This window comes from Festucalex cinctus, chromosome 9 (assembly GCF_051991245.1).
Source record: "Festucalex cinctus isolate MCC-2025b chromosome 9, RoL_Fcin_1.0, whole genome shotgun sequence".
Lineage (NCBI taxonomy): Eukaryota > Metazoa > Chordata > Actinopteri > Syngnathiformes > Syngnathidae > Festucalex > Festucalex cinctus.
In genome coordinates this window covers 24,095,855-24,167,943 of record NC_135419.1, presented here as the reverse complement: position 1 = coordinate 24,167,943, position 72,089 = coordinate 24,095,855, and the positions used below count along the sequence as shown (strand labels likewise).

The window sequence follows — 72,089 nt, the reverse complement described above, 5'->3', positions numbered from 1 at the left end:
CTGTTGCTAATCTAGCAACCTAGCACATTGATGTGACTTGGTACTTTGTGTCACTCACACTGGCATACAGATGGTGCGAATGATTGGAGGTGGTCTGAAGGGCCATAGGCGCACACGGCCAGCCAGCCACGTTCCTGTCTGTCCCAGGGCAGCTGTGGCTACGTACGTAGTTTACTGCCACCAGAGTGGGAATGTATGAGCATGTGAATAAATTTATCCATTGTAAAGTGTCTTTGATTGTCCAGAAAAGCACTATAGACTTTACACCGATCTGATCGGCTTATAATTGGCATTTTATGCATGATCGGTGATCGCCCGCAATGTCATAATTAGCCCGATCGATCAATGACTTCATCGATCAGATCCGCAAAATAGGACATGACAGCAATAATCAACCTAGTTCACTTCGAAGTTGTTCTGTGCTACTGTATATGGGCGCCCGATAACTAAACTATTTTTAGCGTCCTTGCGTGTCACGGGAGCGAATGCGGGAAGGCTTTGTGTTGAGAGCCGCTGTCATGACTGGGTCATACCAGGGTTATGTTTGGGTCATAACCGTGAGGTCAAGTTTCTGTTTTGAACTGATGTAACCATCATCTGGTTTCAACTGGAAAAACGCTATGTGATGTCAGGAGCTATGTGATGTCAGGAGCTATGTGATGTCAAGAACTTTAGTCTCTTTATTTGATCAACAGCCAATCAGATAATTCCATGTCAGTCCTGTAACCCACATGTCTAGCCACAGCCAATCCGATCAATTCGCTGTCTATTTAAGCCAACCCCAGAAGTGTGAGTTTGTTGGATTATTACCTCGGTTCCTCTGTGCATATCCACAGCCAAAGGGTCTTGGCGTCTCGTGATTCTCGATGCATTCTCATTGTTTCCCATCTAGTCAAGTTTGTTCTATGCCTCTTGATGTTATGCGAATAAAGAGTTAAAATCTTATTTGTGTCTGCGCTTTTCGGATCCAACCTCAGAACATAACAGCCGCCCTCGACCATCCAATTACAAAGTAATAGCCGTTGTGTATTTTTTATTTATCGGTGATTGGAAATCGTTTGTTTTTTTATTTTTTTTTAAACTTGCTGATCACCCCAAAAAGCCTGATTGTGTAAAGTGTATTTATTGGTATTATAATTATTATTATTTTTATTACTACAAATGATTTTTTTTTATTTTAACTTTAGTACGGAACCTTGATGAAACAAACTAAAACATTCAAATAAAAATAGCAAACAAAGTTAGAGCAAATGTGCTCACATTGGTGAAATTTCACTTTAAATAAGATGCCATGACTACTTTCATTCTGAAATTGGACTCCTGGATTTGGGCTTCAATATCTGGAGGCCTTGTTGATTTATTTATTTTTTTTTATGGACAAAAGACCATTGTTGATGTGGTAATCAGCCGCATCTTGCTACCTTGCTTTCAGTCTGTGTAGTATATGTTTTTAATGGTGAAGAATCATCTTATGTTTGGTTAGCATTTCACACATTAGTGCTGAACAAAAGATACGAGCCAAGGCATTTCAAAAACCTCACACAGATCTAAGTCACTTCCTAATTATTTAGAGCTTTATTTTATGGATTTGATGCGATCATAAAAGTAAAATGAAGCTAGTCATGACTCCTAACAAGTAATGATGGTAAAATGAAGCTTCATAAACTTCTTGCGTTATTTTTTTAACCCTCTTAATGGTGACCTTGGTTGAAAGAAAAAGACCAGTGCAATGTAAATTAATTAAATTTCCACCTGTTGACCAATTCAGGTATACCCTGCCTCCTGCCGATTGACAACTGGGCTAGGATCAGCATGCAGTCGACCCTCATGGTTCAGGAAATGGATGGATGCATCTTTAAATCAAGAGCACCATCTCGAGGAGTAAAAAATATATATCGCAAGTGTTGACTTCATTTTCCCATCCCTACTAATTAGATGCCCCCTTAGAGAGAACGTTTAAAGACCTTGCAACCCGCCCCCTCAATGTTCCAGTCTGGCTCAGCAAGACCCTTCTGCGGAGATCGTACTTGAATGCCGCCTGGGGAATTTAATTACACTGGAAATTGTTGGCGGTAGAAAAACACGTGATCTGAATTTTACCATTTACTCACGATACGTTTGGGTCTGCCAGGTCGGACCGGCATCTTCCCCCACCAACGGAGCCAACACACCACCAGGTGGTGATCAGTTGACAGCTCCGCCCCTCTCTTCACCCGAGTGTCCAAAACATGCGGCCGCAAATCCCATGGCACGATTACAAAGTCGATCATCGAACTGCGGCCTAGGGTGTCCTGGTGCCAAGTGCACACGTTTGAACATGGTGTTCATTATGGACAATCCGTGACGAGCACAGAAGTCCAATAACAGAACACCGCTCAGGTTCTGATCGGGGGGTTCGTTTCTCCCAGTCACGCCCCTCCAGGTCTCACTGTCATTGCCCACGTGAGCGTTGAAGTCCCCCATCAAGACGAGGGATTCCCCAGGGGGAGGGCTCTCCAGCACACCCTCCAAGGACTCCAAAAAGGGTGGGTACTCTGACCTACTGTTTGCTGCATATGCACAAACATCAGTCAGGGCCCGTCCCCCGCACCCAAAGGTGGAGGGAGGCTACCCTCTCGTCTACCAAGGCGAATCCCAATGTACTGGCGCCGAGCCGCATGGCAATAAGTATGCCCCCACCTGCTCTGCGCCTCTCACTGGCGCCGAGCCGCATGGCAATAAGTATGCCCCCACCTGCTCTGCGCCTCTCACCATGGGCAACTCCAGAGTGGAAGAGAGTCCAACCCCTCTCGAGAGGACTGGTACCAGAGCCCAAGCCGTGTGTGGAGGAGAGTCCGACTATGTGTTTTCGGAACTTCTCAGCCTCACACACCAGTTTAGGCTCCTTCCCTGTCAGTGAGGACGTTCCATGTCCCAAGCGCCAACTTCTGTAGCTGGGGATTGGTCTCCGCCCTTGGCTGCCAGCCTGCTCTGCACCCGACCCCTTTGGCCCCTCCCACTGGTGGTGAGCCCGTGGGAAAGGGGACAAATGTTGCCTCTTCGGGCTGTGCCTGGCCGGGCCCCATGGGTTCAGCCCCGGCCACCAGGCGCTCGCCAACGAGCCCCACCTTCAGGCCTGGCTCCAGAGGGCGGGCCCTGGTGACCCGCGTCTGGGCAAGAGAAACGTCTGTCCATTTATATTGTTCCTCATAAGGGGTCATATGAGCCGTGCTTGGTCTGGTCCCTCACCTAGGATCTGTCTACCATGGGTAACCGTAGTAGGGGCATAAAGCCGCAGACAACATAGCTCCTAGGATCATTGGGACACGCAAACCCCTCCATCACGGTAAGGTTCTGGCTCATGGAGGGAATGTGTTATCCATTACAAAAAAATAAAAAATATATATATACATATATACCCATTACAAAAAAAAGATTTAAAAGAAAAACTTTAAAATCCCTGACCTGACTTGCAAACCTGAGGTCACATATTCTTATTTATTTATTTACTTGCTTACTTATTGTGACAGAAGAAGAAGTCGAAGTTGGTTCATGATGGAAGAAAACACTTTCCATCACCAAAGTCATATTCATCGCCATTGTCATCTCATCAATTTTAATCTGCTTTAAAGGGATCATCAATCACATAACTGCCTGGTCCTCAGCTTGAACTAAACTCACTGACATTTTTTTTTTTTTTTTTTTTGCGTGTTTACATTAATGACTTGATTGAAAGGTTAATCAAATTAGTTAATGTGACAGATAAGAACCGCCCAATTTACTACCCCTCCATTTTCTATAGCACTTGTCATTTTTCATGTTTTTTACGGGATACAGACAAGTATGAATTGAAAGTTGCATGCCTTAAATGTAGTACATAGTTAACATTAGCCCGTTTATGGTGTTTTGCACTATTTGTTAGCATTAAGCTAATGGACATTCTCATAAGAGATGATGATTCACAGTGTTCATGACATGGAACTGCCAAGGGAAAAGAAACATAGAATACAGTGGGGGGAAAATACTAAGTCCATTCACCTTTAGTCGAACTCCAGCAGCTGGGCCTTTAGTTACATTTTTTTTAATTTAAATGTACTTTATATCATCACATAAAGTGACATGGCATATTTGTTCTGTTTAGTGGACCTTTAGATACAACTATTGTCGCAGAATTATCTTCAAGTACTTTAAGTTGTTCATACTGATAGCAATGGAAATAATTTTGCAAAACGGACATGTGACTTATGCCCGGTTCCATCTGTTCTTTTACGAATATTGAGAGGGGACTCCGCCGTTGTAGATGGCGGTATTACGCCATAGAGATGTGATCCACCAGTAATTTAAAAGAAGACCAGGTAGTGACTACACCGTGCGATGTCGTATGAGTTTGATTTTGTAATTCTTGATAAACCAGAGTGTTTCTTTGCTGTTTTCCTATCTAAAATAGCATTAATTATAATATTCACTTCTTTAATTAATTCCAACAAAGATTTTTGCTTCATTGTCCCCCCCAAACATACCTTACATTATCGTCCGACATTGCTTTGGGACTGCAAACGTACATTTGACGAAATATCCGGTCAAAACCTGCTTCAAAACGTTTTTGCGAATTTTGGACCGTTTTTTAAATTTCTAGCGTTTTCATTCAGTTTTATTTTCCCATTTCTTGAAAGTTCGAATAAAAATGGGTGGATGGAAACCCAACTAGTGTGACATTTTGTTAAACACTACTTTGTCGGTTGTTCCCTCAGATACCTCACTACATGCTTTAAATCAGTCCTTTGATAAGCGGTTCGGAAAATGGATGGATGGATGTTCCATTTTCAGCTCAGGAAAATAGTGTGAGACAGTTTGCTATGTATAACACTTGGGCTACATTCACACTCCAGGCAAACGCGGCCCAGATCGGATTTCTTTGCCCAAATGCGACCTGTATCTGACTTCTTTTTGTCAGTCTGAACGTCTCAAATCCGATTTTTTATTATTTTTTTCATATCCGACCTTGGTCACTTTCATATGTGGTCCTAGATCGGATACGTATCTGATCTTTTTGCAATGTGACCTAGTCTGAACGGCCAGGTCGCATATATCTAACCTCTACATCGTCTCAAAAGTCCAAAAATGCGCTCCGCAAGGGCGGGGGGGACTCCTCAGGAGACGTATATGGATTGGCAAAGTTGTTTCAAGTAACAGTTGTGACTTTATATTTGACTTTAATTTAACCCGACTTGAAACATTGTTGTGTGCTGAAGAGGTTGGATCCCAAAGCGCAGAAACAAATAAGGTTTTAACGTTTTATTCACACACTTGACTGAACGAAAAGCAACGAGAAGGCTAACTTGGGCTGTGGAGGCACACTGAGGAACAGAGTTAATAATCCGGCAACACAACGTTTCTCAGACAGCTTATACAGACAGTGAATCGATCTCATTAGTTGAGGCTAGACATGTGGGTACCAGTACTGACATGGAATTATCTGATTGGCTGTTGACCCAGTAACACGATTAAAGATTTTTGACATCGCAAAACATCATACAGTATTACAGATAGTTATTGACACCACATAACATCACATAGCATTAAAGTTTCTTGTCACCACATATCATCACATAGCATTAAAGATCCCTGACATCACATAGCCTAAAACTAGTTGAAACTAGATGATCGTTACATCAGTACAAAACAGACACTTGACCTCAACTTAACAGGTCATGAACTCAAACTTGACCCAGGCGTGAACCCAGACATGAGACTAAATCCCAAACAAACCTGCATGACTCTGCATGGCAACAAACATGAAGCATAAAGTTGACAATTGTGGTGATATTAATAATGTAGCCAGGCAGACGGCTCATTGATTACGCGTGGCAATGACATGACATCATCGTTAGAAGAGGTTGTAGCAAGTAGTGACGGGAGTCGGAGGCGGAGTGTTAACGGAGCCAAGTGTTGGCGCTTTATTGACAGCTTTCCTTGTCCTCAATTCTTCACTTTTAACAAGCCGGGAGGGGAATGAGCAGGCAATTCAATTCCTTATCAGTGCGTCAAACAAAACATTCCCACCTGGAACTCCCCATCGTCCACAACGTTCCGTGGGTGTACAACCCACTACAAGGTCTCCGTCAAATGAGGCGCTCGGGGGAAAAAATTATTAGCTCGAAAAAGATCGCTTCATTTTCAAAACATATTAATTCTACCTCCCCACGCACCACTTCTCTGTGGATATAAGATGGAAAAATCATGAGTCCCGACGAAAAGTCCATAGCCCAGACATGCTAGACCATACGTGCTTACTTTACAAACACAACGTTGTGAGTGACGTCGTGTCTTCTGCGCATGCGGGGTCACTGTGTGGACGCATTACGTTCATACAGCAGACAAACTGAGGTCGCAATTAATATGTAATGTGAATGCTTACTCAAAACAATCATATTTCACAAAAAAACAAAAACGGAATTGACCATTAAGACCCGTGAATGTTTTTTTTTTTTTTTTTTTTTTTGCAGTACGCAATTCTTGTATAGATAACGATACCAAGCACAGATAATATCAGATAAAAAATAAATAAATAAATCCATGTAGTGTTAAAGTACCACTGATTGTCACACCCACCTAAGTGGGGCGAAATTCTTTCTCCGCATTTGACCCATCTCCTGAGAGGAGCGATGAGCAGCAGCAGGAGCCGCGCTCGGGAATCATTTGGTGATCTAACGCCCCATTTCCAAACCTTAAATGCTGAGTGTCAAGCAGGGAGGCAAATGGGTCCCACTTCTATAGTCTTTGGTATGACCCGGCCGGGGAGTGAACGCACAACCTCCAAGTCTCAGGGCGAACACTTTACCACTAGGATATTTTCGGGCCTTTGATAAAAATCATTAATAAGTCTAAGCACAATTTTTATTAACACGACTGATCATTGGGGAGTGCGCACATGTCTCGCTATCAGCAACTACTGTCCGGACTACATATCTACATATCTGGCTGATTCCATTACCGGAGGTTATCAGAGTAAGAACAGTTAAGTAAGGACAAAAAAAAATGTTCACTATTTGTATTGTGCAATATGGGTTCACACAGTTATGCAAGGTACACCAATACTCAAAAAGTATTAGTAAAGTATTTCATAATACAATGTGTGTAATTCTTCATGTTGTGTGTTTAGCCTTACAGAAAAACTCCGACTGGGGTGTCATTAAACAGTTTAAAGCACACTTAGAGACGGTAGTATCTTGTACAGAGAGCATATGCAGCGCAAGCAACATCAGGCAACCACACATCGCTTTTTGTGACGTTTACGCCTTGCAACTGTGCAGATGGGTTGCCAAAAAATTGTCTTTTCTGCCTAATTAAGACTCGTTTATGGTGTCTTCTTGTAGTCTAACAGAAGAAAACCTGGCACCCTTAAAGAAAAATGAACTGCGCTCAGAACCGTTCATTGGAACCAGAATAGGGTTGCCAACTTTCTGATCCCGAAATAAGGGACAGGTGCACGGCACGGTGTCATGGTGGTGTGAGCGTGATGTGTGAAATCAGTGTATATTCTGATTAGATTCAATGCACAAAGTTTGTACATTCCCTTAATCCTTACTCCAGGCCGTCATTATGTAACCTCATACTAAACCTCAAAGAAACCACAAAAAAAAAAAAAAAAAACAGGTGCAAAAAAAAAAAAAAAATGCAAAAGAGGAGCGTGACTCACCAAATTTACTTTTTCCATGGATACTTGTAACAGCACAGTCTTTTCTTTCTTACACGTTTATCCATTCTCTCTTCCTAACCGACTGGACAACACTACACATTATTATCATTATTTATTTTTATTTTTATTTTTTCTAGCCACTTGCTCAGTATAAACCGCTACAAAAAATGCATGACAATGCCTGTGATTGGCTGACAGGTGCCGTGCTTAGTGCCATTGCCGTTTTTAGCTGATCTAGGACCTGTGCGGTTTGCTGTGTTAAGCGCTGATTGCGAAACTTGCCAGCAAGCTAAATTCTCGCAGTATTTGTTCATAAATAGTACAAGAATACATCTTGTATTGCTCCTGCTGATAGGTTCGCAGCCGACATATTAAGATCGGCGTTTAGAGTGTTGGCGACATGAAGCTGTGACGAAACCAGGAAGTGCCTCTCTCTCTCTCTCTCTCTCTCTCTCTCTCTCTCTCTCTCTCTCTCTCTCACTAGCTGCCTCTCTTACCTTGCAAGATCTCCACATAACGTCACACCAGCGACTGATTTTATTGGCTACGAGCAACTTCCTTGTCACTTGTCAACCTACGGGAGCAGCCGTGGTCCAAAAATGGCAAAGATGCAGTTTGCTGCATTTTGTGTAAGAATTTAGAATTATTTTACGAGACTTTTGAGGTCCCGTACGGGACATAACAATTTAGCCCAAAAAGACGGGGCATCCCGGGTAATACGGGACAGTTAGCAACCCTAACCCAGAATGAAGTTTTTCACAGAAACGGTTAAGAAACAAAAATACACACTATGCTCAGTTCAGTGTCGTGACAAGACAAACCCCGCCAACCACCCCAAAAATATTTTATCATTGGATCTGCATGATTCACGTAGGTCGCTATTTTGGTTTCTAAACCGTGAGTTTTGCCCAAACATGTTGGATTTTTGTGCTTGTCAACAACAAAAACTAACATTGGTATTTTTATAGTCATTGTAAGTTGTGTTGAGAAAGTGAATGTCTTTTTATTTTTTATTTTTTTATTATTTTTATTTTTTTTTTTTTTTTTTTTTTTGCAGTGCCGAAAGTCAAAGCATAATAGCACACAAATGAACACTTTACGGGACAGTTTAGAATTATGCTTGCATTTTATTTGATCGATTTTCTTTTTAATTGTCTATTTCTATTGCAGAAGCAGCATGAGAAGCAAACATAAAAGAAAACAATTCTGCCAGCGCAAAAGCTTGAGAAGCATTTAATACATTTGTTCAGCAGGAAAAGCAAATAATGAGATTGTTCCCTTTCATGTTTTTACCTCACATTAACAGATGCCTGTCTTTTCACGTCTCCTTGTTTATCATAGTTCCACATGCTCCATAACCTCACACATGGTTGGGCTGGCCACATCACTTCAGTTGGTGGGTCATTGCATTCCCTGACCTTAATAGGAGTTAGTTCTCTTGGGGAATTTTGAGATATTCAGTGGGACAATACGTTTGTTTGTGTTTCTCAGCACACATTTGAGTTGAACTTTGTTGACTGTCACTGTTAGCCACCCGTCTATTTCGGTACCGTTTGTCCTCATTGGCGTTGTTGTGAGTGTGCTTATCCGCTGACTTTAGGCATGTGGAAAAAAATTCAACGACTCCAGAATGTTGAGGTCATAATTTTATAGTCCAGGGCAATTACGGTGAAGAGGAAAATTTGTAGTTTGTATTTAAAGTTTGAATGATATCTTTTGTGACACCAGTTCTGGAACCTTTCTGACACACCTTGTACTATGTCAACCAGTCAGCCTGAAATAGGGATGATACGTTGACAGCCTCTCTGAAATCCAAAGGATAAATAATGTTGTTTAGCTTGCAACTGAGTTGAGTGTCTGTTTGCGTATGCCTGCGTGGCTGTCTGTGTTTAGAACTCTAATGTGCACAACATATGTCAATCACTGAAGTCTTAGAAAGTCAGTCTGTCAGCTGACAGATCTCGCTTTGCCTCGTTCAATGTCACTCTAAATTAGGTTGCTCTGTAGCTGACTGTGTCTTTCTGACTCAAGCGCACACAAATCCAAGCCTAACACACATACAGCCCTTTCAAACATGATGCGTACTTATTGCTCCAGTAACTTTTTTTTTTTTGTGTGAACATCATATTCTATTTGTGCATGCGTATCACATCACGGGCGTGTTGCGTTCACATTAGAAGTCACATTTGTATTTGTAATGTGAACATAAAAAGATCAGACTTAACAAAGAATCTGAATTGGGCATCACACCCTGCAATGTGAACATCTAAACATTCTAAACATCATCACACTGGATTCCAAAAGAAACGGACAAGAAGTTCTTTAATTGCAGACTTCCACCTTAATTTTGAGAGGATTTACGGTACGGTCAACATTTGCCTCGCAGGTCTCAAATCCAACGCAAGTCGGAAAGTGTCTGGGTGTATGCTCCTCAAGGCCTCAAGACCTTCGGGCGTCCGCTAGCTGCGTGCTATGCTAGCATCGAAATATCCTCGGGTTAAACCAACCACCATCCTGTGAAATCAAATGGTGCCATGTTTCGGTTCCGAAGCGCATCTTTCTAAGCTGTGACTGTGCGGGAGAAGAAGAATTGGCAATTTTCCACGGCACACTTGAAGGCAGCAGCATTCACACGCCTGTGTACTGACGTCACCCACTCGCTTTGGTTTTAGCGAAACCAAAGCAGTTTTGTATTATAATTCTACATAATTACATTTATTTTGTGTGCTTTTCTACAGCCAAACCTTCGAAGAGTAGGAAAAGGAAAACAAAAACTAGGTAGCGCTATATGCATAACTGAATTTTATCATATAGATATTTTCAGACCGTGACTATTAAGTTGTATGAGAAGTTTGGGATTTTTTGGAGCTTGTACATGTGAGTTATTAAGCATTTGCGCTTTCTGGAGAAATGAAATTTTAAAGACAATATTTGATGCCCCGCCCCCATCATATAGTATTTCGAAAAGTCAAGATTTTTTGCCCAATTGTTGTCTCAGGTCTTGACATGCCAAGTTTGAAGTCAATCGGATGAAAACTGTTTGCAAAGGTGGAAAAAGCATGATCACAGTGAATGTGCCAAAATGGGCCAAAATTGGATATTCAAAAATTCGTAGCGCACTTCCTGTACATTTTAGCTACATGGTCCCAATAGACTTTTTTTTTTTTGTGTGTGTCGGGGTGCTACACGTGCCTACCAATTTTTGTAGCTCAAGGTCAAACGTTCCGGCTTGGTTTTTCTTTTTGTACGCTATGGGGCGCTATAGAGTAACGTTGTTTTGTCAACGTCAGAACTTACAATTTTTCGCCGTGCCCAAGGAGTGTGCAAAGTTTGGTGAGTTTTTGTAAATGTTTAGGTCCCCAAAAACGCGATCATTTACGGAGATTAAAGAAGAAGAATCCGAACAAAAAACAAGAGGGACCTCGCAGCGGTAGCTGCTCGGGCCCTAATAAAGACAATGTTGAATGTTTGCTAATAAAAATCACTTCTGCCTTTGAAAAGAAGAACACAACATTACGTTAAAAAATGCAAGCAGCTCAGCATGAGCATGATCAAAAATGTTAGCCATGTTGACCCAGTTTGAGAGGTCATGTTCCCCTCCACAGCCACCAATGCACCCTCCACCTCTTTCCAGTACTAGGCACCCATCACCTCAGTCGACCCTATGACAGATGCCTGAGGAAATATAAAACACTGTATTAAAAGATGAGCTGTTTTGCTTAAAATTTACGAGTCAGCTACATGCAGGCACGTCACTTAGCACGGCCGCTACAGTGCTGTCTTCATTTCCTTGTTACAGTATACAGGCACCCGATTGGCCACATCACAAGAAATACACTGATGATTGGCTGACTGCTCAGCATGACAGAAATGCTGCATCTGAAAAGTGGAAGTAATGTGGACAAAACGCTGGCTGCGCTGGCTGTTAACTGGATTACATAAGGATAGTTTGTTAAATAGCTTTATTTAAAAAAAAATAGAGAGAACAAAGGTTTGTGCCAGCCCCTGTCCCCCCTGGCACAGACCCCTTACTCTGACGGGGTGCATCATGCTGAGAACAGCTGCCGGTGGACCCTGCTTGGCGCAGCACGTTTCCCGGCTCGTGGCAGTTCCCGTCGTGCTGCAATCCACCCACCATGCCTCTGACATCAGATCACACAAGACAACCCATAGAATTTAAGCATATCACCAAGTGTATAAGAAGAAACTAACAGGGATTGCCATGATTCGTATATTTTTACTTTAATTGGTTGTTTCTACAAGTATACCTGTGTTCCCTTTAAGAGTACTGCTTTGTTTCTTATTTGACTTTAATTGTTTGACTTAAGCAAAGGAATCCATGGTAGTAGGTATTATCCAATTTGTAATGTTACTAATCTAAAAATATGTCAAACTAGATTGACCTCTCTTGACCCTGTCATGAAAGCAGCATGATCTGTCTCACATCCTAAAGCCCAATTCACACTGACTGCAGAACGGACGCGGTGCGTTTTCCGTACGGCGGCTGTACGGATAGAACGCATTCAAGTCTACGTGTCAATTCACACCAGCTGTGGTGCGGTGTGTAACAACTGCAGCGGTGCGGAAGGTTTCCGCAAGCGTTCTATTTCTTCCGGATGCTGCATGCGGATTTTCATGAAGCTAAAGAAATTACACAAGCCGGGCAGGAAATCGAGCGTCTCGTATTAAGGTAAATCCGTTATATTTCAAAATAAAACCGTTTGGGAACTCGTTTTTGGGGGAGGGAAGATAGCTTTTTTTTTTTAAAGAGCATTTTTTGCCCGCCAAATTTAAAGAGCAACTGTTATATGTTAATTTCTTTGACATTTAATGTGATGAGGACGTCTTCAAAATTTTTGATCCACTGCACCCTCATCCTCTTTTTCTAATCAATTAATTACTTACATAATTCACAATGGGGGGGAAATGACCCCAATAGTTTGACATTCTGAATGCCATACGCAAAACTTTATTAAATGCTTTACTTTATCCATGTAGTTATGTTTCATGCTCAAACACAAACTGTGCTACCTTTAACGTAACCATCCACTGTCAGATAAAGGATCATCTGTCAAATTAATAGTGTGATTAATCTGCATTAATACATCAAGATTTTTTTGTGATTAATGAGTTAACACTTTAATTTTGACAGCACTAGAAAGAAACACAATGTTAATTAATGAATACTGTATGTTTAAAATAATACTTGCACATCCACTGTTGTGGTTGTGCTCTCACGGTGTTGTGTTTTTGTATTTTTCCACTAGCCTCTGATTGAGTGGTGGGGCGTGTCCTCCTGTGCCGCACCTGTTTCCCATCCTCAATCAACCCTTCATAAGTACAGGAACTGTTTCATCTTGGGAAGATGATGCCAAGGCATGGCTTGTTTGGCTGCGCGTTTGGTCATTGTTTACTTCCTGTTTCTTTTACTTTCTGTTTACGTCTTCAACTTGTAAACCACAGAATAGAAGGGAAACCTGCTCTGATTGGCTGATGTCACGCACATTTCCATCACATCTGATCACTCGCTGATGCTCCCAGCTTCATTATGATATTACAATTAATCATGTACCACGGAGCCCTATTATGTTGCCCTTTGGAAAGTAATCGATAGAGTGTGGGATTTTGTGAGGCTTTATGTGTATGCTTCGAAAAAAATAATTCTGAGTTTTATGAGAAATTTAGGTTGCCATATGCGACTGTTCTGATTTTGGTGCGTCTATGACAGAGATTTTTGATCTGGCAAATAAATTATACCATTATTCCAAGTACCCCCAGCAATGTGCTCACGTAATATTTATTTCTGTTTTGTACATTGAATGAGTTTTTTCCATGTATATTTGAAATATCCAACTGTGTGAGTGGTCATTGAACGCACCTAGAACTTCCTGCCGAACGTGAATGACTTGCTTCGTTTTCGTTTGCTTCTCTCCACGCATCTCTGGATAATAGAATGTAAGCACCCCCCCCCCCCCCCCTTCATGTCTTTAAATGAAAACAAACGTAATAATTTCACATCCAATGCTTGCGCGACGAGTGACTACTCCCCCAGGTACACGTGTTAACGGATGCAACAAGTCAAGTGCATGCGTGCGCAAATGGGGCCCCACACGGACGATGGTGCCCTACGTACGCATGCGTACTGTGGGGCACTGTAGGGTGCGGCAGCCCTGAGAGCAAGCAAACGTTTGTTTTGCTTCATATCGGTAGCAAGCCCCCCCCCCCCCCCCCCCCCCCCCCCCCCTGAGAGCAAGCAAACGTTTGTTTAGAGTAAGAGAAGTTAATCTTAGAAGTTGAGGTGTTGTGTTCATGTTAGCAGTTCAGATGTTGTGTTGACTTTAACCCGTGTATCATTTTTGAGTGATTTCAAATATGCGCTTTGGCCCAATAACGGTTGGAGAAAAACTGCACATTAAAACTCACATGCAGTGGAGGAAGTTCCATTGTGGGACTTTGATGGCTCCCGTCTGCAGTCAAACGGTGCGGTGCTTGGAGACGGTTTCATTTCAACCCTGACGCCTAATTACAAGCAGGTGGGGACAATATCAACTCAAGTCAAGTAATGAGATTAATGAGCAAACATCCCCCCCCGCTAATCAGTCACTTATTGTTTTACTGGAAGCAGTCCATTTATATGTATACAATAGTGTCATGGTGAAAAAATAAACAAATTGTTCCCAAACCGCTATTCAAATCATCTGGTGAAAATTCTTCCATTTTTAATATCGCAATATATATCGCAGACACACACAAACAAACAAAAAAAATCGCAATGTTAATTTTTCCAATATCGTGCAGCCCTAGTTGTTGGGAATGCAACTTATGACATAATTTTTATTTATAAAAGAGGAATACCATTCGTGGTTGCTGTGTGTCTCTAACTTAGGATATAAATAGCCAGACTGTACTACATAATATATGTGCGTACACTAGGGCTGCACATTATATCGAAAAAATATCGATATCGCGATATTGGCCCTTGCAATATGCATATCGCAAAGGCACGCAATAAGTTTTATATGGAATTTTACGCTTTTTATATGAATTTGACCAGTCAGACGCTAACTAAAATGTGCATCGCCATTCAATAGTTGAAAATTATCAAGACATAATTACAATTAATTAACTAAGATTACATTAAGGTTGTTTATTTTGCCACATGAAAAATGTTTTTCTTTCATTAGGTAATAAAAAAGAAATTTCTTTAGGTACATGTTAAATATCGCAATAATATCGATATCGCTCTGTTCAGCAAGTATATCGCATATCGCATGTTTTTCCAATATCGTACAGCCCTAGCGTACACTAATGAAGCCTGCCTCGAGTGAAGACTACAAAACATTTAAAGTAGCCAGAACAGTACAGTTGCGATCAATCCAATGCCCTGAAACTATACACAGTTCATGAAGGTAGAAAGGAATTGAAAACCATACCATTTACTCAGATGAGAACAACTAGATTCAAGTTCATTATCTCTGAACATCATAGTCATTGAACCAAAAGCTAATCGCTTTTGTTCCCTGGTGGCCGTAATATGAAGTTGTTTCATGGGGATAAACAAACCACGTCTCACTCAATCACATGTGTGCCAGCCTGGAGCAGCAAAGTCAGATGAGTATCCCTTGGGCTACTAACACTCTGTCACAGCACATTAAAACATTAACTTGGAACATTGTCCCCGCCGGACATAGGCAGTCATACAGCACACACGTGCATGTGTGCGAAGACAATTGGATAGCTGCATGTCACAGGATACACACAATTTAGGTTTATAGGCTTGGTTGTTTTCCGTCTCAAGCTCAAGGATATCATTCAGTCACTAAGTTTCACACATACTGTCAGCTGTTCTTTTCCCAAAACTCCAATAGTTAGAAGAAAAAGTATGTGGACTTTGTAATTACTTTGATTTCTGCATAAATTGATCATAAAATGTGATCTGAAGTCAAAACAGACAACACCCAAAACACATTTTTAAAAACAAACATTTTTCTTATTTTTATTTTTTTTGGGGGGGGGCACACCATGCAAACATTGTTCCCCGTGACGAAAAAATGGTTTGTGACTACTTTACTACCTCAGGGCCTGGATGCATCGCTGGAAAACTTAAGACCATCTGTCGGCTAATTGAAGCTCAACGGAGGATGGATGATGCAACAAGAGAATGACCCAAAGGACAGAAGTACATGAACAACAGAATGCATTCAACAAAAGAAAATTAACCTTCTGGAGTGCCCCAGTCAAGAGTCCTGAACCCAGTACAATGGGGTACCGCACGAATGCTATTTTTAGACAGGCCACGTGACTTCAGCAGCTTGAACCGGAAGGGGGTCAAAAAGAAGCCAGCTCATTGACAAGCCATGCAAAGTAGTGCTTTGTTTTGTTCTCGTTTATATCCTAGAAATAAATAAATAAATAAATAAATAAATAAGTAAATAAACATGCCAAGTACACACTACTGTTATGGAACTTGCAGAAACGACACTACAACCGTCCACATATGAAGGATATATTCTTTATTCGTTTCCCGAAATCAAAAATTCAGAGGGATAAATGGGAATGGGGGATCAACGTGTGTAGACGTCCAGAACAGCAGCAAAGTCAAGCCTTTCACCTTCATATGTAATATACATTTTGTTGGGGGCCATGCATGGATGCTCCTACAGATGACAATCCTGCGCTTGCCAGCAACCGATCATATGTCTTCATATTTATTTTTTTATTTATTCTTTGCTTGACGTTTGGCACTACCCCGACTGCTAGACGACAAGAATGAATGACGAGGAAAAAATGCTAAAATGGCGTTACCACTGTTGTTCGGACGTGTCTTGCCTGATTTTTAATTTTTTTTTCTTTTTTTTTTCTTTTTTTTTTTTTACCTTTCGTGCAGCTGTGACATGTATGATAATTTATCTGAAGGGACTTTTCTGAATTAAGGAAACAAAATTTTAAGCGGGAAGGATATAATAATTGAAAGAATTGAGGTATAGCGAATGTTGTTGGTTGTGCCCAAGAATTTCCGAGTAGAATTGCGATCGCTACACACACAAAAAATGCAATAAAAAAATGTACCCCCAACAACTATCAAAGACAACCAGGTATGACAGACAGGGCATATGGTGGTAGAATGTTAGTGTCAGTTGTGTAGGATGATGTAAGTCATGACTTTTTCAGCACTTTTTCCCGTCTTTTTCAGCCCTCTCTACACGCAAACCATCTTTTCAATTGAACGTTAGTATGTTCTTCGACGTCTATACCAGTGAATTTGGCACCAGGGATATCATTCTCTGACAGAATTAGTAGATTTAAGCACAGTAGACATCCCGTTAGTGGACAGTTTACATCCGTCTAGTATGACTGGCCTGCAGAGTTTGACCCCCTCGCTAGACTCATGAATATTAACTTAAGCCCAATTCACACTGGCTGCTGAACGGACGCGGTGCATTTTCCGTATGGCGGCCGTATGGACGCCGCAAGTATAGAATGCATTCAAGTCTACGTGTCAATTCACACCACATGCGGTGTGGTGCGGAACGACTGCGGCGATGCGGAAGGTTTCCGCAAAAGTTGTATTTCTTCCGGATGCCGCATGCGAATTTTCATGAAGCTGAAGAAATTACACGAGCCGGACAGGAAATCGGGCGTCTCGCATCAAGGGAAATCCGGCATATTTCAAAATAAAACTGTTTGCAAACTCTTTTTTTGGGGGGGGGCTAGCTAGCTGCATCGCATGATATCAGTCGGACATTTAAGACAAAAAATGAGCTCAGAATAAATTAAGTATGACAAAATGACGCTATTTAAACACAACACGTACTTACCCATGGTAGAACAGCCATGGTAGAAGTCCCAGAAATAACGTCCAAAAAGCATATTGATGTGACAACAGACAGGCGTGGCTGTTGTTTACAAATTGGACTTTATATACACTGTTGTTATTGGGTGAACTCAACTCTCCAGCGTGAACCCCACGTGATCTTGTGGTCTGTCGGGAGCAGATTTCGGGACACGCAACGCACGTGGTGTGAATTGCAGTCCTTGCGGCATCCGTATGGAAAACGCACCGCGTCCGTTCCGCAGCCAGTGTGAATTGGGCTTAAGTGTGGTGACGTATATCGCACGGTAGTGATGTGCCTCTCGGGTCGAATCCCTGAAGCGTGTGCCGAGTAATGCAGATGAGTGGTTCATGAACGGCGTGTCAATGCGTGTGTTGATGACGTACGTGGTGACGTTTGAAGCCCCACGAAGCAGGTGTACCACGTGACTGATTCAGGAAATGATTCGCTAGGTTTGAGTGTAGTTCGAAATAAAAGCGGCAAAGAAACGCTATGGATTCCCCTTCACTTTTTGTGTTTTCGGGTCCCTTATTGCGCTACTTTTTTTGCTTTTGGCATTCGATTTGACGAGCCTCTTTTTGCGATGGAACCAGCAAGAAAGAGATTTTCCCTTGTTTAGGAGCACTTTGAGCAGATCTCACCTCAGAAGGTAATGCACTGCAATTACGGTACTATTTTAACAGATTCCAATAATAAAATAAAATAAAATGTGACAACACATAAAATTCACATTTTTCTGTTCACAGTTGAAAGTCCCCTTCAGTACTGGGAATCACAGAAATATATGCGTCCAATTCTATACAAACTTGCTATCTCATATCGATGCACCCCTGCTTCATCAGTACCATGTGAAAGAGGTTTTTTTTTCCAAAGCAGGTGAAATTCTCTGCAAAAAAAAGAAACCGCCTGAGTCCAAAAACTTCGGAAAAAATATTGTTTTTAAATAAAAATGAATAGGCACTTTATTTTACCTCATTTCACATTTTCACTTGTTGCATAAGCACAAACATAGACAAAGTAACACAGAACAATTCATGTTAAAACACTCTTCAAATATATATTCTTTTGTATTGAGAGCATGATTTACACCCCACCATTTTATTGCATGCACCAAGCATGTTATACATTTTTCTGTCCACATGATGGCGTAGTCGAGGAAATGAATCATCTTGAAGCCCCTACGTGTGTGAAGCATTTCACTGCAGGGCTTCACTGCTTTACGGGGCTTCATTTTGCCATCACTATCGCACGGTATGCCATTGAAATGCACATGCGCAATTGAAATATTTTAATTTTTTGGCACCCACCATCTCCACAACACCATTCATTATCATCTTCATGCAGCCTCATTGGCTTCCATCCAATCAACCACTGTATTTACACTCTCAGTTCTTCCTCTTTGATCCATGTCACTGTTCCTTGAATAGAGTTTTATGCTGCTCTTTTCCCCCACATCTGGAACACACTCCCTCCTAACACCTGTAACCTACCCACCATAATACCAATTATTACTGTTTCATTACTGTTTCTCTGATGCCACTCTCACTGACACAAGTTTCTGTAATGCATTGATATTGTAGTCATTGTCTCCCCAATGTCACAGACATGTTTAATTAGGTTTCATAGTGATGCTAATTTGGAACATACTCTGAGGAGAAGAAATGCTCGTATGATTTTAGCAGCTCTGAGCATGTCTTCCTGGCTGAGTCGCCCACTCATGACATGAATACAACTTTACTTTCTTGTTCCGTCACCCTTGGATTCACTTTACATCATCCTACTGCCCACTTAGACTTACAAATGTTTTTTTTGTTTTTTTTTTTCAATAAACAGCCTGTTCTCTCTTTTTTCAGGCCGAGTCGAAGTAGTCCCTCAGCCCTCCCTCAAAATTTCCGTGTGACAGTATACTATAAATCTGTTAGAGGAAAGGCAAAGGCTTATTATACGGAGTTGTAATTTCTGTCCCAAAATGTATGTCAAGCCACTTTGAAATTGACACGACGAGAGGAGGTAGGACTCAGACGCAGAATTAAAGTTGGCCAACAAGGCTGCAGCTTTAATAGCACGAAAACCAAAACACCTCTTAAAGAGGGAAAAAAGGCTGAACAAAAAGAGCTCCAAACTGGAGATACAAAAAGGGCACTCAAAAACAGGGCTAACAAAAGGCGCTCCACAAGGGAGGAAAACCAGGGCAAACTAAAGGCGCAAGACAAGGCAAGGCTAGACATCAAACAAGGACTGTGGTACGAGGACTGAGAGGACGCTTCCATGCACTGAGATATGTGACACTTCGGCAACGAGGAGAGAATTCAGGTGGCTTTTATGTCCGGGTTGATTGGGAACAGGTGGTAGTGATCATGGGCGTGGACCGGTAATCAGTGAGGCTGCAGGAAGGGTAAGTGACCTGGGGTGAGATGAGAGTTAGTACTTTCAAAATAAACCGGGAACCTGACTGTGAAAATAAGAGCATGAACCGCCACTCTGGTGGCGGCGTGACAGAAATCTGGCTTTTTATCTGTAGATATCGGTCTTAAAGGGAACTGAAAGGGAATGAGAGTGCAGTTAAAGCTGCTCAATGCAGGAAACTGAACTTTGAATCGCTACTGCCACGTGTGGCTGAAAAATGCATCTGCACAGTTCCTTATTCACATAATGTGCGCATGACGTTACATCCGCAGATAGAGGGTGTGAAATTCGAACCCGAATCCAGTCTCCAGGAGTACCGACAGCTAATGTTAATCTGCAAATTAGAAGATGTTTGAGTTATAAATGTATAAATATATTTTTAAAAAAGCCTATTATAATTTTTTGGGGGGGAAAATTGCTACATTGAGCAGCTTTAAATAAGTGTCATATTAGCATTACCTTTTAATAAACAGGTGTCCATGCACCACTAAAAATATTTTCATTGTCTTGGTGGTGCGTTCAATTTTTTTTCCACATCACGGGCTCTGCTTCCTGTATTTGGAAGTTAGCCATCGTCAACACTCACCGCCAAGTGGGGGCAAAAGAGAAGACCACTGGCCATGGGAGCTGGCTCACTGCAAGAGACAGATCCACCCCTAAAACCAGCTGTTTATAATCACCATGACAGGAAATATGCTGTAAGAATATGTTTAGAATTCTTGATGTCTGGGATATTTTGACAAAAGCATGCCACAGAAATGCTCTTAAGACCTGGGAACAGTTTTAGATTTTTTTTTTTTTTTTTTGGGGGGGCATAATACATTGTCTAGTTTTTCTTGAGCATGTGTGAGTCCTGCTTTTGTCAGGATTTTTGTGCTTTCTGTTACAGTACTTCTGAGGTGGATTTTAGCTTTTTGCCAATAATTAAGAATTAAGAATACATACAGTTGATATGAAAGGTATTGACAAGAGCTGATAAGAAATCAAACAAAGCAATGAAACTGAAAATAGGAGATCTGATAAAATGAAAAGACTGTTGTTGCAGGAAGGACATCCACAAAAAGGAGTGGAAAAAAGATAAAGTGGAATATTATCTTTAATGTGATATGGAAAGAGGAAAATAATTGTAGAAAAAAAACTCAATGAAGGCAGGAAGAACAAAAATTAGTGAGTCGAGAAGAGAGGATAAAAGAAGTGAGGAGTAGAGAAAATGGAAGAGGAAAGTGGAGGAAGTGGAAATAATCAAAGGAAGGATAAGTACAAAGGTGGAGAAGGTATGTGGGAAAGATGAGAGATGGGAGATACAATAGCACTTGATAAAAGACTTTTAATAGAAACATAACATGGCAACTTAACTGTTGTTAAATTTGACAGAGGAATACGATTTTCGAAAACTGCACAAGTGAGAGTTGAATAGCATTTGAATAAAATATATATTATTGTTGTTGTTTTTGTGTTATTGCCAGTAATAGTCAAGGCAGAACTTTTTTGTATTTGATTGGGTGAAAGAAAAACAAACAAACCAAAACCACCGCTCACCAAATACAAATGATTTCAATGCTTTGGTTAGGGGGGGGAGTCAAATTGTGGCGTCGCGTAGAAAAATGACGTAAATACATGTTTTCACCAATATAAGTGCCCTTTAAAGGAGGACAGCTCTTCATTCTGGTTAACACTAAAAACGTATTACTGCATACTGAGCACTGATTCCACTTCTTGTTTTGCTGAAAGGATCTTATTTATTTAGTTAATACTGGTGGGTGTTCTGTTGCATCTCATGCAGAGATTAATTGTGGTCTACATATGTTCAAACCAATGGTTCAAATAAACAGCAGATCGCTGCTTAAAATTAAACAAAATTAAACATCCTCCCTCTGCCTCAGCACAGCTTGGTGTTACAACTTATGATATCCTACATAGAACATTAAAAGTTCAACATTCATTATTTGTAGTTCTCCAACCAAGCGAGACGTGCTTACAAAGTCCTGCATCTGTTGCCTGAGCGTACATCTTCATTCACAATGACCCCCATGCGCACAAAGACACACTGTTAAACAACGGCTCTCCTTGAAAGAAACTCAATGCCTTTAAGGTACTAGCTGAAAGATTGATGGCCATTTATCAAAGCGCATCGACCCATCACGGTTTGTTTGCTACTTTGGTGACATTTATCAAACAAACCGGGAGAGAGCATGGCTAAGACCAGGTCACATCCTGAATACAAAATAGTTTTGCATATAGTTTGAATGTATTAGGAGGTTGTGGAGAAGGTCATAATCACTGTTTCAATAGCCATGTAGGCTTATTGCGCCATAAAATTTAAATTCTAGTCTGAGAGCGTCTACTTCCATTGAAAGGATTTTTTCCCCCCTAATAATAAATAGCTGGAAGGCCGGGAAAAATCCATTTGTATGTACATGTTCTTGTCATTTGATGTCGCATAAATCAAGGCTTTTCTGGTGTTGATTTGACATTTAACTGGCTACCAATACAACCTGCAACGGAAGATTTACTGTTACGACAGCATATTGCGACTTATTCACAAACTGCAAATCCCACCTTGGCCATTTCTCAAGAAGAATGCGGTTTTCATCCTTGCATGCTTTCTTCACAACAATCAGTAGAATAAACATCAGAACATGAACAGATATTTAATGGTTTTGTGATTGAAAAATGATTATTGAAATGCATGTGATTTAAAATACCATTACTTCATCTGCATCATTATAATGTTTACATTTCAGAATTCTTCGTAAAATCCCACTTTTTTTTTCCCCAAACGGTCTTTCTAAAGAACACATTTAAGTAAATGATCTCAGCAATTGCTGAATCAGCTTCATTGGGTCTTATTCACTAACAAATGAGTAGGAATGTTTGTACTCTGCACACAAGTTGGGCATATAAGCAAAATCACCGTCGAATTCACGACACGTGCTTACCAGCCCGTTTTTTTGGGGGGGGGGGTTTCCGCATGACTGTGTGTATGTTGATGAATCACAATTCATCCTAAGAGCCTGCATGACCGTGGAACCCTAATTTGCATAACCCACACTCATTTCTGCCCAAAAAAAGCATCTGCTTGACGGATCTCAGCCAATACGCAGATGTTAAAAAGAAACAAAAATTGAAAGTTGAAATGAACCATTACACAGAATAGCTGGTTAGTTTTTCACAAGTCTTGTGTTCCTTTAAACAGACTAAAAAGACTTTAAAGTTGAGTTAGAAAAGTAACTTAATAATATTCTATTCTTCTAATAGTTTTGTCAATGACTCAAAATAACGAATAAATCTGGCTTTCTTATATATAGTTCTTGTAACATTCACCACCAAAAACTGGAGCGCCTACATTTGTCCCCTTTCATTAAACAAACCACAGAAAAAGAATAATATGCAGAGTCATAGTACTGTTTCTTCATCATCTGAGTTTTAATGAGTTTCTACATCCCCTCTGCAATATACTCACGTGCCCTAGGTTGGGAAACACTGATTTGATTGATTATGATGCTCGGTAGGCTGTGAAGCTTTGCTTTTCCTAAAGGGGAAGAGGTTTTGGAGGCCTCACTATAAGTGCTGGACCCTCTGTGTTGAACAAAAAAATTTTCACAAAAAGCAAATCTTTTTTTCCCAATGTCGTCTTTTAAAGTTAAAATAATGGAGCTGTTTTGCCAGACGCTGCTTGATGCAGATAGTTCTTGTTACACTAAAATATTTAGCAGATATCATATCGAGTCTCTGCCAACTTGTCAAGAAAGAAAGAGGAGGGAAGGAAAAATGGGAGAAACAGAGGTCAAATTGTTCGTCTTTCTGGTTTGTCCAATAAAATTAGATGTCGCAACAGCAAGCCACTCACATGATTTGTTTGACAGTAATCAGTAGGGGTGGGACAAAAAACCGATTCGACCGAACCATCGGTCGTCAAGGGGAGCAGACTCGTCAACCGATACAAAATCCGGGAATCCTTAGATACATTGCTTGTAAAGCTGTGGACCGGATATCGCGTTGCTGTGAATCGGTTGCGAGTGAGGCTTTATGGTTTTCATAACAATAGCAAGAGTTCTGCACCGTGCTCTACTTGTTTTGTTTACATTTCAGTAGCAGCACTATTCAAGCTACTTCCGTGTTTACAGAAAGCTAGTAAAGTAGCGCTCAGAGACGCTTCATTCCCCGGATGTTGTAAACATAATGCAAAGACGTTACGCACCTTGGGGGGGGGGGGGGGGGGGGGGGGGGGCTACCGTCAACGCCGTGCTCGCGACACGGCGCGCGCGCTCACAACGAGTGACAACATGCAAATGGAGACAGTTAGCAGAAGCCGGTGCCGTACATCTCGGTATTTCCCATGGCTATCGAGTCCTCTCGGTGCACTTGTATGTCCCGGGCCGGCGTTGGTACTGCGCGTGAGCCAAAAAGAGTAACTCCCGTGACGATCCAATGCATGGATTCAAACGACACAGGCATGCCCCACAGCCCACACACCAGCTAAGCTAAACGCACACTGCAAGTATCTCATTTCTCAGTTTGTGGCTCCCTGTCAATGTACACAACTAGCATGAGCAGCAGGGAACTGAGACGTGCCCGCAATTACGTCATCAAACTCAAAATGAACGACAGCCCAAAAAACAAAACAAACAGTCGTGATTCCGTGGTCATCATCGTGTCTCAGATTAAAAAAAACAAAAAAGATGTCATACATTAACGAAAAAGGAATGTGATGGCAAAGAAAAACAAAAATTGTTAATAAAAAGGGAAATGCACTTTTGTAAATAATTTTAGGTTTATGTCATGTCTTAAATTTATGTTTCTGAAATACTTCACAATGTGGACATATTCTGTTTAATTGTGTTGGTGTCTTTTTAAAGGTTAAATATTTATATTTCAAATTGAATTATCAGCCTTTTGTTTTCCTGATCCTGATTTTGAATTAAAAAACAAAAAACAATTATAACTGTCAATAACAACTAATAAATATTTAAACTGATACATTTTTCAGTCATATCGCCCAGCCCTTTGTTCCGGTCCATTTAAATAATTGATTCAATATATAAAAATATAGAAGACATTGTTGTTGTTCTTTTTTTTACACATTTGTAGATACTGTAAAAATTTGTGGTGTTTTAAGATTAATGTTTACAAGCAACAAATGTCACTATAAGTTTTGAATATTGAAATTAATCGTATCGAATCAAAAATCGTATCGTTCCCAAACTTAATCGAACCGTATCGAACCGTTCTGTTCTGAAAGATAATCGTTTTTCAATCGAATCGCAACTTGTGTATCGAGATACATATCGAATCGGCCTCATGTCAGAGATTCCCACCCCTAGTAATCAGTCATGAATTGAAGAATAATGCTACATTTTAAATTGTTTGATGTTATATTATACATTATAGACAATGTTAAAAATTCAACTTGTATGTAAATTGTCAATGAAGTGGGTCCAAATTGTCATGTCTGGGATCACGCCAGGGTTACGTTTGAGTTCATGACCTGTTCAGTTGGGTTCATGACCGTGAGGTCAAGTGTCCGTTATGTACTGATGTAACAAGTGTCTGTTTTGAACTGATGTAACTAACATCTAGTTTCAACTGGTTTTAGGCTATGTGATGTCAAGAATCTTTAATCCCTTTACCTGGTCAACAGCCAATCAGATAATTCCATGTCAGTCCTGTTACCCACATGTCTAGCCACAACCAATCAGATCAATTCCTTGTCTATATAAGCTCCTGAGAAGTGTGTGTCTTGTTGGATTATTACTTCTGTTACCATTGTCTCTCTGTGCAACTCTCTTTGTTTCTCGTCTAGTAAAGTTTGTTTCATGCCTCTCGATGTGAATAAATAGTTAAAATTTTATTTGTGTCTGCGCTTTGGGATCCAACCTTCAGCACATGACAGACAAATAAAACCTCACCTAGGGCATCACAATGGCTAGGGTGGTCGTTTTTGTCTTGGCTGTTCAATATGCGTGGTTTTGGAATGCGGGAGGAGGCCTGAGCACCAGGAATTAAAATCCAAAGCATAAGAACAGTGTGAGGCAGACATGCTAGCCACTTGTGCACCATGCCGGAGAGTTACAGTATATAACAAAAAAAACAGAACAGTGCATCCTCAATGCAGTATTGGACAGTCAGCAGGTCACCGGTGTGAGATGCCAGCAGAAGAAGATATGTCATCAACATGACTGCGGAAAGATGTCTTCTCTCTGTTGCCTTGTGGTGGTGTTTCTGTCATTGTGCAAGGCTCAAAATAAGCGGCTTCACATCGAAGTTTGGTGTTAAAATTTGTCATTTCCTCCTCATTAGTAAACATTGACTCGCAAAACTGCGCTGAGACAAGTCTCGAATAAAACAGAAGTGAACACAGCGACCTCGTCATTCACTCCAAAGAGCGAGCACGTTATTGTCAATTAAGGGACAAATTGTCAATTAGTGTCTGCCTGCACATTGTACAAGGGTGCAAGTGGCCAGTATGAGCACAGGGAGGAAGGGGAGGGGAGGGAAGAGAGAGAATACGCTTGTCTGCAAGGCAAAAAACAGCAAAACGCAATCTATGATAGGAATGAAAGTGCCAGTAATGCTGCTTGTTGCTGGATGCATTGTAAGCATGGCAGTCCCTCTCCTGAGAGAATCTTCTCCAAAACAGGGCAGTTATTTTACAACAGAAAAAAAACAGATCAGCTTCTGAAAGTTGGGGTCCTTAATACAAAAGTTATCTGGATGCTGTGTCAAACCTAGTGATGGGATTTTCAGCTCTTTTAGGTGAGCCGGTTCATTTGGATCGGCTCAGTGAAAAGAGCTCTTTTTGGCTCTCAAAAGGCTCTTTTAACTTTAGCTTTTCTTTTAAATGTTTAACGACAAATTTACCATACATTTTCGTAAATGACTTGGTGAAGTAAATATTGCACTCTACTGACAAATAGCAATTATCAAGCAAAGAAAATGATTTTTACTCATTTTATTGAATATTAAAAGGTTCCAAACAATAAACAAGCAACAAAATTCAAACTTCAACCAACAACAATCAAACAACAAAAATGGTGAGTAGTAATTTAACTGCAACAGCAGCAGCGAACAAAACAAACATTAGCTACTCACCCGGTCCAGGATAAAAGACCTTGCTTTATTTTAAATTTGCATTAAAAAAAAACCAACTAAATATTTTAACTTGGACGGTCCGGCTCCTTCTATCATTCTCATTCTGCCCTATTGTCATCTGACTTTAACCAATTAAAATGTCTCCAAATGTTACTCCATTTTTGGCTCATCTTGTACAAACCGTGTTTGTGTGTTGTCCTTTCCTCTCCTGTTTTCTCCTCCTCCTGTCTCTCTCTTTCTGCAGCTGCGCAGACGAGGCAGAACGTGCGCAGAACGTGTGCAGTACCATGCCCCTCCCCTTTCTCTTCCCGTCTCCCTCTCTGAGCACGGCAGCTGAGCCACTGCCAAACCTCGCTTCAGACACGTGAAAAAGAGAGCGCGACATAGGTAGAGAGGGAGAGAGCGAGGGAAAATGATGGAGCCTCTTTGTACTGGCTCGTTCGCGACCAACACATCACTAGTCAAACCACCCTTTTGTATCACATATTTTAATTTAGATGTTGTGTTTCGATATTGTTTCACGTGAAATTAGTTTAGCAGGAAAAAAATAAAAAAAGTTAAAAACTTAAATCATTAAAAGTTCCAATGAAAACAGTTTATGTGCATTTTCCTGAGTGAAAACGGAAGACCCTGCTGCATGTCCACTAAAATGTAAATTCTGAAAATTTGGCCCGACGCCAGTGATGTGTACATTTTGTAAAGTAATAAAAATCCATCCATCCATCCATCTTCTTCCGCTTAGCCGAGGTCGGGTCGCGGGGGCGGCAGCTTTAGGAGGGAAACCCAAACCCCCCTCTCCTCAGCGACTTCAACCAGCTCCTCCGGCGGGATCCCACAGCGTCCCCCGGCCAGCCGAGAGACACAGTCTCTCCAGCGTGTCCTAGGTCGTCCCTGGGGCATCCTGCCGGTGGGACATGCCCGGAACACCTCTCCAGGGAGGCGTCCAGGAGGCATCAGAACCAGATGCCCGAGCCACCTCAGCTGGCTCCTCTCAACGCGGAGGAGCAGCGGCTCGACTCTGAGTCCCTCCCGGATGACCGAGCTTCTCACCCTATCTCTAAGGGAGAGCCCGGACACTTGTATCCGGGATCTCATTCTTTCGGTCACGACCCACAGCTCGTGACCATAGGTGAGGGTCGGAACGTAGATCGACCGGTAAATCGAGAGCTTTGCCTTTTGACTCAGCTCCTTCTTCACCACGACGGACCGATACAGTCCGCATCACTGCAGATGCTGCACCGATCCGCCTGTCGATCCCCCGCTCCATCCTACCCTCACTCGTGAACAAGACCCCAAGATACTTGAACTCCTCCACTTGGGGCAGGATCTCATCCCCGACCCGGAGAGGACACGCCACCCTTTTCCGATAAAAATCCATTTAAAAAAATATTTCATTCATAATGACTGTGGCTTAATTGATCATATGGATGTACAAAATGTATGACTCTTGTGAGGATAACAATTGAAATGCTAAGTCAACATTTATAAAACAGTGGTTGAGAATAAAGGATTAATGATGACCATGGACCAAAAATTTATAATTAAACTGACTTATTACAAGACTTACGAATAGCGTTGTGCTGTTTGTGTCCAAAGCACTGCAAGTTGGGCCACTTATTCACTCTCAGAGCTTTGATCATGTTGGTGCCACTGTCAGTTGTTATGCAGACAAGACGATGCTCTGTCAGGTTCCAGACACTTTGGGCATCCTTCAGTCCCTGAGTAATAAGCTCACCTTTGTGATCCTCTGGAAAAGGTGCCGTTTGTAGACAAATACTCCGTAGAACCCAGGCGTTGTTAATAAAGTGCACCGTCAAACTCATGTAAGGCTGCATAGTTCGACTGGACCACGTTTGCCGTTGCAGAATAAAACTCAACTCAACTCAAGTTTATTTATATAGCGCTTTCCAACAGCCTGAACTGTCACAAAGCGCTTTACAGAAACACAAAAAAACAAACATGAAATAAAACATTAACACCAATACAATACAATCACAACAAATCAACATTCTTCCATCCCTACATACGCTTTGATGTTTGATGTTTGAAGCAGTTCTTAGATGAAAGAGGACAGAATCAGTCTCCTTTCAGCAGTTGATCAGACGTGATCTCAGCATGCATGACATCACACACGTTTGCTGCAAGCTAAGTTTGCTTATAAGCTAGCTCATAAACAAGCAGTCGCTGCGTTCGCGATGAGCACCATATACACAAAAAGAATTGTCCAATTTTCCAGTCCCATCCAAACTGCCTCTCCTCCAAGCGCCGAACCTCCATCCAGTCCATGACCCGCGCACACCACCGCGCCCAGCGGCGACGTTCGCGTCCTCAGTTCCACCGCCATCCATCTTAGCTCACCAGTGTAGACTGTCCAGTTGTGCCGACTTTTCCTCCGAGCAGAAAGGGGCTGTGAGAAATGCTGCCTGTTTCCTGGCGCAAAAAAACACAACCGCAGGTGTCTGGTGGGGCAGTCGGATGGCCCCGACACTCCCCCATCAGAAACCGTGCCGACAAAGTATTTGCGACTAGGCAGCACATACCTAGGGTCAAGTGTTTTTAGTAAGTGCATAAAGCCAGTCTTTTCCACCGTATATAGTGGTACAGTGGCATGAAAAAGTATCTGAACCTTTTGGAATTTCTCACATTTCTGCCTAAAATCACCATCAAACGTGATCTGATCTTTGTCAAAATCACACAGATGAAACAACAGTGTCTGCTTTAACTAAAACCACCCAAACATTTACAGGTTTTCATATTTTAACAAGGATAGCATGCAAACAATGACAGAAGGGGGAGGAATAAGTAATTGAACCCTCTGCCTAAGGATACTTAAAGAGCAATTGAAACCAATTTTTACCAAACAATTTAAGTCAGGTGTGTGCCCAATCACTGATGAGTGGCTTAAAGCTTCCCTGCCCACTATAAAACACACACCTGGTTAGAATTGTCTTGATGAGAAGCATTGTCTGATGTGCACCATGACTCGCTCAAAAGAGCTGTCGGAAGACCTGCTATCAAGAATTGTTGGTTTGTATAAAACTGGCAAAGGATACAAAACCATCTCTAAAAGTCTGGATGTTCATCAATCAACAGTCAGCGAAGTTGTGTACAAATGGAGAGAGTTTGGCACTGTTGCTTCCCTCCCAAGGAGTGGCCGCCCACCAAAGATGACGCCAAGAGTTCAGCGCAGACCACTCAGAGAGGTAAAAAAGAACCCTAGAGTGTCTGCTAAAGACTTACAGAAATCACTGGCACAGTCCAATATCGCTGTGTATGCATCAACTATATGTAAAACATTGGCCAAGAATGGTGTTCATGGGAGGACTCCGCGGAGGAAGCCACTGCTGTCTAAAAAAAACATTGTGGCTCGTTTAATGTTCGCAAAAAGGCACTTGGGCACTCTACAGAAGTTTTGGCAAAATATTTTGTGGACTGATGAAGCCAAAGTTGAATTGTTTGGGAGGAACACACAACGTCATGTGTGGAGGAAAAATGGAACAGCTCACCAACATCAACACCTCATCCCCACCGTGAAGCATGGTGGAGGGTGCATCATGGTTTGGGGCTGTTTTGCTTCCTCAGGGCCTGGACAACTTGCAATCATTCATGGAAAAATGAATTCAAAAGTTTATCAGGATGTTTTGCAGGAAAACCTGAGGCCGTCTGTCAGACAGTTGAAGCTAAAAAGAGGATGGATGCTGCAACAAGACAATGATCCAAAACACAGAAGCAAATCGACTTCAAAATGGTTTCAGAAGAACAAAATACACGTTCTGGAGTGGCCAAGTCAAAGTCCAGACTTGAACCCCATTGAGATGCTGTGGCATGACCTCAAGACAGCGATTCATGCCAGACATCCCAGGAATCTGACTGAACTACAGCAGTTTTGTAAAGAAGAATGGGCCAAGATCAGTCCTGATCGATGTGCCAGACTGATCTGCAGCTACAGGAAGCGTCCGGTTGAAGTTATTGCTGCCAAAGGGGGGCCACAAAATATTAAATGTGATGGTTCAGTTACTTATTCTTCCCCCCTTCTGTCATTGTTTGCATGCTATCCTTGTTAAAATATGAAAACCTGTAAATGTTTGGGTGGTTTTAGTTAAAGCAGACACTGTTGTTTCATCTGTGTGATTTTGACAAAGATCAGATCACGTTTGATGGTGATTTTAGGCAGAAATGTGAGAAATTCCAAAAGGTTCAGATACTTTTTCATGCCACTGTACTTGATCTTTGGCGATGTGCAATGCGACCGCATCAGTGATAGCGTTCCATTGTGCTCCCTTCTTATCATAGACGCTGCTGAGTAAATGATTAGCTGATTTTTAGCAGGATTTTTTTTTTTTTTTTTTGCCGACACTACTGTCTTGTTCCTCTCGTAAGGCTTGGCATTTCTCCCATTCGGCTGGATGCTTTTGTTTAAGATGTTGAGACAAGTTTGTTGTGCTGCTACTTTTCGTCGCAATGGGCTTCAAACAAATGTTGCAGCGTGGAATCACTTGTTTCACGTCTGTCGCCGCAAACCCAAACCACTTCCAAACAACTGAAGAAACGACTCCTGTCTTGGGAACAAATGCTTCCCCCGCTTTTGTCGTTGCCATGCTCTCCTTAGCTGTAGCCATGCTCGCCTGCCGGCTGCGAGTAACGGACGGAAACATTGGGGAGGGCGAAGCTACGAAAGCTCATGGGGGCAAAACGTGCACCGCAAAAAAAAAAAAAAAAATAAAAAAATAGATGGTTTGGGGAAACTCAAATGAATTAAAGTTTAAATCGTCCACAAAAAATAATTCAAATTAATTTAAAAAATCAATATATCGCCCAGGCCTAGTAATAGTGTTCAATTGCGTTGTTCAAATGGGTCTTTAGAAAGGAAAGACACAGCGCTTGCGTTATTACCATAGAACCATCGCAAAGTAACATCACAGGAGGCCACATCGCTCTCTGCCCACACATCTTTGCCACATCTGTCAAAAATGCATCCAAAAAGTACTGGACAGAGGCAGTGTGTGGTCACATGTCAAATAAGTGGACACAGGAAAAGGTGAGGAGCTTTTTGAGGGATTCCTCACGACAAGTTCATAGATGTAAAATGGTGGCGAGCCCTTTTCCTTTTTCAATATGCTGCCAGTGGAATCCAAATAAAGAATGTCCTCCTTTGTCCTCTCATTGTAGATGGCTATACTTCTCAAAAGTACAAAAGTACTCCTTTTGGAAATAAAAACATTTTTTGGAGAACATCTTCTGGGTTGTTTGTTTTTCTTTCAACCATGAATTGATGAATTGCAAACTCAACAACTCATTGCTATGGAGACGGCTTTTTTGCCTCACTTCCCATGAAATGTTTTTTTTTTTTAAACAGAAGGTGACGGTGCCACATCTCTGCAGCATGACTTCATAACTGTTTCTTGTAATTGTCCAAGTTCTGCAAATACCTTGAACTCGGCAATTCTTTTTGCAATATATGCCCCAGTGCTTCCCTGTCCTTTCCTAGAACTGGTCCTGATTTTAATTTAGTCCGATTGTGGATGCACCCTGGGCCCTTGAAATCCACGATGAGTTTTAAATCGTTGGGAGTTCACTGTGACTTGAACGGGACACCAAAATTCAGGACCTTGTCTTTGTGAGCCTACTGTCTTTATTCTGTCTTTTGAATCCTATAGAGTAATAGGGATGGATGGATCTATAATTCCTTTTGAGATTATGTTTGTCCACTGAAGGCCTCTGAATCCTCTGTGTTCTAGATTTTGTAGAGAGGTCCAGTCCTTTTGGTCTATTTATCCTTATGAAACCATCTTCTGCAGATGTGGCAGTCTCGCTGTCGTTGGTAGTAGTTCTCTAAGAGAATTAGGACAGCAAAAATAATAAAAATGATGTTAATATCCATCCATCCATCCATCTATCCATCCCACACTAAATCATTCACATCAACAATGTACCGTGTTTGTAATGAGCAGGAACCAAGACTATGACAAATCTCACAACCTCACAGAAAAGATACATAATATAAATAAAAGTATAAGATATTGTATTTTGTATAGTTCTTTTTTTTTTGTTCAAACCTGGTCTCCTCTTCATCTGAAAGTGTGATATGTGCATTACAAACCGTGCATTTCTTTACATTTATTCAAGGTCTGTAAAACATATATACTAGGGATGTAACGATATCCAAAAATCACGATACGATATCACAATGTGAAGGCCACGATATGATAATTATCATAATATTGTGGGGAGATTGGTGATATATAAAAAAGGTCACAATATTGTAAAAAATGAGCTTGTACTAAATATATATATATATATATATATATATATATATATATATATATATATTGTGCTTTTGTACACGACGGCAATGCATATAAACAACCTACAATCTACAAGACTTAATATCGAGGCACTTTCTTGCTAATATGCACACATTGGAGTTCCTCCACATATTGACTCGGTTCACACACAAATTACTTTACCCTTCATCTGACCATTAGCGTGGATTTTAAACATTGAAGGGCCAAAACATGCCTTGTGAAATTAATCTGCACTAAAAAAAAAACAAAAAAAAAACTAGAGGGTGCTACAACTGCACAAATGGAAATGGAAGTTAAAAGATGTGGTGCTTTTAATATCGTGGCATGACGACGATATATTGTGGCAGTTTTAATTTCGCGATATCACGATATTGCCATTATCGTTACATCCCTAATATATATTGGATTCATTCAAAACTAAATAATGTTATATGAAGCATTTTCCTATGTGAAGGTGAATGAATGTATGTCTATATGTTCCTCTTGCCCGATTTCAGCTGGTAAAGTCTCCAGCTTGGCATAAATAGGGAATAAGTTCTAAAATGCAATGCATTAATATTAGACCAACAATGTATGTTTGATTGCCTCAGACAAAGTAATATCTTACATGCTCTGTTATTGGTGACTTGTCAATACTATCGGAGTATGCATCACATAAATCCGACTCCTTTGAAAGACAAAAACATACATTTAGCATGTTAATTGAACAGATATAAGCTAGTTCTTGCAGCAGTAGTTTACCTTTTCCGGTGTTTTGTCATCTACATCAATAGTGATGTGTTTTGTGTGTTGGTCACGGACCTCAGACAATTGTGACTCCTATTAAGTACAAACAAAAGTTGTTGCAGCAGTAGTTTACCTAATCTTTTAAAGACAAACACACAGTTCATTAGGAAGTTCACACTCTTAATAATTGTAAGAATGGACATGCAGCGTTACTTCATATTTTTATGGGATTTCTCCTCCACATCATTTATATTTTAACCTGTGTTCTGTTGCAGCACGTCGCAAAATTTCAACTGGGTGTTTGAGCGGAGCCACATAATTGAATTAGTCAATGATAGTATTAATCTAATTCAAGTCAACTCTTTTCTAACACATTATCATAAAACAGATGAAACTCAAAGTGCTTTACAGATTATATATATATAATATGTTTTTGCATGTTGCTTGTGTTTCCTCTCTTGGGCTTTGTCTGTTGCCTGCAAAAAAAAAAGAAAAAAAAAAGGATTGTATTATTATTTCTAAAGTTACTTTTTAAAATCAACTGTAATAATAATAATAATGCTAATTATAATAATTGCAGTAGACGACACCCACAAGTACACAGAGGTTGGGAGGATAATCAATCCAATGTCATCTCCACGCTGCTGCAGCGCGGGGAACACCGTCATGTGCTGGTGAGAGAGAGACTGTCACTTGCTCTATTTTGTTTTCATATGTTTGCCCCCAACCCAGTACGTGGACGGACACCACATTAGCCGTTAGCTTCGAGAAACACATGATAATGAAAGCTTGTCCCCGCCAACACAGAAGTAGTGGCGTTTCTGTGAGTAGTTCCTTCCTTGGCAAATCCTGAATCACTCGTGGCAAGACTACAATCACTCACTCACTGAACTGGTATGGCAGTACATGTACTCAATGACTCGTACGCGAACGGGAAATGGAGGTAGCACGTTCACTAACTGACTCGTTCGTGAACCGGAAATGGCAACACGCTCATTCCCTGAATCGTTCCTGAACCGGAAATGGCAACACTTTCACTCACTGACCCGTTCACGTCTTCGCGAACGGGAAGCTACCTCAGTGACTCGTTCCTGAACACCAATAATAGCAAGGCTGTATGTGGAGTCAAATCCTGCCCAAGTCTGACGCTTGCTGCTGATTGGTCATTCATGAAGACTGACGACATGAGCGTGGCTGCTCTCAAATGAACTGAGAAAGAACGAATCACTTCAAGAACTGATCCGTTCACTCACGTTCACTGAAAAGATTAGTTCTTTTTTGAACGAAACGGTCGTGAATGACACAACACTAGTTTGAAAATAGGTGCATCACCAGTGTTGCCACAGTTACCTTGAAAAAGTAACTTAGTTACTTTACTGATTACTTGGTTTTAAAAGTAACTAAATTGCGTTACTGATTACTTGATTTTAAAAGTAACTAAGTTAGATTAAAAGTTACTTTTTTAGTTACTTTCAGCAGCTGCCAATAACACCATCTCAACATAAAAATAATGCAGTAGAAACGGAGTTCCAAATACTTTATTGAAAGTGCATTTTTAACATGAAAATAAAGTTTTTTTTTATGAAAAACAAAATAGGCAGTCTCTCTTGACTTCTTGTAACGTAAATACTTTTTATAAAACAAAAAATAAAAATCTATCCAGGTTGAAAATGAAAATCCCCTAAATTCCTCTATTGTTTGTTTGTTCCGCTATTCCAGTGTGTACACATGTATCAGTTTAAATATTTATTAGTAGTTATTGACAGTTATAATTGTTTTTTGGTTTGTTTGTTTTTTCTCTTCAAAATAAGGATCAGGAAAACAAAAGGTTGATAATTTAATGTTAAATATAAATATTTAACCTTTAGACAGACACCAACACAATTAAACAGAATATTTGCACATTGTGAAGTATTTCAGAAACATAAATTTAAGACATGAAATAAACCTACCGTCCAGCCAAAAGAAATATGAAGCCACCTTATGGAACAATAAATCTATCAAACACATTTTAACCACTTAATATATGCAAAAATATTTCCAAAAGTTCATTTCCCTTTTTAATCAACAATTTTTGTATTTAACAATTGTTTTTTCTTTTGTCATCACTTTCATTTTTGGTTAATGTATGACATCTTTTTTTGTTTTTTTAATCTGAGACACGATGATGACCACAGAATCACTACTGTTTATATTTTGTTTTTTGGGCTGTCGTAATCGCGGGCACGTCTCAGTTCTCCTATCTGCTGCTCATGCTAGTTGTAGACATTGACAGGGAGCCACAAACTGAGAAATGAGATACTTGCAGTGTGCTTTTAGCATAGCTGGTGTGTTGGCTGTGGGACATACCTGTGTCGTTTGAATCCATGCATTGGATCGTCACGGGAGTTATTCTTTTTGGCTCGCGCGCAGTACCAACGCCGGCCCGGGACATACAAGTGCACCGAGAGGACTCGATAGCCATGGGAAATACCGAGATGTACGGCACCGGCTTCTGCTAACTGTCTCCATTTGTATGTTGTCACTCGTTGCGCGCGCGCGCGCCGTGTCGCGAGCACGGAAACACGGAAGTAGCTTGAATGGTGATGCTACTGAAATGTAAACAAAACAAGTAGAGCACGGCGCAGAACTCTTGCTATTGTTATGAAAACCATAAAGCCTCACTCGCAACCGATACGGTCGTTTAGCTCCCCTTGACGAACGATGGTTCGGTCGAATCGTTTTTTTGTTCCACCCCTACTGAAAACGTAACTTGTCTGACGTCACTCCCCCTGGCGAGAGGGCGGAGACGACCTCATCCCATAATGCTTCACGGACGAGTTGAGGATGGAAATAAATTATTTTTTTTTACCACTTTTATGGTCCATAATGCACACTTTTTTTGTTGTGTTGTGTGCCTGTTGGTTAATAAAACTAGTAGTAAAAGTATCATCACTTTTGTTTTGAATGTGCAAACCATTCATGACCAGACCATGGCTGAATTTAGTGTGGTGATCAATGACTTCTGCCTCATCTTCGTAGTTAGCAGTAGTTGTTTGTGACTGTTACAACAGTGAGATAGTTTGCCTTCTTCATGAAAATGTGGAGTAACGCATTGATTCTCTGGACAGTAACTTTAATCAGACTACTTTGTAGAATAAAGTAACGCGTTAGACTATTAGTTACTTTAGAAAGCAACTTTTTTGAGTAACGCGTTACCGGCAACACTGGCATCACATATGCCACTGTACACAAGTCAAATTGCTTGTCTCGGTCACTTCATAGGGTATATAAAAAGCAAGCCCACAAGGTAGCAAAAATCAGGGTGGGGGGGGTGGGGGGGTTACATCCTCTTTGGAGAGAGGAAAGGGCCAAATTATGAGACAGACGAAAGTATGCAACTTCGAAGAAAAAGAAATCTGCATTTTAGAGACAATATCAGCAGTCCTGCTTGAAATATGGGTTTACCGCTACACTGAATTGTCACGCACCGAGAACGCTCCTCCTAATGTGTGGTGACAGGCTCGCAAAAGAGGCAATGAAGCCTTCACTGCCAAATTACCACCGAATACCTTGCTCCCATTTCCAGCATCCTATCTTCGTCAAATGGGACTTATGTGCAATGACAGTTATCAAAACACAATTACGGATGAGACTGGACATACAGTAACACAAACAGTAATGATGAGTTGTATTATTTATAATTTGTTTCTATGCCAGTCTGTGAAAAAAGGTTGGGGAGCACTGATGTACAGTAATCACTAATATTTTTAGACCCTGCCTTTCAACACAGAGTTGTATTTAGACAGGATTTTCAGTCAACATTTTTGTGTATTTTTTGTTTTTGTTTTTTTGTGTTATGATACAACAGCTAAGAAACTTTACATTGTGTTAATGGATGATTATGTAGCTATACATCCCAAGGCTACAGACTAACCCTAAAATTTTTCATCAACTCATATAAGTTTGTGTGTATGCATGTGTGTGTTTTTGCTCAAATCTTCTTATTGCTGACACACTTCTGCTCCACCCTTCGGATGAAAATCACCGGAACAATGCTGGCAGATACTGGAGGTTATAATGACATGACCGGCACATGCCAGTGACAAAAAACTACTCAAATGCAGAGCGTCGTGATTCGGGGTTTAGCCTCAATTGGGTAGCTTTGGCTGGCCCAATCGCCGCTAGATTCATACCAGAGGCAGCGGGACCACAGAATAGAACAACTGCAGCAACGCTGCAAATTGATGCTTCGTCGCCAGATTATTATGTGCAAAATTACATGGACAGTAACTCCCTGCGAAAGATTACTTTGTTCATCGTAGAAGCTGTATGACAACGCAAAACAACACCGCTTCACACTTTGGGTCACTGTAAAGTACTGTACAGTCAAACATCGGTTTTCGAACATAATCCGTTCCAGAAGGCTGTTCCAAAAGCGAATTGTTTCGAAATCCGAAACAATTTTTCCCATTATAATTAATGTAAATAATTTTAATCCGTTCCAAGTCTAAAAAAAACTTTTTCCAAGTTTTTTTTTTTTTTTTTTTTTTTTTACTATTTTACACCATAAACTGCAATGTATACTGTTTACCATAAATAGAAAAGGGTAGAAATAGGCACTGTTTTATTTTAATAGAAGATATCCTATCTAAAATGATGGGAAAAAAAAATGCACTTGCTTTTTTTGGACCCATGATTAATACACGCTAATACACGATGCAAAACTTAAAAAAAAAAATAAAAAAAAATTGCGTAAATAACAATGAACAGGTGTGCTCCGAACAAATTTTGTGCTACGGAGGAAGCATCCTGGGCATTCGAGTTAGCTCGGCTCCCGAGTGAGTCGCGTTCAGGTACGCTCATCTTTTTCTCCCGAGTGAGTCACGTTCATGTACGCTCGGCTTTTTCTCCCGAGTGAATTGCGTTCAGATAACGTCAGCTTTTTTCAGTTTGGTCGAGAGCCGATTTTTTGGACGAGTTCTGAGACATAAAATTCTTGAATTTTCTGGTCGAAAACTGATTTGGTCAAAAACAGAAGCGTTCGAGAACTGAGGTTTGACTGTATTACAAGAAGAAATTGAGGGCCACTAGACACAAAAACATAAAGCTGACAGCAAGCATCAGGTCTGATGCCCTCGGGTTTGGATTTTGCTGCTGCAGTGCTGCTTATTATTGCTCACAAAACAACAATCCGACAAAGCAGTTGGTCATGCGTTGCTCTGAGTTTGTATCTGACGCTGACTTGTGCGAGTCACTCCGCCAGGCGCTAGCCATGTCATCCTCGTAAGTACCGGCCCGTGAGTGCGGCTGCGCGGCCGTTGGCCTTGTTGTGGCTTTGTTTACATTTTGACAGGTAAACCCTTATTAGGAGATAACTCGGTGTCTTGACCTGTATTTATAAAACAGTGGGCAGTATATTTTTTTAAAATATGGCAATGTGTTGTAAAACATGTAGGATTAAGGGTGCAATTAGTCATAATAATAATAATCCATCCATCCATTTTCTTGACCGCTTATTCCTCACAAGGGTCGCGGGGCAGTAGGCGGGGGACACCCTGGACTGGTTGCCAGCCAATCGCAGGGCACACAGAGACGCACAACCATCCACACTCAGAAGCACACCTAGGGACAATTCGGAGCGCCCAATTAACTCTTTGACCGCCATAAACGTTTAATGACGTTCAGTATAAACCTAGAATTGGCCGCCATAGACGTTAATTGACGTCTACTATGTTTTTTTATGGAAACGGGTGGAGGAAAGCCTTGGGCAGCTGTGCTCCAAGTATCAAGCCGATCGGGTTACTATAATGAGTATTCCTGGCCACTAGATGGCTGTGATGAGTCTTTTGGACAAGATCGGGTAGGAGACAACAGTAGAAGAAGAGAGGCTGAGCTAGAGTGTTGAGGGGGAGAGAATGGCTAACTTGGCTAAGGGAGTCAAAAAGGCTACAGATGGCAATCAGCTCACGCTTGATCCTTATTTTCAAAGCTCAAAAGCATCGACCAGTGCTCAAGAGCACAGTGATGATGGAGTTAAGTCATAGTTGAAGCGGTGACGCGGCCGTTTCGACCACGTCCGAAGGCCCCACCGGCTAGCGATGCTAATAACGTCCTAAGGCCGCACCGGCTAGCGATGCTAACACCGGAGAAAAGTGGGGCACAACTGAGCACGTCTGCACAGATGATGTTTCATCGGACGATGACGAGTACTATGGGTCCGATGCAAGACAGTCTTGAACAGTCTTCCAAAGAACGTGAAGGTAAGCGCTAACATGCTAAGAGATTGCTAGTAAGATTACTTTACTAACTTTTCGGCGATCTGCTAGCAGCGTGTGTAAATGTGCTGATATACACTAGAACATCTATTACCTATACAAACGTGAATGTATATTTTATAGATCGTGCTCACAGCAACGTCCGACCGCTGGTTCTACGACAAAGAAAGGTAAAAAAAAAAAAAAAAAAAACGTTTTCAATACACCGCAACAAGCTCCCCCTCATAGGGCCCAAAGTGACCCTTCTCACAGTGAGCAGAACAAAGGTAAAAAGAAAAAAAAAAAAAAAAAAGATTCTCCACAGCTCTAATAAAATATTTGATGGTAAACTTCTTCTATAATTTACAGAATGTGCATCAACCAATACATCGAAGAAAAAAAGGTAAACATGCACACACACACACACACACACACACACACACACACACACACACATTGCATCACAGTGCTCTAAAATAATATATGATATTGACATGTATATTTGCAGATCCCAAAGATTCTGGCTGGCTTGAAGTTGATGAATTCGGCCGGCAGCCAACCATCTTCCCCTTTGCTGCAAAACCAGGACCAAGGGATGCTGCAGCAGAGCTGAATTCCCACCTGCCAGCTGACATCCTGGAGCTCTTCATCACGGATGAACTTCTCCAGCACATCGTTCATCATACCAACCTCTACGCAAATCAGTCCATGCAGAAGCAGACTGACAAAAACTGTTGCGCACGTGTAAATAGTTTGCAAAGAGTTTTCCAAATTTTTTGTTCGGATTGCTTCTGTTGCATGTAAATAAACTGTTATTTTGCAATCAAAAAACATTTTTTATTCTTGGGGTAGTGTTTTATAGAAGTTTAGGTGTTTGTAGAATCACTCATGCAAAAAAAAAAAAGAGTGCCAAATTCACTAGAGTGCATGAAATAACATCGTTTCACAAAAAGCTTGATTTCTCCGTATTTTGGAAGAAAATAGAGGATTTGGGTGAAACGAAGGTGTTTTCTATTGTTGATTACTGAAGATCCGAATAAGGTAGAAACAAACTTTTTTTTTTTAGATGAAAGATGAGACTTCAATCTTTCATTTGGTAGTATCCGCGTTTCCATAGTCCTAACACAACATTTTCTGTGGAGCTTGAAAGATCGGTAAAATTCTGTAAATCAGCTGGCAGTATAGGGGTTACCTTTTCCGAAAATGGCTGGCAGTCAAAGAGTTAACCTGCCATGCATGTCTTTGGAATGTGGGAGGAGACCGGAGTACCCGGAGGAGACCCACGCGGGCACGGGGAGAACATGCAAACTCCACCCAGGAAGGCCGGAGCCTGGACTCGAACCGGAGTCCTCAGAACTGGGAGGCGGATGTGCTAACCACTCATGCCGCCCAATAATAATAAGAATAATAAGAATAATAAGAATAATAAGAATAAGAAAATAATAATAATAAACAACACTGGTCCAAATCAGTCTTGGATGGACCGTGGCCGTTCGGAATTTTTCCCGAAATTCCCAATGGTCAGTCTGCCCCTGGGCGTCAGTTAAACACTCATCTTTGCTATTTGCAGACCAGCCCTAAATTGCAGGGCTTAACTGTAAATATATTGTTAAAAAAAAATTATAACTTTGCCTGTATGCGTCCCGGGTGTGTTATTCCTACCTGTTTTGCATATATATTGTTCCCAGAATACATTGCGTGGCGCAGTAACGAAATTATAGGACGTTAATCCAAGTCATATGTGTTTGTGTGACCAGTAGCTGAAAGTGTGTCGCATTCAGCATGTTTATGTTTGATTTATGTTGGTCTATGTTTCTATTTTACGTTTCTTTTTTTCAACAAACCGTAACTTTAGATTGTGTGTAAAATACTGACATCCAGGTCAAGTCAGTGTACAAGTTGCATTGCTCATCTGAGGATTGTTTTAATTTTGGCCGTCAGATTAATTGGTCCAACGTTACTCATTTATTTTTTATTTATTTATTTTTTTCTGTTTTTTTTTTTACTTTACAAGAGCATCTCGTGCGCCGGATTAAACCCCTTTGGGGCTGTATGTTTGACACCCCTATTGTTACACACTATAAACCACTAAAATAAACTTTAGCTAAAATAAATTACAAGCCTATTCAGGTATTCATTTGCGAAGTCTGCAGTAATGTTTTGCCCATAGCCATATGTCAACCTGTTCAAGGAGTTCAGACAGTGACAACCCAGCAAATGAGACATGTGCGTCCGGAGGGGGAAACAATCAAGTGTGATTTATTTAGTTATGTATAAACTAACTTTAAAATAAAAATAAAAGTTTTAATTAGTTTTGTTTGTTTGTTTGTTTTTAGCATATAGAGAAGAAAAAGAATTTGCATTCCCACTGTATTAACTTTTCCTTTTGAGTTTTGATGATTTGTTGCAAAATGATGCATCATGATGTTTACATTTTGAAAGCAGGAGGGGAAAGGGGAAGTGGTCAGCGCTGTTCACCGTTTGTAACTCACTCAAGGACTGATTTACCTAACACAACGTCTACAAAGAAAAGTTTGAACTGTCAGTGTTGTTGTGAGTTGTTTTGCCCCCCTTTTACTTTGGCATCTAGTAGTTCTGTTTCCTGTGTTTTCCTTTGTTTTTCCCTTTTCAGGGCTGGGCGTGGTCAGGTTGTGCTGGGCTCCACATGCAGCTGCCTCCAATCTACAATCACCCTCAGTATTTAAGCTCTGGTCTCACCTCCACTCCTCGCCAGAACATCTCCTCATATTCACGGTACTAGTTGTTCTCGCTTCCTGAAAACATTCCTGGTTTTTCCTAGTCAAGAGAGTTTTTTTTTTACTTTGGTGTTTTTGCAAGCTTTTTCCTGGGTTTTTGCAGCGCCCTTGTTTAAAAACTGACTTCCCTTTGTTCTCTTGTTTTTTTTAGTCCGGATGTGCTGAGAGCCCAGCCACCTTTGGTTTGATACTTTGTTTGCTACTTTGTTGAATAAACCTTTGTTGTTACTTTTACGTCTGTGTCTGCTCCTGGGTCCTAAGACCGCCACACCCCCTAACAAATGTCCTGCTACGGAGGAGCAAAGTTGCTATTTCGTGTCTGGCTCGTGCAATTTCTTCAGATTAGTGAAACTGCATGCGGAATCCAGGAAAAAATAGAAAAATTGTGGAAACCACCCAAAGCTCCAGATACGCACACCAAATCCTTGTCAGTCAAATCATTTTGAATCAAAAATCCATTCTGAATGGAATCACAGACCCAAAAATTAGAATCAAATCGAATTGTGAGACAGGAGAGTCCCACCCCTACAGATGGGTGAGGTATCGATACCAGGAACTAGAAATTTGAAGTAGAATAGAGAATTGTCAATTTCATGCAATTATAAGGGAAAGAACTATATCGGGGTCTTTATGTCTTTCTTAACCCTCCTGGTGCAGTTGTATACATCTACACTTCTGTCTGACCAGTTTTAATGCCTGAATAAAAGGAATAAGTGTGTGCTGTACTGCACTGCAATATTTGGGTTCATTGACTGCAGTCAATATAAGTATAAAAAAAAATTCAGCCTTGTATTTTGGATCTTGTTTTGGATTTTGGGATGTGTTTTTTTATACAGCGAAGCACCTGCCTCTATTTGTTTTTTTTTTTTTTATTAAAAAGTTTTGTGGAGCAGATACCTGAGTCACCCCTTGCTTCCCTGTGCTTGGGTCCCCTGTTAAGTATTGGAAGCCATTACATTGAGTGCTTAATTTTAAACTCATTAATAGGGTTGTAATTGTTCAATTGCACTTAATTTTGAGACAAATCAGGATTTTAATTTAACGAGGCATCTAATGACACCGTATCAACTGTGAGTCTCTACAACTATATACCTTGATTGTTAATCACTTTTCAAAATTTCAAAAATCATCTTAGAGTAAATTACCATGTGTTTATCTTTAGAACATCTACAAGGATTGAATGGTTGTAACTGTGATTTGATTTGAGCTCGGATTTAAGTGACATTTCTGTGGACAAGAAATAATTACTACAAAATTCATGAGTAATAATAAATGAAGATTATACACATAGGATTTAAATACCCTCTGTTGGGAATCTTTTCCATATAATGGTGAATTCCTAAATAGAAACATCTAATCTCCTCTTTTCATAATTACATTATGTTCCCTTTTTACACTTAGTCCCCCTCTTCCCCGACAGAAATAAAGGAAAATGGTGGCAAGCAGTTGTACTTCCTCATTTGTTAAAAGTCTTTGGAGGGGAAAAAAAAAATCTTACAAGATCATGTTGCACACAAAAATACTGTAATAAGTGAAGAAAAATGCAGTAGCAGCATAAATCTGTCTCGAAAATTAAAAGAACAAATGCATTGAGGAAGAAAGATAAGGATTTAAACCTGTCAATGCTGCACTATTATTGACTGCCACTCAAATGTAGCTCAGCATATTTTAGTCTGAAACTAATTTTTCTTAATTTGTAAACATAGCTAGTTGGTTATGATGATTCCAGTCTCTGTGTCATACTTGCCAACTTTTTTATTTTTATTTTTTCCATTGGCTTGCTCGGGAGGGGTGGGAAAGTTGGGGGGGTTTGGGCGATGGATATTTATGCGTCGATCTGACCAGCGATTACATCATTCATCGCCATGGGAACTGTGCATTAGGGATGTCCCTATCCGATCACGTGATCAGAAATCGGACCCGATCACGTGGTTGCTGACTCGATTGCAATCAGACGTCTCGCCATTAGGATTCTGACAAATATATGAGGTTATTTTAATAACTTTTATTAGATATGCAGTTACGCGGTGGCACAGAGTGAGACTTAAATTTTCCACACAGCTAAGCGTGCATGGCGTCACTTTGCTACAGTGACACTATTGGCATAATGCCGTCAAGCGGGTTAAACAAGGAAAAATAGCGCCGAGTTATTTGGAAGTAGATGATAAGTTATCTTTAATGTGGAAAGCGGAGACGGTGCAACTTGCGCTGTGTACAAAGTGAGCATTTCGTGCATTGGAAAGGATATAGTTGCTAGCTTTACCACTGCTGCATTGCACTTTAGTGACGGGCAGCCGGGCACTGGCGACTCGCGACGTGCTTCGGGACCTCCCCGCGGACGCAGATGTGGACGTGCTTCAGGTGTCGGACCCTGCAGATCCAGCTGAGGCACACGCACCGGCGACTCTTGACGCCCTTCGAAGGGAGCGCGGTGCCTAGCTTAGCGTGAATCTGGAGGGTCGGGCAGTCCTTTGCGGTGTTGCCAATTTGGGGGGGGGGGGGGGGGCAGTCTAGCCTGGTGCGAGTTCAGACCTAACATCACGATATAGTAAGATTAAATACATTTTGCTTGCTTGGTCCTCAAATGCAGCCTTTTGTTTGTCGTGAAGTTAGCCCCCCAACCTGTTATGATTTGTGTTTTGTGTCATCTGTTTGCTTTGTTTTTGTTTCTGGTTTTAAGTTTGTCATGTTTCTGTTTCTGCTTTCTGGTTTGTCTCCCCTGGTCTCGTTATTGTTAACCTTGTGTCTTCCCTTCCCAGTGTATCTACCAATCAGCTTCCCCTGCCACTTGTGTCTTGCCCAGCTGTGTCTAGTCATTGTCAATTAGTGTGTCTATTTAGTAACCTGTTTTCCGTTGAGTTCTTGTTGGTTCATTGTTGTTTTTTTCCTACCTTGGTGGCTGCCGTTCTCCTGTCCTGTGCCCTGCCCTAGTTTCCCTTGTTTGTCTGCCCGGAGTTTATTTGTATTTTGATCAGTTCATTTTTTGCCTCCTTGCCTCTTGGTTTATGTTTTTGGAAATGAAGTCCTTTTTGTTCTCAACATCCACAAGCCTGCTTCGCCTCCCTGCTCCCTGCATTTGGGTCCTCAACACCCCCCAACTGAACCTGACACACCCCACGCAAAATTTGAGGAAAATAGCCCATAAAAAGTTTCATTTGTGCTGCTACTGTTTTGCAGTTATTAGCAATTATTTTTTGGGTTCACCTCGCCCACCAACTACTGAAAAACGAACCCAAAATTACACATTCATATAGTTAGGCTGGGATGACAGTAGGGTTGCCAACTGTCTCGTATTGGCCGCGACGCCCCGTATTTTGGGCTAACTTGTTATGTCCTGTAAAATAATTCTCAATTCTTACACGAAATGCAGCAAACGGCATCTTTGCTATTTCTGGACCACGGCTGCTCCCGTAGGTTGTCAACTGACAAGGAAGTTGCTAGTAGCCAATAAAATGAATCGCTGGGCGTGACGTGAAGTAACTTCCTTTCACGTTTGGCTACATTGACAGATATATATATATATATATATATATATATATATATATATATAGTTATTATTATTATTATTTTATTTAGTTTTTTATCTGAAAAACAAGCTGATCCGTGACTCAAATCCGTCATCCAATCTGAACTGTGACTTTTGTGATCCGTTGCACCACTACATTCAACATTTCAATAATGCATTACTTTTTAATAAAATTGTACCAGAATTTAGTAATTAATCCTAAATTCAAATAATAAAGCTGTGTGGTTGTGCAAATGTTAATTTGTGCAGGTAAGCTGCAGATTGCATTATCATGTATCTTCAGTCTTTAGCTAGCCAACAGAATCCCTCAAGAATGGCCCACACTGCAGATAAATCAGTCAGCCATGTAAAGTCAGTGAAGAGAGAACATTCTGCCACCGTGAGCCATGCGAACACAAAAATTCAATTTGTCATAAAAACATTCAGTCAGTCATCTAGGGAAAAAACAACCCCCACAGTCCTAAGATAAATAAGTAAAGTCAGGCAGTGCCTCTACTGTGACAAATGTACATTTCAAACTCTGGTGCCAGGCAGCAGGTAAACCCCTAAGGATATTTCTACTACCCTTTTTCAGATTATTACACCATAATAGCAAGACTGCACCTTAGCGCCTGACGCACTGCCAGTAATGCATTTCATGTTGAATGAAGCCCTGATTTGTCCAATTAATGTATTTTATGAACCACAAATTCTTTACAGCTACATATTTGATGCAATGAAATATTTATTATTTATTAGATTTACTGTTAGGCATTCAGGAGCTTGGCGAAAGAAGTGCTGCCTTCAAGAGTGAAAATACAAACACGATGTTTACTGTCCGACAGTGAAAGCTTTACACAAGTGCATTTCATGTGTAGTGTGGACATGGATGGGTTAACATCTCCTGCTCTGACTGCAGCTGGGTGGGAGACTAAAAAAAAACCCGTCTCCAATTAAAGCACAAAAAGTCATTTGATATGTTGCTATAGGGGTCCAAATACTCATTAAATTTAAGTTGGTGAGACTGCATGACGCTAATTTCCGTAGGCGGCACATAACAGTGATGGCTTGTAGTAAACGACACTTGATATGTTAAATATGTAGAGTAAAATACATTACATAATATCACTAGCTGCGTTTCCATCGCCTTTTTTTTCGCAAAAATAAAAGCGACATTGTACTATTTCGATAAAATACAATTTCAATTTGTCGGTGTTAAATTGAAGAGCGTTTTGCTTCTGAGGCGCAATTCTCGTAATGTCCCGTCTCGCGAGACCTTGCTGTTCAGTAGGGGGTGCTCATGATGTGTACGGAAGATGGACGCCCTGTATTGTTTACATGACTTTAAAAAGACTCTCCCCTCATCGGGAGGGTTTGGGCATTTGGTGTTGTGTGCGTGTGTATGTGTGCATTCGGATATATTGGATTTCAACAACATGGTGTGCCGTGTCTTACTTGTTGCCGGTGGCAACGGCCGTTTCTCATGCAATGATATGGAACGTGCATTGAACGGTGGCATATTGGCTCTCTAGTGAAATTGCTTTGTGCTTAAAAAGACTTATCAGAGGTGGGTAGTAACGAGATACATTTTCTCCGTTACATGTTGTAACTGCCTCTCCCCTTCCTTTTTGTGGGTAATAGTACTTCAATTATTTTGTGTAAATTATTATTTTCTTATATAATTAATTAATTTTCCGCCGGAAGCTGCCGACCGAGTGAACCTTTATAGTGGCGCACGGAAGTGTCATCATTGACTGCTTTTTATGAATGGATGCGGAGGCACACACATCTGCTATCCGTTTGAATTTTCAACCTCGCGGTGTTTTAACGTCCTCTGTCAGCTGAGCGAGGTATGTGTGATTTATTGTTGTTATTGAAGTTGTGAATTGTATAGTAAATGATGTTAATATGAGAGGGTTTATTTTGTCGTTTAGAGGTTTAATCGCACGCACTTCGTCCGGACTTTCCACATCCGTGTTTAGCACCCTTGGTTAGCAAAACGAGGTATGTGCATTTTATTTTTGTATGAACTTGAGTGGATTCATGTGCTAAATAAAATTATAACATGATTGTATTTTATGTCGTGGCAAATTGGATTTCACTGCATGTATATCGTTTTGATTGATTGTATTTTGTGTTTATTTTCTGATTTGTGAACTATTTTGTCTCATTGTTTGTTTAGTTTCACGGTGCCAATAAAGGAGATGTTTGGCACCAGTCGAGTTCGTCTGCGATTACTTGTGAACCAGGGGCAGCTACAGTGAAACTCGATTGCTCCAGCGCCGCTCCACACAGCTGCAAGCGTACACGCAATCACCTGCTGCGCTCTCACCGGTGCCGCCGTTCAGCGTTCAGGATTACAGCGGAGAACGGACGTCAAAGTTCTTCGATACAAGCGGCAATGAGAGACTTTGGAGCGGAGGTTCAACACACAAGTACATGCATGCAACAACAAGCCCTTTATTTATTACTTGCACTTGAGTAACTTTAAAAAAAAAAAAAAAAAAAGTACTTCTAAGAGTAGTTTTACCACACAATACTTTTTACTTTTACTTGAGTAGATGTGTGAAGAAGGATCGCTACTCTTATTCCGCTATATTTGGCTACACTAAAGTCATTACTTTTTTTTTCTCTCCTTTTTTTCGTTCATTATCTTTACCAGAGACGCCAACAGCGGTTCTGCCACATGACTGCATTTCACCAATCAGACGTAGCAACAATAATCACATGACGACTCATTCCCTTAACATTCTACCAATCAGATGTAAAAATGCAGTCACATGACCACAGGCGGCGGAAACACTGTCGGCATTTGGAACATGGCAACAGGAGAGGACGAAGCCGAACACCCATGGCCTCATATAATTAGCATGTTTACCTTACACGCCGTGCAGAATAACAGCTTTATAATGCAGTGTCTTATGTGTCTGGCGAAACAAACGGACATTTCGGCATATAAAAATTCCACATCGAACCTGAGTTAACATGTCGCGTTAAGTTTGACCTAAATTCCCTTTTTGCTGTATTTAGGTAGGTATTTGTCTTAAGTGTTGAAAAGGACCTTTTCACATTGACTCTTTTGCAAACACTTTGTTTACTGTTGCCATAAATGAAACGGATCACGATACATGTTATATGGAGGCATGAATTGGCGGTAGCCAATAAGCGTCACAAATTATTAACGGTGAAGATAGTTTTGGTAACAGATAAACACTTGACTCCATGTAATGCCAGAACCTGGTAAGAAAACATATCGTCTTATTCAATGTAGCAACGATAGCATATGTAAACAAAAAAGATTTAGGCTAAAAAGTACAAGTTTCTAATCGTTATGCTGGATGTGTATTAACAGAAATGTGACCGCAATATTTTCAATGTACACTCTGATTTAATACATTAATCATCAATCATTGTTTAAAATCATTTAAATAAATAGTGATTCCAGCAGAGAACCGATCCCATGCCCAATACACATAATCAGCGTGGGATCGCTGTGCTTAAACTGCTGAGCTAAACAGCTGGTAACACTTTCATGAAAAAGCGATCATTCAGTAATAGCGAAATGTATAGTATGTGAATACGTGATAGGATAGAGAGGTACGGCAATTGTGAATAAAGCTCTGCCACCCGCTCCTCTTTCTGGACGGTACATTTTTTTTCCCCAGAGGTGTCCATTTCCGCAGTGCGGCGCATTTTCGCCGCTGTTCATTCATTGCGCTCTGCACTCTCGTATTTGTTATCAAAGTAGCTCATCTATTGGTTGCTGGCTGTGTGACGTCACACAAAGACTGAAAAACTGAAGAGAATATCAAACACGTTAGATATTGTCATAAGGCCAAGACTAGGAAAAGACTGATTTAAAACAGCAAAGATTACCATCTCATAACTAAACGACCGAAATGATGGGAGCGCGCTGACATGCCAGGAAGACTCTAAAACTTACTCATGACTTTCAGTCTTTAGTCTGAGACTGTGAAAATCTTTTGGGTGTAAACCCAGCATTGGCAACACACTGATTGGAGTCAATTTTAAGATGAGTGGAAACCTCAGTCCGATTACAAGCATGGTCACACGGTGGGGTGGAAAGATAGCAAAGAAAAGTATAACAGATGAATGGAGTGTAACAGGAGGCAAATGTTTGTCCTGTCTAGGCTTGAAGATGAGGTGATCATTGACATTGAAGTAGAGAGGTCAGAAGAGCAGGAGGGCTTAACAGATGACAAAATATGGCAGAGAGCCCTGGAAGATTGGGGGGAAAAAAAATCATTGATGATAATAAATATATAAGAAAATGAACAATCTCTCTAGGTAGAAATGCGAGATAACCGTGGCAGTGGACCTTTTAATAAGATTTATAATTAGATTTCTTGTTTGGGGATATTCCTTCATGAAGGTGAGAGTGCAAATTCTGAGGAATAACAGCCCATAATGCTGTTAAAAAAAGGAAAGGAACTTTAAAAATATGGAAAGGTACAAGGTCGAGGTATGAAACCAACAGAAAATTAGAAACACGCACGCGCACGCACAGACTTCAAACAATGTAAAAGCAACAAGAAGTGACCTAAAACTGAAGACTAATTACACATGACAGAAAGGGTAGATGCCAAAGAGAAGGAACTTAATGGCTGATACTGATACTAAATATCGTAATATAATTGTAAACTGGGTAGTTTTTGCTCCATACTATTAAATTCATAAATGAATTGTGATTTCATGTGGAGAAAAATCTTATCTTTTGCCTGTTGCACTCAGTTCTGACGACTGAAATAATGTGCTTTCCAAAAATCAAGGAATGCAGGTGATGTCTGTCAGATGGTTACACCACCGTGGCCTTCTTTGCACTTTTGTAGATTGGACACTTATATACGAGGGGTGTGCCAAGGAAATTGATTCTCATAAGAATCGCGATTCTCATTTAATACAATTCAGAATCGATGTTAAATGTCCTGAAATCAATTAAAATTATTTTGTACTGTCATACCGTTGTTTGTGTACTGTGAACACTTTTCATGTTATACCGATTTTGGCCACTTAGGGGCAGTGTGGTTCCGTGCATTCTGATACACAGTTAAGTTGTAGCCACATTAGAGAGTAGAAGAAAAAAAGTCACGCTCAAGTTGTGCCAATAAAAGTTGTTTTTCAGCGTAGAAAGAGTATATGCAGGTGAGTAGTGTTAAGATGCTTCACTGTATACATTCCATAAGCGTTTTGTATGAATACCCGTTCTTTTGAGGGATAAAAGTGCCACGAGTAGCGCACTAATTAACATGAGTGAGTTAGACTCGGATAGATAATGACAATTATTTGCTCATCTATAAAATGAAGCAGAAATCACTGTCAATCAAATCATTTTGAATCGAAAATCGAATCATGAAACAGTCAAAAGATTCTCACCGCTATTATATACGTAGTTTTCTTTATGAGGCCATTCTTTGCGACTCACCTCCTTGCTTTTACTCTATGTCAGGGGTGTCCAAACTTTTTCATTTGAGGGCCACATACAGAAAATCAGAAGGACGCAAGGGCCACGTAATGTTATGAAGAGAAATTGTGTTTAGTCATAAAAAATGTACAAATTATTTTTGTGCTTTTGTATATTTAGAAAAATGATACAGTATATAAACCAATTAATTTGTAATATGGCAGTAAATTATTATAGTTCTGGAATTTTTCATTTTAGTTTTTATTAGTTTTCAGGGTGGTTCTGTTAGTTTTTATTAGTTTAGTTCTTTAAAAAATGCTTAGTTTTAGTTTAGTTTGTTAGTTTCAATATAAATATATATATATATATATATATATATATATATATATATATATATATATATATTAATGTGTATTACTTGTGCGCAATATTTAAAAAACACCATGGGTGTAACATCATCTGAAGGTGCTTTTCTATTGGCTGCTGCTAGATGACGTCACTTCTGTGTGAGAGACATACTTTCAAACGTCATTATTCCGGTTTATATCAAAATAAATGTACTAAAAATCACATCAAAGACTAAAATGAAGGGTATTTTTGCTATAATTATAGTTTTAGTTAGTTTTGTACACAAAATGTAGTTTCAGTTTTCGTTTTTTTAAAAGCATTTTCGTTTTTATTTTATTTTGTTAATGAAATATATTTTGAATTTTAGCTTTAGTTATTTCATTAGTTTTAGTTAATTAAAATAACCTTTAATGGCACTTGTGTTTTTCAACACCCTCCCTTCTTACTTTGAACATCTCCAAACATTTTTGTTTTTGTAAATTTATTTTAACTGCCATTTTTAGCATATGACGCGGGCCACTGAAAAATGGACGGCGGGCCGCAAATGGCCCCGGGGCCGTAGTTTGGACACCACTGCTCTATATTCACTCTAGATTCTTAAAGTCACCAGGACCAATCTCCACTCTGATGTGCAGATAATCTTTGTCATTTTCCGCAGAGAAGGACTGTGTGACTGCATTTAAAGAGTTTGTACTTTTGTTGAAGCATTTACAATATACAATGGCATCTTAAACTGAATTTCTGCCAGTTATGGAGAAGTCTAAAAGTAAAATGGTAAATGGACTGCTTTTTATATAGCACTTTAACTACACGCTTTACAATGCCTCACATTCACATTTATGCACTCGTGGTCAGCTGCTGCAATGCAGGGTGCTATCAGGTCCACTGGGGTCAAATTGGGATTTAGTGTCTTGACATGGTCACCAGGGGTGAAGATTGAACCCACAACCTCACGGATGGGAGACGACCACTCTACCACTGAGCCATGTCACTCCTCTCAAAAGTAGAACACTAAATGCTTATTTAATCTTACTTTATCACAAATGGTCGCTATCATTTGCATACAGAAACTGTTTCTGTTTTCTTGCAAAAGAGATCCTGAAACTCAATGTGACTATTGGGGTTAACATTAAACATGGTTTAATGACATCAAGAAAATGTTCCGAAAAGAACATTTTGACAATGTTGCAATTCCACATTCCGACACTTTGACCTGCTTGCACATAAGAATAATCACTCATCTTGGGTTAGCGCCACAACTACCATTTTCTGTTCCATATTCAAGATGAAATTCATGGCTGTAATATAACAGAGGATTCCGTCCGTCTCTGTGGTCGGTGTGAAAAATAAATTATTTTGCATCTACAGAAGTGCACTCGGTGTAAATGCATTTCATATCTGTCCTTTGCACAGTGCCATGCAGTAGTCATAAATTGAAAGATGATTGCTGCTTCTCAGACAGCAAACAGCCAATATCAATGAAAATGTAATCCCCTATGAAATTTACCCTTTGCTGTATCCTTGCATGTTTCTCTGAATACATATTAAAACATGCGTGGATGTGTGTCACGACCCATGGTTTTGCCCTTAAAATAATAAATAAATTGTTTCCTTGTAGATCAATAGACTTATTTGCCATATTTCCTGTTAGGGTTTCGGCGTGGTGGAGGACCCAAGTGCAGGAAACAGCGAGGTGAGGCAGGCTTACGGATGTAAGGAACAAAAAGGGGTTTTATTATTATTAAGAGAAAAACAGAAGACTAACTCGAGACGAATGACAAAGACTTAGTGACACAAACAAATGATCCAACAAGGAGTGCAGGGAAGGAGAGAACTAAATAGGAGCAGACTAATTAGACAATGACAAACACCTGGAAATGACACAAGGGGCAGAGGGTGCTGATTGGAAGACAAGAGGACTAGGATGATGAGTTCAAAGACAAGACTAAACTAAAGGCGGCCTGACACTTGCACGACTTTTGGGCACGATTCTGCCGTGGCAAGTCGTGTCATTTTGGGGCACGAACTGGGAGGTTCCCGCACTGTTCACGACAAGTTCACGAATGTGTGACCATTTGTGTCTACATTGACACGAACTGACACGACGAGTTCACGCATAGTTTGCGCATAGTTTACGCACTTCCCGCATTTGCACCACGAGTTTGCGCAATTCGGACGGTGTCGTGCCGACTTGGGCACGCCATATAACAAGGGGGCCTTCCCAACCCAGTTGCTACCCGTCGGCTGTGGGGTTCCGAGGTGGCACCGGCGAGGGGGGGCGGTGTCCCCGCGCCAAGGTTAAGTGGACGTGGGGAAGCGGGGAAGTGCAAACCGAGTCGGCCGGCCCGCGATCGGAGCTCCCGTGAGCGTCCAACCCTCCGCGGCCACGCGCCCTCGGCCTCTCGTTCCAAGGGGCTGCCGCCCGTGCCGGCTAGCTCGCCCTCTCTCTCTCCGGTAATGATCCTTCCGCAGGTTCACCCACGGAAACCTTGTTAAACTTCCTCTCGTATAGTCAAGTTTGATCGTCTTCTCGGCACACCTCAGGCGCCGGGGAGGACCCATCCGAGGCGCGCACTGGCTCGCATCCTTCCCGCATCGTCCCGACGAGTTCCGAACAGTTTGCGCATAGTTCACGACCCGGTCACGAAATTTTGTCGGGACAAAAATTTTGAACATTTCAAAACTTTTGCCCCAACATGGCACGCAGTCACGACGTTTACGCACACTTCACGCCACTTTATGACTAGTTCGCGCACTGGTACGACTCGAATCGTGCCAATTCATGCCACAAAATCGTGCAAGTGTCAAGGCACCTTAAGACCAAATCAAACCAAACAAACATGACAAGACAAAGCAAAACAAAACACAAACCATAACGGTAGCCCCCCCCCCTCCTCAAGGGACGGCTCCCAGATGTCCCAACAAAAACAAGTCAAAGTCCATAAAAGGGGCGGGAGGAAGGGGGCACGGAGGCGGGAACACGGCCCACCCATTCGGCCCAGACGAGGGCCGTTCAGGAGGGAGTACACGATGCCCGACCAAACAAACATGACAAAACAAAACACAAACCATAACATTTCCTCTTGAGTAACTTGATACGCTACAAGGAACACACATAAATCATGAATACTTGATTTTATTGGTACATGGTGTATCACGGGTCTCAAACTCCAGTCCTAGAGGGCCGCAGTCCTGCACGTTTTAGAGGTTTCCCTCCTCAAACAAATCTGATTCATCAGCAAGCTCTGCAGCACCATACTCAGCCATCGTGTCTCAAGACGTCTTAATAACCAAAATAAAGACATCTCAAGACATTTTGGTACATCAAGATGTCTTAAGACAAACATTTGAAGACACCATTTGTAGGTGACTATCCGTTAACAATTTTAGCCACCAAGAGGCTGAAACGGGGGAATCCCTACCTGCTAGACGCACTGGCTATCCACGTGTGCACACACAATCACTCCAACGGCCGCACCCATATCCGTTGCACTTGCCGTGGAGTGCAATCTCGTGGATGGTATCGATGGTCGTTGATATGTTCAATATGTTCAAATTGTGAGCTCCATGTGTATTCCAAAATAACAACGTGCCTATATGTGCGTTCGTGCGTCTGTGCGTGTGGTCAGCAAAAAGTTGGCTCTTCCCAGTCTCACCCTCTGACAGTTCAAAGGAAAAGGAACCCTTCCACCAAGTGGACAACTGATTTATCACCTGTGCTGACCAACCACACCCATACCATGTGACAAACATCCAATTTACCAATCACCACTTCACCAAAAAATACTCTTCAGTGTGTGCCACAAAGCTGGCACCTCCACCATTCTGTGACAGAGCAGCACATAAGATGCCTCCCAAATAGATTTTTGTGTCTTGAAGACATAGAATATCTAAAGACATCTTAAGACATATTTCCATGCACATCTTGAGAAGTCTTGAGACATGTTATAATGACAGAAGCAGAACATTAGGATGACTTTGTCTTAAGACATGCGCATCTTAAAATGGCTTGAGACGTGGTATCATGAGTAGGGGTGGGACAAAAAACCGATTCGACCGAACCATCGGTCGTCAAGGGGAGCTAAACGACCGTATCGGTAGCAGACTTGTCAACCGATACAAAATCCGCCGGGAATCCTTAGATACATTGCTTGTAAAGCTGTGGACCGGATATCGCGTGGCTGTGAATCGGTTGCGAGTAAGGCTTTATGGTTTTCATAACAATAGCAAGAGTTCTGCGCCGTGCTCTACTTGTTTTGTTTACATTTCAGTAGCATCACTATTCAAGCTACTTCCCTGTTTACAGAGAGCTAGCAAAGTAGCGCTCAGAGACGCTTCATTCCCCGGATGTTGTAAACATAATGCAAAGACGTTACGCACCTTGGGGAGGAGCCTACCGTCAACGCCGTGCTCGCGACACGGCGCGCGCGCGCACAACGAGTGACAACATGCAACAGTTAGCAGAAGCTAACCCATTGCTATCGAGTCCTCTCGGTGCACTTGTATGTCCCGGGCCGGCGTTGGTACTGCGCGCGAGCCAAAAAGAATAACTCCCGTGACGATCCAATGCATGGATTCAAACGAAACAGGTATGTCCCACAGCCAACACACCAGCTATGCTAAAAGCACACTGCAAGTATCTCATTTCTCAGTTTGTGGCTCCCTGTCAATGTATACAACTAGCATGAGCAATAGATAGGAGAACTGAGACGTGCCCGTGATTACGTCATCAAACGCTAAATGAACGACAGCCCAAAAAAACAAAACATAAACAGTAGTGATTCTGTGGTCATCATCTTGTCTCAGATTAAAAAAAACAAAAAGATGTCATACATTAACCAAAAATGAATATGATGGCAAAAGAAAAACAAATATTGTTAAAAACTAAAATTGTTGATAAAAAGGGAAGGGCACTTTTGGAAATATTTTTGGATATATTAAGTGGTTAAAATGTGTTTGATAGATTTATTGTTCCATAAGGTGGCTTCATATTTCTTTTGGCTGGACGGTAGGTTTATTTCATGTCTTAAATTTATGTTTCTGAAATACTTCACAATGTGCACATATTCTGTTTAATTGTGTTGGTGTCTTTTTAAATTGAATTATCAGCCTTTTTTCCTGATCCTTATTTTGAATAAAAAAAATAAAAAAGGTGGAGGTGGGGTGGGCACATCTTCCCTCTCTGCGCTGCTGCCCGGTGCCGGTTTCCGGGGGGGGGTGGGGGGTTCTCGCGGGGGGCCGGGTTCGCGGGGGGGGGTGGCGGCCGTCGGGGGGGGGCGGCTTGTTTGGGGGGGGGTGGAGGTATGGGTGGGTGGGGGGTTGGGTGCTGGGGGTCGGGGTGTGTTCGGGGGTTTGGGGGTCGGGGGTGGTGGGGCCTGGGTCGTGGTGGATGGCGGGTTTGGGTGGGGTGCGGGGGGGTCGTGGGGGGATGGGGGCTGGGGACCGGTGGGGCGCTGTGGGGGCCCGCTGGGCCTCGTTCTGCGGCCTTGGGCTCGGGGGTGTGGGCCGGGGCTGGGGCGGGGGTGTTCCGGGTGTCTGGGTCGGCTCGCCGACCGGTGTCCGCTCGGGTGGCTTGGGGGGTGGCCTTGGTGCTGCCGCGGCCTGGGGATTCCGGGGGGGGGGGGGGGGGTGCTCGCTTTGCTGGACCGCGGTTGACGGCTTCTTTCTTTGGTGGTGGTCCTTATGCATGCCAGATCCGTCGCACCAGCATCTACTGAAACTCAACAGAAGTACCCTCTCCCTCCCACAGCCCCTTGAATCAGTTGGTGCTGGTGTCTGTGGTTCTCACTTTGCTTTATCTATCCTTCCCTCCTTCCTCTCTTTAGTTTTTCCTCTGGTCACTTGAGATTTTAATTTATTAGAAGTATGAGGTTTCTGGGGTTGGCATAAGACTCCGGTTTTGTAACCACGCAGGAGGGGTCTTGTTGGTGCTGGACTTCACTTTGATGGATTGGATGTACTGGCTTCTATTGATCTCACTCTGCCTTATCGATCCTTCCCTCCTTCCTCTCTTTAGTTTTTCCTCTGGGCTCTTGAGATCTCGCTAAATTTGCTGGAATTTAGAGGCTTCCGGGGTTGGCGTAAGACTTTGATTTTGTAATCATGGGGAAGGCAGGAAGTGTTTGGTCGGTGCTGGATGTCACTTTGATTTACCTTTCTTTTCTCTTTATTTCTTTTTTTTTTCTGACCTTTTCTCTGGTCTCCTGACCATTTAAATCTCACGACTCTGGCAAGATTCTGAAGTACCTGGTTAAGGCGAAGGGTAATGGGATATTTATAAGGTTTTAGGTGAATGAATGAGTATAAATTTATACGTATTTGCACGCACGCGCACGCACGCAAACGCACGCAAACGCACACACGCAAACGCACGCACGCACGCACGCAAACGCACGCACGCAAACGCACGCAAACGCACGCACACATACACACACAAAAAAAAAAAAAAAAAAAAAAAAAAAAAAAAAAAAAAAAAAGAGCAATGATGACAAGACGTTGAATCGGTAAGACTACCGAATGAACAATTCTGAGCTCTTCAAAAAAAAAAAAAAAAAAAAAAAAAAAAAAAAAAGAATTATCAGCCTTTTTTCCTGATCCTTATTTTGAATAAAAAAAATAAAAAACAATTATAACTCTCAATAACGACTAATAAATATTTAACCTGATACATTTTTCAGTCATATCGCCCAGCCCTTTGTTGCGGTCCATTTAAATAATTGATTCAATATATAAAAATATAGAAGACATTTTTTTTTTTTTTTTTTTTTAACACATTTGTAGATACTGTAAAAATTTGTGGTGTTTTAAGATTAATGTTTACAAGCAACAAATGTCACTATAAGTTTTGAATATTGAAATGAATCGAATCGAAAATCGTATCGTTCCCAAACTTAATCGAACCGTTCTGTTTTGAAAGATAATCGTTTTTCAATCGAATCGCAACCTGTGTATCGAGATACATATCGAATCGGCCTCATGTCAGAGATTCCCACCCCTAATCATGAGACAGCAGCACATGGGATGCCCCCAGACATTTTTGTGTCTTGAAGACATTGAATGTCTTAAGATGTGCATGTAGTCAAGGGAACTAGCCTATGTCTTAAGATGTCTTGATACATGCTGTTAAAACAAATTAAGTTAGCAGAACTAAAAAAAAAATAAAAAAGTGAGGTAATCGGTTGCCTCACTTTTTTTGAGTTAATCAACTCAAAAGTTTTCCTGAACTTGAATGGTTTGATTACATTCAACTTAATGTTTTTGATACATAGTTACTTAGAAGCTTTCTGTTATAGCAAATCAATTATTCTCAGTTACTAATTGATACATTTTAGTTATAAAACTACTGGATTAAGTTCACATATGTTCAAACCATAAGTACACTGTCTGTACAAGGGTCGTGGGAGCACTGGAGCCCATCCCAGCTGTCTTCTGTACTGTACACCCTGAACTGGTTGAAAGCCAGTCACAGGGTACACACAGACAAACAACCTAGGGACAATACAGAGTTCAATTAACCTACCATGCATATTTTTCAGAATATGGGAGAAAAGGGGAGTACCCGGAGAAAACCCACAAACACTCAAAATACTAATACTGCATGTTACTTAATATAATTGGTGAAACATTTTTACACTCAAAGATATTGAGTAGATTAGAAACTTCTAACATTGATTAAAAGAAAGCATGAATCATGAGTAAATCCAAGTAATATTTTCAAGTACATCGGAATTAATCGACTCTGGCTACTAGGGGTGTTAAAAAAAATCGATTCGGCGATATATCGCGATACTACATCGCGCGATTCTCGAATCGATTCAATAATAGGCAAAATCGATTTTTTTTTTATTTTTTTTTTATTTTTTATTTTTTAGGATTCACACCTTAAGCATGGAAGAATGTTATATGAACGGAACATTAAGCCTTAATATTTTATTTTAATGCTGTTTAAACATGAAACAGATTACAACCTCTATAAGACTGAAATTTCAGATAAATAAATAATACATTTTCATATAAATCTTACACTCTACAAGCTTACTGATTAGTATTTTCTAAATTTGAATGAAAAAAAATCGCAACAATCGACTTATAAATTCGTATCGGGATTAATCGGTATCGAATCGAATCGTGACCTGTGAATCGTGATACGAATCGAATCGTCAGGTACTAGGCAATTCACACCCCTACTGGCTACTAGATAAATTAAGTAAATATAACTGAAATGCTGATTCCAAGTATTATTTTTAAGTATGTCTGAATGAATTGACCAGGCACAAGGATTACTTCATAAATTAAGTAAATGTAACTGAAATGCTGCGGTAACCAGTGCGGCGGGTTAACGTGCTTCTTCGCGTTAAAGTAATATACAGTGATACCTCAGCTCACGAACAAAATTGGTTCCCAGAAAGTGTGTGTAAGGCGAAAAGTTCATCTTCCGAACATTTATTTCCCATAAGAAACCATTAAAATGAGAATAATCCGTTCCCAGGTCCCTATAAAACATAGTTTTCTACTAAATAAGCCTTAAAACTACACAAAAATATACCTTATTTTATGTATAATAAATGTGCTATTGTATTGTAATTAAAGAAATAAACTGTACTGTATAATAAAGTCGTTTTATTTACCTTTGTGATGGTAGTGTTTTTCAATTATCTCCTTCTTCTGCTCGATCGTAATTTTCTTTAATGTCTTCTTATGCTACGTTCTCACCAAATCCGAAAAGGCGAACTGGAACGCTTCATTCGCGAGCGTTTCACCGCGTAGAGTGTTTATGGAACGGTTGCCGCTCATTCGCGCTTTCGTGCTCACCGGAGCGGAGGAGGCGTGTCCCTTGGTGAACAAGGAAGTGGAGCACTTTAGCGAGTCAACAAAAAGTGAGCACCGCCAACTACTTTCACCTCTTTCCTGGGACTAAACAGCCGTGGCACTATTTTCTCCTTTTTTGAGGTACGTGATAGCACTTTCACTTTTTTTAGTGGCACGAACCCCATTGACTACAATGCAAACGTGCCGCCGAATCGCCGTCCCTCGCTTTTGGTGAGAACGTAGCATTAGGCTTAACACTAGCCTCTGGGGGGGGGGGGGGGTCTTTTTCGGTCTCATAATAGCAAAAGTACACTCAATATGGTCCAAAATGTCTATCAAACACAAACCACGTCCGCACTCAAAGAAAGGGGGTGATGAACTGGGACGCCGTGAGCGTGCGTATGCTTCTCGTGGCCGCCACCGTGGCGCTGTTCGACCGCGTGGTTTGGTTCGTCCGCCGAAAACTAGTTCGTCAGCAGAGACTATATGCTCGCGAATTTAATGTTCTTGAGGCGAAAAGTTCGTGAGCGTAAGCGTTCGTCAGCGGAGGTTTTACTGTATTATGCGTCCATTACAACAGGAGGAGCAATGTCAAGCAATCATCCGCGGTACATGATTTTTTTTCAATATAAGTTACTGTCCAATAAAATTGAGTTGACTTGTTTGATAATTACATATACTTCAAGCTAATTGATATTAGTAGTGCATTCTCAAAAATCTTGTTTAAACATATCCAATTATTATTACAAACATTTAAACAATGTAATCTGTGATTCAAATAGTAATTTATTTTAAAGACAAACTTAATTTTAGTATGAGTATTGTACACAAAGATTTCTGTTGGATTTTTATTAATAATTTTTGATGCTGTCAAATCAAATACTCAACCTGATGATATTCTACATTTTTATTAACTATACATACGTGTATATTAATGTCACATTTACTTGGTGCTTGATTTTTTATTTATTTTTTCTTCAGTGTAGCGGGGGGAAAAAAAGATGGCCAGCGAGTCATATTGCTAGCTTCAACTGATCGTGTGTGAGCACTACTTGACCAGAGAGGACCAGAACAAGACCGTGCTCGCAACTGGTGTGTTGTCAAACATATATCACGACTGACTGCCAACTAGTTTTGCTAATTTTCTTCAACCTGTGGAAGCAATTGGTCCCATGAGTCTATAGTTCTAAGTGATGTGTCGGTCACGAACGAATCAAGTCTTTTGAACGGCTCTTCAACGTGAACTCGATGAGAACCGAGTCTTCATCGAGAGCCGTTCACCCCCACCGCGTGCCGACCGTTCACTTTTGGAGGTAGCGTCAACTTCGCATATTAGCGTCAATCGAACAATTAACTTGTAATTGGGTCGTTAAACTCTGAAACAAACAACAAAAAGAGAGGACACCGCTCAACGCGCATGCCTGGTTTAGCGCCATGGCAGACTGTTGAGAGATTGTTTATGTCAGTGATGTGTAATGTTGCGCTTGTGCCACTGTGTGGCGCTCAAACACTTTTCTTTTATCTTCCTTTGTTCTTTTATCTTCTTTTTACTCTGAGCCTGGAGGCTGTTGAGTGCAGACGTGCTTTTGATGTGCTCCACAATAAATACGCCATACTTGGAGAGATAAACTTCATCTTTCCTTCATCCATTCATCCGAATGCATCGTTAAGCTGCCAAAACTTAACAGGTTATGGGCCCAGGAGACATTCGGAAGGAAAGTTTGTCAGTATCCACCGTTTAGAAAGTCGCGACGAGCAGTGTGCTAACGGACGGCTAATTAGCAAGAAGAGCTAACTAGCATCATAGATCCACGAGGGACAAGCAGGTCGCCTCGACTGACGTTCGACGGAGATGAGAGCAAGTATGAGCTTTGGGAGACCAAAATGTTGGGACATTTCCGTCTAACAGGGCTGAAAGAAACTGTGCTGGAAGAACCAACGACCGACGCCGCAAGAGGAACAGACGAAATAAGCATAAGCAGAAATGACCGAACTTGGAGACCCCTGCTCTAGAGAAAATCACATTGTCGACAAAAAATATTTTACTGTATCAGAATGCTTTGCAAGGTAATTCAGTATTTTTTTTTAAAAAAAGGTTAAATTAGCAGTTTTATAGAAGAATAGTCAGGAATACCACCTTTTTTTCCCCCCTGTTTTTCATACAATCCTCTACCTGAGTTGAAGTTACCATTATGAGCGAATACTCTCAACGTAGGCTTCGGTGTGAATCTTTCTATGGGTTTCTACATGTTCTACATGAGCGATTGTGCAAGAATGCTGTCTGCAAGGCTCTCATCATATTACCAGAGGTTGTTTGGGCACAGCAAAATAGTTCATGGCCCAGCAAGCTAACACATAAGCAGCCTTGAAATGGAGTTGGAAGTGTAACAGAATGTGATCCCGAGTGTGTGTGCGTATGTCTATGTTTTTGGAGACATTCATAAAATATGTGAGTGGGTGGGTGGTAGCAAGGGAGCTTGTATTCTTCTTCCTTTTTTTTTTCTTTTTTTTTCCTGTAGCTATTTTCGATTTTGGAATAAATGTGTAAACTAAATCCAAATAATGTGATGATACATCAGTGGTGTCCAAACAACGGCCCGGGGACCATTTGCGGCCCGCCGTCCATTTTTCAGTGGCCCGCGACATATGCTAAAAATGGCATTTGACTCAGTTCAAATAACAAAAAAAAAACAGGTGCAATTAAAGGTTATTTTAGTTCACTAAAACTAATTTAAAAAAAAAAAACTAAAATTCAAAAAACAATATTGTTACCGAAATAAATCTTTTTAAAAAAACGAAAACTAATTGATACTACATTTTAGGTTTACTAACTAAAAGTAACTATAATTATAGCAAACATGTCCTTCGTTTTAGTCTTTGGTAATTAATTTAATGCTTGAGCCTTTGGGATGATTTTAAATGTGATTTTTAGTAATTTATTTTGATATAAACTGGAATAATGACGTTTGAAAGTATGTTACACAGAAGTGACGTCATCTAGCAGCAGCCAATAGAAAAGCATCTTCAAATGACGTCGCTCCCATGGTGTTTTTTTTAAATATTGCGCACAAGTAATACATATTAAAATAAAATAAAAATATATGTACTAATACTGAAACTAACAAACTAAACTAAAATTAAGCATTTTTTAAAGAACTAAACTAATGAAAACTAATAAAAACTAACTAAAATGAAAAATTCCAAAACGAAAATAACCCTACTGCCATATTACAAATAAATTGGTTTATATACTGTAGCATCTTTCTAAATATGCAAAAGCACAAATAAACTAGAGCTGCGAGCAGCTATAAAGGGCCCTCGCAACCTGGGCCACGTTGGGGTACTTGCACGTCGGGGTACTGGCATGTTGGGGTACTGTTTCATAGGAAACCGTCTAAATTGTAAATGTTTTTGCCATGCTTTGTGCTTGCAAAGTTTCATGGAAAGGCCAAAAATGATGCACAATTAACAAAATAAAATCAAAATGGTTTGGCACATGGCTACAGAATAATTTTTGTAGGTATTAGGCTGATAGGTGTGCCTCCAAATATTCACACATCTAGCTGAATCATATAATCGGAAATACTTCATAAAAATGTCTAGAGGGCGCTATTGAGCCATTTATTACAAATTGCACAACAAATCTCTTAAATATTCATGTTCTTGAGAGGTCTGATCTGTGTGCAAAGTTTTGAGTTTTCGCTCATGTTTAGACTCAAACAAAAAGCATTTTTCTTTGCAAACAATGCATCGCAAGAGCAAAGGCGTGACAAAAAATTTCAATAACTTTTCATCTTAAATATCTTCAGATGAAACACGCCAAAGAATGAAGACAATCTGAAAGTTTTGTAGAAAATATGAGGCCTATAAAAGGCCCCAAAAAATGGCTACAAATAGCAAAGTAAAAAAAAATTGCCGACTTCCTGTTTGGTTTCGCATGTGGCTTTAGAAACTTTTTTGTCAGTCTTAGGCTGATAGGTATCCCAATTTTTACAAATCTTGCTGAATCATACATTTCCAAAAGCTTCATAAAAATGTCTATAGGGCGCATTGAGCCATTTATTGCAAATTGCACAAGAAATCTCTAAAATATTCATGTTTATGACAAGTCTGTGTGTTTAAAGTTTCATGAGTTTTCGCTCGTTTAGACAAAAAAAAAAAAAAAAGCAGCATTATACTTGGCAAATAATGCATCGCTATGGCAACGGCTTGCGACAAAATAAAAAAAACTTTCGATAACTTTGCATCTTAAACATCTTAAGATGAAACACACCAAGTTGGAAGACAGTCGGATAAATTTCGTAGGAGTTCGTTAAAATGTGACCCCTAAAAAAGGCCACAAAAAATGGCTACAAATCCCGACGTAAATCAAAATGCCGGACTTCCTGTTTGGTTTAGCATATGGTTCTAAGAGACTTTTTGTACATCGTGGGCTCTTATGTATGCCTCCAAATTATCATAGCGCTAGGTGAAACGTACAACCGGGAATGCTTCGTTAAAGAGGAGTTTTTTTTTAGCTCAAAATGTGATGCCCGGCCCCTGCGGGACTTCCTGTTGGGTTTAGCACAAAGCAGCAAGAGACTTTTTTTGTACATCGTGGGCTGTTACATATGTCTACAAATTTCCGTAGCTCTAGCTGCTTCGTACAACTAGGAATTCTTCATTAAGAAGAATTTTTTTCCTTTGCAAACAAGTGCATGCCACGACAACAGCGTGCGGCGAAATAAAAAGCTTTCAATAACTTTTCATCTTCAACATCTTAGGATGAATCACACCAAGTTTGAAGATGATCGGGTAAACTCTGTAGGAGGAGTTCGTTAAAATAGGACCCCTATGAAATGGCCAAAAAAATGGCAACACGTTCCAAAGTAAATCAAAATGGCGGACTTCCTGTTAGGTTTAGCATATGGTTCAAAAAGAGTTTTTTGTACCTTGAGGGCTGTTACATATGTCTTCAAATTTTGGTAACTAGGTGAAACGTACAGACTCTTCATTGGTGGTTTGAAACTTTTGGGTCTTGTGGCAGCATCACAGGCCGCTGGGGACACTGCAGCATCTCGAGCGTCTCATGGCACTCGTTGCATGCATGGAAGGCCCTGGTGTTTAATTAATTAATTCATTAAGTAAGAATTTTGAACCTCAAAATTTGATGCCCCGCCTCTGGCGGACTTCCTGTTGGGTTTAGCATATGGCACCAACAGACTTTTGTGTAGATCATAGTCTGTTACATATGTGTACCAATTTTCGTAGCTCTAGGTTAAACGTACAATCGGCAATACTATGTTTAGTAAGAATTTTGAAACTCTAAATTTGATGCCCCACCGCCGTCATATAGTATGTCAAAAACTTTAGATTTTTTACCATGGTGTTGTCCCAGGTCTTGAGATGGTACATCCCAAGTTTGAAGTCAATCGGATTAACCGTGTAGGAGAAGCGGGCAAAAGTATGACCCCTGTAAATGTGCAAAAATGGGCCAAAATTGGACATTTAAATACTCATATCTCACTTCCTGTCTATTTTAGGGTACACATTTCAAAGAGGTTTTTGTTCATCTGGATATGCTACAGGTGCCACACAATTTTCATAGCCGTTGGACAATCGTAGCGGGACAGGGATCCGTTTAAGTTATGTAGGTGGCGCTACAGAGCCATTTTTCTGTTATCATGTATGGCGACTTTAAAATGTCAAATTTTTCGCCAGGCCCAATCTGCGTGTAAAGTTTGGTGAATTTTCGTTCACGTTTAGTGTCTCAAAAATGTGATTGTTTGCGGAAAAGAAAAAGAATAACTAGAGCTGCGAGCAGCTATGAAGGGCCCTCGCAACCTGGGCCACGTTGGGGTACTTGCACGTCGGGGTACTGGCACGTTGGGGTACTGTCAAATAGGACAAGAACCATCTAAAATCTTTTTGACAAGCCTAGTGTGTGCAAAGTTTTATCAAAAGGCAAAAGATGGTGTGCAATTCCCAACATAAATTCAAAATGGCGGACTTCCTTTTAGGTTTAGCATACAGCTACAGAATACTTTTTGTGGGTCTTAAGCTAATAGGTATGCCTCCCAGTTTTCACAAATCTAGGTCAAGTCATCTTTAGTTGTGTATCGCTTGAATCATACAATTGGAAATGCTCCATACAAATGCATAGAGGGCACTATTGAGCACAACGTTGGGTTACATGCACGTCAGGGTACTGGCACGTTGGGGTACTGTTACATGCAACAAGGACCATTTAAAATGTTAATGTTTTTTCCATGCCTTGTCTGTGCAAAGTTTAATGAAAAAGGCCCAAAATGATGTATAATTGCCAAAATAAAATCAAAATAGCGGACTTCCTCTTTGGTTTGGCAAATGGCTACATAATACTTTTTTGTAGGTCTTAGGCTGATAGGGTTCTGTCCTAATTTTCACAAATCTAGCATAATCATACAATCGGAAATGCTTCATAAAAATGTCTAGAGGCCGCTATTTATTCCAAATTGCACAATAAATCTCTATAAATTCATGTTCATGACAAGTCTGATGTGTGTGCTTCAGTTTCATGAGTTTTTACACATGTATAGATAAAAAAAAAAAAGCAGCACTTGGCAAACAATACGTTGCTATGGCAACAGCGTGTGACAAAATAAACTTTCGATAACTTTGCATCTTAAACATCTTAAGATGAAACACACAAAGTTTGAAGACAGTCGAATGAATTTTGTAGGAGGAGTTCGTTAAAATATGACCCCTGAAAAAGGCCACAAAAAATGGCAACAAATCCCATCGTAAATCAAAATGGCAGACTTCCTGTTTGGTTTAGCACATGGTTCCAAGAGACTTTTTTTGTACATCGTGGGCTCTTATGTATGCCTGCAAATTATCATAGCGCTAGGTGAAACGTACAACCGGGAATGCTTCGTTAAAGAGGAGTTTTTTCGCTCAAAATATGATGCCCGGCCCCTGGGGGACTTCCTGTTGTGTTTAGCACAGGGCACCAAGAGACTTTTTTTGTACGTCCTGGGCTGTTACATATGTCTACGAATTTTCGTAACTCAAGCTGCTTCGTACAACTGGGAATGCTTCATTAAAACCCTTGTGCCATTTGCTTAGCCAAATATGTAAATTAGGAGTTGATTGTGCAGGGGGAAAACAAAAAAAAAAAAATAAAAAATAAAAAAATGAGCCACGGCTTTGGAAAACTGGGGGACCGTCAAAATGCGAGTGTGCCAACATTTCTTAGCCATTGCATGAGGGAGATAACTATTATAATATCCCTGGAATCGGCGTTAGCCAACCGCGTAACATTAATGTACATTATAAGTGACATTTTTGGACCGATTGGACACTGCATGTATTTTATTGCAATTTCCGTGATTTCTGCATGAAATCCTTCTATGGACATTCCTCGACGGTGCCATGGCCATGAGAAAGATTTCGCACCCCAAATCCACCAGGTGGCGGTAGAGGCCAATTAATGATTTTCCTTGCAAACGCCGCACTGATTCCAGCACGCCATATTCCACACAGACTTATTTCTTCGTGCTTTTTACTGATTGTGCATTCGACAGGATGTTAGTGGATGCGCGTGCACGTTAGTGGGCGCGCGTGCGTGTTCGTGGATGCGCGTACACGCGCGCCACTTATATTTTTGTGCAGAAAAAGGTATTGCGAGCTATTGACTTATGTTTCGTGTTGGGATATGCTGTTTGTTTGTCTGCATGGACGTGGGAAGCACGTTCCCTAGTGGGAGGGGTCGAATGGCAATGCTCTTTGCCGTTGTTATGTCCCCAAAATGAGCCACTGTTAGAGGTGGGCGTCGTTGCAATACAGCGGTTTTCCTCAGTGTGTGAAGGCTGTTATTTAATTTTTTTTTTCTCTTTCTTCACTTCAGAACTTCAGAATTAATAGCGTGCATATTCCACACGCATGCACAGTTCGATCATCCATTTTGAACAGCCGAGCATTGACATTTGCTCTGCCAAGGCTGCAGGGGGCAGGCGTGCCATTGTGGCCAAACGTGCGTGCAACGTGGAGGTGACGTATTTCCCTTCGTGCATTCTTCAAAACATGGCAAGGAGCATGGATCGGTGAAAACAATAAGCAGAAGGGATAAGACAAAACAAAAAAAACGTTGTTTTTTTTCAACTTATGAAGTGTAACATGTAACGGTTGTCGAGATGAATTCCTCGTCGGTTATCTTATCTGGCCGTTGCATTTCTACGTGTGAAAGTGCTAAGCTTCGATTTTTATTCGGCTAGTTTGTATTCACAACAACGTGCTAACGTGCTAAGAGGCTAACGTGCACGAGACATGAGCTTCCTGGATCTAAGGAAAAGAACGGCGATCGGAGACACAAAAAGCTGCAAATGCAAGTTGGCAAGTAAGTACTTCTACAAAATAAACATAAACGAACATATGAGCACGTCCTGGAATGCCGCGGGGGCCGTGTAGCTTCCCAACGGTATGTAGCTCGTCGCTGTGTTGACTTCCGTTCGCCGGATACAATTGGATACAGGCGGTGTAAATTTATCCGAAAAACACACACGATTTCCGGGTAAAGTAAACGGACGGATCGGTGTAATGGAGCTTTTTCTTTCCGTTATTTGTCCGGAACCGTACGTCCTACGGGGAAAATGACACATATCTGACACATATCTGGAACCGTGAGCACAAGAGATACGTGGCTCGTTGAAGTGCGACGCCGGATACGGGGGTGTAAATCGGGCCTTCCTGTACCCGAAAATCAAACACAATTTGCGGCTAAAGTCACGGAGGGTCCCGGTGCCGCTCCGGAGCCCCACAAAAAGTACTTTTTTCCCCAAAGTTTTCTATCAAAGCTACCGTGTTGCCTGATGCTCTAACTATGTCATATGAAAGATTCAAATTTATTTCTTTATTATACATATATACAACACAGTTAATTTTCTTCATAATCTATTATTTGGCTTCTGTTGTCCTATGGCGGGGGGAAATAATAATAATAAATAAATATACTATATTTATGCATAGTTTTGATGCCAATGAACATTTTGGGTGGTTGAAAGAAAAAAAAATGTTAAAAAATGACTTAGTTATCACACCTCAAAGTAGAATTACTTATTTGGCTAAAATGTACTCTTCGAGGGTGTTCTGAGTTAAATTGCCATTGTCAAAAAATTTGGCATGCATTGAAAAAATTGTTGTTATAACTTATTGCCTTATTCGAAGCTCTAATTATGTCATATGAAGTATTAATTTTTTATTTATTTTTTATACATGTATACAGCACAGTTCGTTTTCTTCATAGTCCATTCTTTGGGCTTGTATTGTCCTAAGAGGGGGGAATACATAAAAAAAAAAAAAAAACTTCATATGTATGGATAGTTCTGATGCCAATGAACATTTTGAGTGGTTGAAATAAAAAAAAATGTTAAAAATTGACTTAGTTATCACACCTCAAAGTAGAATTACTTATTTGGCTAAAATGTACTCTTCGAGGGTGTTCTGAGTTAAATTGCCATTGTCAAAAAATTTGGCATGCATTGAAAAAATTGTTGTTATAACTTATTGCCTTATTCGAAGCTCTAATTATGTCATATGAAGTATTAATTTTTTATTTATTTTTTATACATGTATACAGCACAGTTCGTTTTCTTCATAGTCCATTCTTTGGGCTTGTATTGTCCTAAGAGGGGGGAATACATAAAAAAAAAAAAAAACTTCATATGTATGGATAGTTCTGATGCCAATGAACATTTTGAGTGGTTGAAATAAAAAAAAATGTTAAAAATTGACTTAGTTATCACCCCTCAAAGTAGAATTACTTATTTGGCTAAAATGTACTCTTAGAGGGTGTTCTGAGTTAAATTGCCATTGTCAAAAAATTTGGCATGCATTGAAAAAATTGTTGTTATAACTTATTGCCTTATTCGAAGCTCTAATTATGTCATATGAAGTATTAATTTTTTATTTATTTTTTATACATGTATACAGCACAGTTCGTTTTCTTCATAGTCCATTCTTTGGGCTTGTATTGTCCTAAGAGGGGGGAATACATAAAAAAAAAAAAAAACTTCATATGTATGGATAGTTCTGATGCCAATGAACATTTTGAGTGGTTGAAATAAAAAAAAATGTTAAAAATTGACTTAGTTATCACACCTCAAAGTAGAATTACTTATTTGGCTAAAATGTACTCTTAGAGGGTGTCACTGATTCCAAGGCACAAGGGTTAAGAAGGATTTTTTTCCTTTGCAAAAAGTGCATGCCACGGCAACAGCGTGCGACGAAATAAAAAGCTTTCAATAAGTTTTCATCTTCACCATCTTAAGATGAGTCACACCAAGTTTGAAGATGATCAGATAAAGTCTGTAGGAGGAGTTCATTAAACTAAGACCCCTATGAAATGGCCAAAAAAAATGGCAACACATTCCAAAGTAAATCAAAATGGCGGACTTCCTGTTGGGTTTAGCATATGGCACCAACAGACTTTTGTGTAGATCATAGTCTGTTACATATGTGTACCAATTTTCGTAGCTCTAGGTTAAACGTACAACCGGCAATACTATGTTTAGTAAGAATTTTGAAACTCTAAATGTGATGCCCCACCGCCGTCATATAGTATGTCAAAAACTTAGAATTTTTTTACCATGGTGTTGTCCCAGGTGTTGAGATGGTACATCCCAAGTTTGAACTCAATCGGGTTAACCGTGTAGGAGAAGCGGGCAAAAGTATGACCCCTGTAAATGTGCAAAAATTTGCTCGTGAATTAAATAAAGGATCATTATAGTGAGGAACCTACTGTAACTAGAGTTAATTTTCTGCCTGATTATTTGCTCCTGTTTTTGTACATTGTTTTTCCTTTGCCACTTGAATGAGGATTAAATTATATATTGCTATTAATGTGACTGGGAATTTTGATCTGTGTCTGCATCTGCCCTGTGATTGACTGGTGATCAAAGCAGGGTGTAGCCCACCTGGCAATGATGGATGTAAAGCTGTTGCTTGTAAGGATTCTAT

General features: G+C 40.6%; 1 protein-coding gene and 1 long non-coding RNA gene across 2 annotated transcripts; both read left to right on the top strand.

The window, feature by feature from the left end:
* Nucleotides 1-39,687: 39,687 nt before the first annotated feature.
* On the top strand, nucleotides 39,688-41,496 carry LOC144026036 (uncharacterized). The gene is made up of 5 exons (XM_077532515.1): nucleotides 39,688-40,282; nucleotides 40,421-40,467; nucleotides 40,513-40,563; nucleotides 40,646-40,679; nucleotides 40,785-41,496. Exons 1-5 carry the CDS (start codon nucleotides 40,156-40,158, stop codon nucleotides 41,078-41,080), a joined length of 555 nt encoding a protein of 184 aa, XP_077388641.1. The 5' UTR covers nucleotides 39,688-40,155; the 3' UTR covers nucleotides 41,081-41,496.
* Nucleotides 41,497-47,860: 6,364 nt separating this feature from the next.
* On the top strand, nucleotides 47,861-49,904 carry LOC144025910 (uncharacterized). Its single transcript, XR_013284981.1, has 3 exons — nucleotides 47,861-48,387; nucleotides 48,472-48,541; nucleotides 48,720-49,904. It is a non-coding gene; the product is annotated as an uncharacterized LOC144025910 (long non-coding RNA).
* Nucleotides 49,905-72,089: the final 22,185 nt, after the last annotated feature.

Bases quoted from the DNA above. Each gene is read 5' to 3' on its own strand.
- LOC144026036 (XM_077532515.1), top strand. From the start codon at position 40,156: ATGCTAACACCGGAGAAAAGTGGGGCACAACTGAGCACGTCTGCACAG. The intron at 40,283-40,420 runs GTAAGCGCTAAC...TATATTTTATAG, and splicing joins GTCTTCCAAAGAACGTGAAG to ATCGTGCTCACAGCAACGTC. The intron at 40,468-40,512 runs GTAAAAAAAAAA...CACCGCAACAAG, and splicing joins TGGTTCTACGACAAAGAAAG to CTCCCCCTCATAGGGCCCAA.